The sequence below is a fragment of the Danio rerio genome, chromosome 20 (assembly GCF_049306965.1).
Source record: "Danio rerio strain Tuebingen ecotype United States chromosome 20, GRCz12tu, whole genome shotgun sequence".
Classification (NCBI taxonomy): Eukaryota; Metazoa; Chordata; class Actinopteri; order Cypriniformes; family Danionidae; genus Danio; species Danio rerio.
Window position 1 is genome coordinate 46,711,756 of NC_133195.1, and position 65,189 is coordinate 46,776,944.

Consider the following 65,189-nt stretch of genomic DNA (forward strand, 5'->3'; position numbering starts at 1 on the left):
ATAAAATACTGTTCCACATTAGTTTGGACTTTTTGGAATACTTTCTTTTCTTTATGATTTGTAATATAGCTTCTTAATTGTAATTATTGAAAGAAATCACTTGATGACAACATATATTTGTCTTTAAGATCAGAAAAGTAATAATATCTTAAATTAGGGAGACGTAGCCCCCCCCCCTTATCTTTTCCAATTTTACTCTTATTCTGGGTCGTCTGTTCTGCCAGATTAATTTAGATATAATCTGGGTGTAATAGCAACTCCTAAATATGTAAATACCTGTTTTGACCGCCTAAATGATGCTCTGTTATTTAGTTCTACCGGCCAGACTCTATAATCATAAGTGCTTCTGATTTATTGTCTAGTTATTAAATATCTATTGTACTATATTAGTTAAATGTTTAGTTTATGTTTAGTGTGTGTCATATCTTGTTTTAAATTACACATTGGAGTATGGGAGAAACGCAATTTCAGTCTGCTGTGTAATGTACTGTTGCATGGTTTGATAGACAATAAAGTTGACTTGACTGGATTTATAACTTTCTAGACAATCTAAAACATCTGGCATTGAAGAAGTTGGATTATCAATCAATAATAATACATCGTCAGGATATAGAGCAATCTTTTGACAGTCTCCATTTGTATTTCCTTGTATATGTTGATCGCATCTTATACTCTCAGCTAATGGTTTAATGCTTAGAGCAAACAAAACCGGAGACATAGCATCTCCTTGTCTCATTCCCCTTCCCAAATCAAAAAACTCTGAGCAGTGACCATTCACCCGAACTCTCGATTTAGGATTTTGATAGAATATTTGTATCCATTTAGTAAATGTGTCATGAAATCCTATGCTAGTGTTTGATTTAAGTATGTCCAATCTAATCGATCAATTGCTTTTTCTGTGTCTAAACTAAGTAACATTGAGGAAACCTTTCTCTGTTCTGCAATCATCTGTATATATAGTACTTTCCTAACATTATCAGTACCATGACGTCCATTAACAAATCCGGTCTGGTCTGGCTTTACTAATTTTCTAATATGTGTTTAGATTCTCTCTAAACTTCATGTGTTTAGATTAGGATCTCTCTGCCAAAATTGAAGTTAAAATCTTTAGATCCTGGAAGAGTAAAAACTTATGGGTCTATACCTTGTACACTGAGTGAAATCTTTTCCTGCTTTATGGATAAGTGTTTACGGTATCTCCTTTCTTAATCATTCACTCATTCATTTTCTTTTCGGCTTAATCCCTTTATTAATCTGGGGTCGCCACAGCGGAATGAACCGCCAACCTGTCCAGTATATATTTTACGCAACCCATCTCTGGGAAACATCCATACACACTCATACGGACAATTTAGCCTACCCAATTCACCTATACCACATGTCTTTGGACTGTGGGGGAAAACGGAGCACCCGGAGGAAACCCACGCGAACGCAGGGAGAACATGCAAACTCCACACAGAAGCGCCAACTGACCCAGCCGAGGCTCGAACCAGCGACCTTCTTGCTGTGAGGCGACAGCACTACCTACTGCGCCACTGCATCGCCGGATCTCCTTTCTCTAATGCATAATTATACATTTGACATAGAATTGGGGTTAGCTCATTTATGAAGACCTTGTCAAATTCTCCAGGAAAGTTCTCTACTCCCGGGGATTTACTATTCTTGAGTTTTCCAATACTTTTCAGAATTTCCTCCTCTGTAATAGGAGTGACCATTACCCCAGAGTTTATAATCCAAATCCAAATTTTTTTTCTTCCTTATTTAACTGATCACCTTTTTCATATAATTTTTTATAGTGGTCTTTAAATGCATTTACAATTTCTTTAGGTTGCGATGTTGTTATACCCGTACATGGATGTTTAATTTTTGTGATAGCTCTACTAGACAGGGCCTTGCGTAACTGGAAAGAAAGCAGCCGACTTGCCCTATTACCAAATTCATAATATTTTCTACTTGTATATATTATAGCACATTCTGCCCTAAAAGTCAGTAGGTCATTCAGTTTTTGTCTATTTTGCTTCAACTGCTCTAGGAGATTTTTATTTCCGGTATTTTTAAGTTGATATTCTAATCGTTTTATTTCCTCCTCAATATACATTTGTTTAAATTCCCTTTCCTTTTTTATTCTGGATGTAAGTGCAATGATATTTTCAAAGAGGATACTCATTTATGCTGGGCACCATACATTTTTAGAGCCATTTTTTGTTTGCAATCACCTAATAAATATTAAAATAAATCCATGTCATGAACCCTTTAATATCATGATCTCTGCTGTGAATATTCAGAAACATCCATCAACAAACATGCAAGAATCCGCTCGCTACTTACTTGTAGGTTGTTCTTCTCTCAGTCGCATCACATTCTCCATGTATATTTCCTCTGCATCCTATTAAACCAAGAACAGCCATGTTTAATATATAAATAAAATAACTTACAGACACTCATACATGAGTAGAGATGAACACTAAGGTCCTTCTCTTAATAGATAAGTGCCTTTTTTGACCAGTTTGAATTCTCATTCCTATTTAAAACAGTAAAAAGTGTATTTCTGAGAGCATTTTAAGGCTTTTCTGAAAATCCAACAGAGACAGTGACGTAATAAAAGATGTCTATTTATTCATATTTTACACCATACATTAGGAGTCTTCTCCAGCACACTGACTGAAACCACTAAAATACTGTTTACATGATTCAAACACTTGTGTAGACTCTTGCTAATAGTTATTTTCATTTTATTGGTAATAAATGTATATTTTTAGGCTTTATGTAACAAATAAATGTGACAAATTGTGTTTTGATCTGTTTAATATTATATATAATTTAGAAAGTAAATACACACGACAAGCTGATGTCGTTGTTCTTTGTTGTTAAAAAAACAGAACAAACTCTAATAAACAAGCAGTTAATAAAGCCTAACAAGAAGTAAAGGAAACGTGTGTCTGTGTCTAATTTAGATTTGCAGGCATTTGACGTTTCCCTTTGTTGGTTCAGGGGTTAGTATGACTGAATGAGTGAGTAGTTTTGGACACTGTTTGTGTTTATTTATTTTGACTCTTTCAATGAGTCTTTTGAATGATTATTCGCTCATTAAGACATGCCCTTTCATTAATCTTAGCATTACTTCAACTGTTTTTGCAGTGTAAATGGAGTTTGATAAGACAGGTCAAGAGGTTAAATTTGATATACATTAAAGTTATAATATCTCGGGAGAACACAAGCGCTCATTGTCAATAACTTACATTTGAAAGTACAAAATATTAGACAAATCTTACCGGAGAACGATTTAAATCGACTAAGGTAAAGTTGGTGATAAAAATAACCATGATAAAACCCTGTTTCGGACAGCAAAAAACTCCTCAAACTCAAATGAACAAGTCTAAATACTCGAGGATAACTTATACGTTACTTTGAAAATCCGTTTTATTTCGGTCCAAAACAAACTTTATTTCTAAGCGGTTACACACAGAAGCTCCGCCCACATTACCAAACTGACCAATCGCGTATTCATGACAGAGGCACAGCGGCTACCGAGTGTATGTACAAAAGCTAGCTTTTAATTAATCTGCTTTCCTAATAATGTAAATCGATTTATTAAGGCTCACTTTGATAAACTTACGTTACGGTAAAATTCTGTTTTATTTAATTTTTTTTTGTTTTTCTCATCTTTAAGTGTACGTAAGTTTATCCATCAATAATAATGCCACTTACCGTACTCGAGCTCTATTTCTGAAAGAAAGGAAGGTCAACAACACTGTTTCAGGTCAAGTTGAAAAAGTGGACCAGGATGATGTACCAGCAGCCGTGAGGAACTGTGAAGGTAAATTATATGTCCATGTGTTTATATTCATTGTAACTTACGTTAACTAAGAAAGTACAGATTACGTTATATATTCTTACGGCAGTTATAGTTTAATCGACAGGATGACCTCTGGAGGCTCTTGTTTGCAAATGGATTACTCAATTTAGTTAGTTGAATTTCGTTATTTAAAATTTGACGCGATCCAGGATCAGTTCGTTCTTCAAACCTCTTCCGGGAGTTGTTATCAAAGAAACAGGTATAGGAGTGTTGCACGATAAGGGATTAAGCTGGGATTTTATTATAATTTGATAATGAAACTTTATATTATAGATTAAATAGACTCAATTAGGAAAAAATATAAGTGAAAGTGATCTATAAATGATTATATAGGTGAATATTAATTAAACTTTATAAAATAAACTGAACAGATGGAATAGATGTGCAATTTTGGGTAAGTGATTGGATTAAGATAATAACCAGGCTAAGATTAATCCTAAAATGAACCCTAGTGATTTAAATGTTAAATTTATTGCCAGTGCTGATAGAAATGAGTGTTTTACAGTCACTTCATACTCTTGGCCATTTACATGTTTTCTTACAATTAGAATTAAAAATATGTTTGTTCAAGTGTTCTAGCAATAATTTTATATACTTTCATATATGACCATTTCAGATTTAAACACGGGGAGATAAACATAAGAGATTAAAATAGATGAATGATTAGAGAAAAAACATAAACAGTGCTTATGATAAATGAGTACAGCCCCTTTTAAAAATGATATTTTTATATGAGAGATTGACTTAGAAAGTCATTTGCCTGTTTAATAATGATTTGATCAGCTGTAGTTTGAAATTACACTGTTTTTCTCTTAGGGCTTATCAAAGAGCTGATAATGATTCTATGCTCTTTGGCCTTATTATACGGTCTCTGTCGCCATCTTGTGGAAGAACATCGTCAACCGTCTTTGCTCAAAGACGCGCTGTCTCTGAGAAATCATACATATTAAAAAAAGGCACTATCCACAGTGTTTCCGCGAGAGAGTTAAACGCGCTGCAGTTTAAGAAAGCACATGCAAATACAAAACACACCAGAAAATAAAGAAACAATCTTCATCGATTTGATAGCATGCGTTTTGCACGTGTTCTCACAACACAAACAACTGAAGACACGCACCTAAGTTGGCCACAACTTGCAAATATCATTGGCAAATATTATCCACGCAACAAAACGGAAATGTTTCAAGCGGACCCAAATCCATGACGGACCCTGCTGAGATAAGTTGTGTTATTATGTCATATATGCGTGTGTTATTTTAAATCAGGATATTAAAATAAACGAAAAACAACTCACCTTTCAAAGACCACCAATCACTTCACTGAGCAACAGTCACGACATAATAGGCCCTTTTCACGGATGGTTGAACGCACATCCGGTAGAGCGATAGTTGTGTATCCATACTTCCGGCCGGAGCAATGCAGTCAGATAACGTTACGTTATAGTTTTCTCTACCTCTTTGAAAACTTTGCCAACATTTACCATTTATAGCGGATGTTTATTGTCTTGTGGACCGAAAATATGTTCCACACTCTAAACTTAATAAAGGATACAAGTTTTTCAACAAAAATAGGGTATGTGTCGAGTTGTTTTTCCCATACTGATAAACGTCCGGTGACCTGTTATTGTGAACTTTTTCCATTTTATTCGGTTCCTTTTACAGCATCGATTTTGTAATGTTATTAAAATACATTCATTTAAATAAACTTTGGCATTCATGTTGTTGTTCAAGCGTAAAACGAGACAAAAAGCCATTTACCTGCACACACCTGTCAGAATCGGCAGGCTAGCGCAGAAGCTCCATGCTCATATTATAAAGACATGGTGGGGGAAATGTAATTTAATGCAGTGTTTCTTGTACAATCTACGACCCACTTTATATCGGATATCACTCAGCTAGTGGAGATTTCTGTTTTTTTTATTAAAGAAAACAGACCTTAAACGCGCCGGTTTTTGCATTGGCATTCAGTTCGCCGGAAGCGCATAACCCAGGTTACTGGCAAATTAAAAGTCTTCTACTTTTGTGCATCACCCTCCCGGTTAAACTAGGTCAAGTCGGGTTTTTCTCTTATCCTGGCTTTCTTGATTTTACTTTTGTGCAACACCCCTGATTAAATTAGGCCAAACCGGGCTTTTTCTGTTATCCTGGCTTTCTTGGTTCCACTTTTCTGCAATACCCCTCTGGTAGCTCAAACCTGCTCGGGAGTATTTTTTTCATTTAAACAGGACAGATCGAGTCATTTCAAGCAAAGGTAATAATAAAAGTATTTACTGAATGCTGATATTTTCTTACAGCAGCAACCTATACAGTAGATTATATATATATATATATATATATATATATATATATATATATATATATATATATATATATATATATATATATATACATATAAATGAGCAATTCATTATATTGAAACTTTTGTTAATATTTTCCAAAACAACTGACCACAGAGTTATGAGAGCAAAAAAATATCAATCTGTAAACATGTTTTGTACTTTAAATGAGGAAAATAAACATGTGTTATGGATGTGACGAAAAAAGCGAGTTTACAGTATACAACATACTTTGTAGAAATTCTGCGAATTAAACTGCACAACCCAAAAAAAACAAAAAACAATATTAAACAAAAGGATAAGAGTTGCTCTCTATAGAACAAACAACATTGATTTTATATTATTTGACATTTTTGCATTTATGAAAAAAAAAATTCTGTTATGGGGACGTCTCTCTGTTATGGATGTGACAAATGTGAAACTGCCACTTGTGTAACATTTATAAATAAAATACAATTGTTTGAAAACATTGACAGATACATTTTTGAGTATTTTTAAAGCACTGTAAAATACAAACCTACACAAAAAAAAAATTAAATATTTTTCATGGCAAGGTAGACATTTGCATGGAATTGCTCATATATATATATATATATATATATATATATATATATATATATATATATATATATATATATATATACACACACACACACACACACACACACACACAGTTGAAGTCACAATTATTAGCCCCAATTGAAATTTTTCTTTTTTAAATATTTCCTTTATGATTTTTAACAGAGCAAAGAAATTTTCACAGTATGTCTAATAATTTTTTTTCTGCTGGACAAAGTCTAATATGTTTTATTTCGACTAGAATAAAAGCTGTTCTGGGGCAAAGCAGTGGTGCAGTAGGTAGTGCTGTCACCTTACAGCAAGAAGGTCGCTGGTTCGAGCCTTGGCTGGCTTAGTTGGCGTTTCTGTGTGGAGTTTGCATGTTCTCCCTGTATTCGCGTTTCCTCCGGGTGCTTCGGTTTCCCCCACAGTCCAAACACATGCTGTACAGGTGAATTTGGTAAGCTAAATTGTCCGTAGTGTATGAGTGTGAGTGTGTATGTATGTTTCACAGAGATGGGTTGCAGCTGGAAGGGCATCTGCTGCATGAAACATGTGCTGGATAAGTTGGTGGTTCGTTTCACTGTGTCGACCCCAAATTAATAAGGGACTAAGCTGAAAAGAAAATGAATGAATGCTGAGGGGTTTAGACGCTTACTTTGCAAATAATACATAGAACATCAAGTCTTCGTTTGTGGCTGTTTATTGCAGAGGTAGTTGAACAAAAAGCTGATATGAAATAAACAAAATCAAACTAATTTGGCCGTCAAACAATGAAGGTGTGGTCTAAAGACCATGTGCTTCCAGTAGGCCACAGTACCCAGGCATTTTAAGCTTCCTCTGGCGTGCAGAGGGTGCAAATCTACAACATAAAAGAAATCAAGATTAACAACACAAACCTTTAAATAAAATAAACAAATAGCTCCTACAGTACAGGATATGCAAGAGTTACTTTATTTAGGAGAGACGCTGCGTATTTTTGTACGTTTAAAAATTATTTTTGTTTCCAAAAGTGCAGGTTATTTATTTTCACCTTTTTATAAGAAAAAAAAGGTGATTGTTGGTTTTAGGCAATGCGTGTTTTAATTTCAGTTGTTCAACGTTGATGTTCAATAAAACACCAACAATAGTAGATAGTGTGTGGTTCCTTCAATAATTTAAAAATCAAGTATCATTCAAATCATTAAAAAAATCTCAAAATCTAATAAGTGAGCATATTAACTATACAAAACCTGTTAGTGAACTGTGATGGCAAAAACATAAAATAAAGAATTAAAGTAAACGTTTATTAGTCATAATCGAGGTAAAATGTTCAATTAATGGACATTTAGATTTTAGGCCAAATTGCCTATCCCTAGTCATGCACATGTTTTGACAGCTAATATGTCAGTAATATGATGCTTCTCAAAAGTTGCAGACACTTTTACCAATATCAAAATGCTCTTTTGATTCTAAATTAATTTAAGCAGCCGTTTAAAAAGAAACTTGAAAAGGCCTGAGAAAAAAAGTAAAAATAAATAAATGACTAAATACTGTCTACACATGAAAATGTCAAGCCTGCAGCCCACAACAATGAGACAAAAGTTATTGAGTATCATATTTAACAAATTGTTTTCTACGAATTTAAATCATTTTGCTCGCATGATTAATGGAATATTAATCAGATGATGTCATTACGCTGCTGTGCCCTCAGACAATCGTTGCCGTGCTGATCAGGATTTCGAGGATCAATAGATCTGTCCTTCACAACACAGTGATCTCAGATCAATTCATCCTGACATTTTAATGCGATTCATGAACTTGTTTAAAGACCCAAATTAGCCAGAGATCAGTTAACAACTTTGGGCACATCTTTCAGAAACAGGCAGGGGGTCAGTGTCGTGATCTCCATGTGGGTTATCTGAAATTATTCTAATGCTTGGAAACAAAATTTTAAAGACAGTTGTACAATTTCACCAGTGCTTCAAAGTATGAAATTTAATGTTTTCTCAGTCAGATGGCTGCCGAGTAAAATGACTTGCCATCAAGGGACTTTGATATTGGTTATAATATAGGCCTAATGGGAATTGTATTGGTTGAAACACAGGCGATATCAAAACATTTTCCCAAACCTCCCTTGCTTTTTTAAATTTCTCAAGTGTTTATTATCATTCTATAAAGACAAAGTCATTTTCTTTGCTTCAAACTGAAAGGGTCAGCTGTAAGGAAATGAGAGGAAATGTCCACACTCCGTTGAAGATCCTCCACAGGGTTCTAAAAGGGAAGCAAGGAAGATGGCATCCTTTTTCAGCAGCAGGTTATATCTGAATTCCACTTGTAAAAATACATTTAAAAAGCAGATAAACCTTTCAGTCGTGTTTTTTTGTACTAAAGTAGAATACATTGCTAAATTATTATCTAAAATGTATGATTTTATAGATTTTTCAGGTTTGAGTAAAGACACAACACATGAATGCAGCAATAGCATACAATAACATGTTATTTTTCTATGTAATGTTTTACAGCCACCTGTTGAGTGCTCCGTGTCATCAAGTGTGAAGGATCCACTTACTGTTCCCCTCAAGAGCAATTTGGTAAATCAAAAAGAGGAATTTAGGTTTAAATCTATAATCTATCCAAAGATAAACTCTTAAAGAAAAAGAAACTAAAGAAAACCTTCTTGGACTAAACTGGCAGTGCAGAAGATGCTTTTAGAACACGTTTTGTGATGATTTAGGGTCATTTTACATTGAATCATGCAGTGTGTATTCTGAATATTGACCAGTTTACTTTGAATTGAATTAACTTGTATTGTATTTTGTGTACAGAAAAAAATGGAGAGGCTTTCTGATATTTTACCGTCATAATACTCTGTTATTAGGTGGGTTTTCATTCATGTTAAACTAGGGGTAAATGAGACCAATGATAAATTGTGGACTATGTGTTAATGAACTTTGTTGATTCATCATTTCAGTTCTAAACACTAAGCTACTTCACAGACCGACGAAATAAATTTAAAACTAACATCTTAAAAAATTTGAAGTATGTTAGATTTTTGTTTGTTTGTTTTCACTACAGTAGGTGCAAAGAATGTCTTCCTGTGGACTGGCTCTGTGGAGACTGTGATGTACTGCATCAGCTTATCCACAACAAAGAATGTGTTCATGGATTTTTGAAGCGATTTCTCCAAACTTACATATTAAAGGGGAAGATGGATATGGCACCCATGAGATAAAAAGGTATGATTTCACAAAAACCCAAATTTTGCTGATCATATGTATCTGCTGTAAAGATATACTGTAACCGGCCAGTTTATTAGGTACTGTTTAACTGCTCATTAACACAATTTTTTGAATCAGTTAATCACATGGCAGCAACTCGATGCATATAGACATGGTAAAGTTGAACTGCTTCAGTTCAAACTGTGCATCAGAATGGGGAATAAAAGAGGATTTAAGTGAATGTGGCATGGTTGTTGGTGCCAGACATGCTGGTCTGACCATTTCAGAAACTGCTGATCTACTGGGATTTTCACTTGCAACCATCTTTAGGGTTTACAGAGAATAGTCCGAAAGAGAAATAATCCAGAAAAATATCAAGTTCTGCGGGTGCAAATGCCTTGTTGATGCGAGAGGTCAGAGGAGAATGGCCAGACTGGTTCCAGCCGATAGAAAGGCAACAGTAACTCAAACCACCACTCGTTACAACCGAGGTATACAGAAGAGCATCTCTGAACACACAACTTGTTGAGCCTTGAGGCGGATGGGCTACAGCAGCTGAAGACCACACATGGTGCCACTCCTGTCATCTAATAACAGGAAACTGAGGCTACAATTTGCACAGGCTCACCAAAATTGAACAAGAGAAGATCAGAAAAACGTTGCCTGCTCTGATGAGGCTCGATTTCTGCTGCGACATTCGGATGGTAGGGTCAGAACCTGGCATCAACAACATGAAAGCATGGATCCATTCTGCCTTGTATCAACAGTTCAGGCTGCTGGTGGTGGTGTAATTGTGAGGGAGATATTTTCTTGGCACACTTTGGGCCATTAGTACCAATTGAGCATCGTGTCAACACCACAGCCTACCTGAGTATTGTTGCTGACCATGTCCATCCCTTTATGACCACAGTGTGATGAATCTTCTGATGGCTACTTCCAGCCGGATAACGTGTCATGTCATAAAGCGTGAATCAGCTCAGACTGGTTTCTTGAACATGACAATGAATTCACTGTAATGGCCTCCACAGTCACCAGATCTCAGTACAATATAGCACCTTTGGGATGTGGTGGATTTGGAGATTGGCATCATGGATGTGCAGCCGACAAATCTGCAGCAACTGTGTGATGCTATCATGTCAATATGAATCAAAATCTCAGAGGAATACTTCCAGCACCTTGCCATCTCTGCCACGAAGGATTAAGGCAGTTCTGAAGGCAAAAGCGGGTCCAATCCGGTACTAGTAAGATATACCTAATCAAGTGACCGGTGAGTGTATTTTGTAGATTGTATTTGTTTTCACTTGCATTTGTGTTGAAACCTATAATATTGCATTTGCACCTGGTATTGTAGTGATAGTAGCACAGTTGCGAGACAAATTTAAACAATGTGTGATGTCAATGTAAACTGAGATTATAGGAACTTATGCCACTCCCAACCATTCACAATTTTGCAAAATTATGCATGTGGTAAATGTGTATTTGGGTAATTCTTCAACTACGGGCACTTTTATGTCCTTTGATCATATATCAAAAATATATATATACTTTTGCTCAAATTAATTTTTCTTTGTCAAACTAATAAAAAAAAACTATTTAAAAAAATGTACTAGCTTTCTATTGTATGTTTTTTTATATTATTCAACCTCCTTTTAGGTGTCAAAATCACTTTTCACCGTGTCGCACAAAGTTTTAAACTTCAACAATGAAAATAACACTTTAAAATATTTTTTTTAATCTGGTACTACTTTAACTATTCATGTATCTTAATTAAGCACTAGTGAAATAATTTAAATATTTTATAGTTATTGATGTGAGACTATTATCAATATTATTTTTAATACAAAATATAGCTGTCATTTCCACCACAACACTGTAATTTCGCTTTAAAAGGTTTGTGTGAAAGATTATTTGTGGTTTCTATGAAAATGAATATTGACATCCGAGCTTATCTTCAAGATGGAGGGAATTTAATTTTTCATTTGGAACATATGAAGAAAAATCAAGATAAATATTGCTCGATAAGGAAATACATTTATTCTACGTCATTTTCAAACATGTTGTACCTTCAATGGTGTTTATAAAAACCTAAAAAAAATTAAGGTAAAAAAAGTATTTTGGATACATGAACTGCTAGTATCAATTTAAAGCTAATCAGTGAAGCTATCTTGAATTTTTTTACAATAAACTGTTGAAATGTCATTTCCACCACTGTCATTTCCATCACCACACACATTTTTTAGAAATATTTTAAAAGTTTTTATCACACATTAAAAATTTATTCACAATGTATAAGCTCATGCTCTATTTAAAATTAAAATTCAATTAATTGATTTTCTAATAAGTCCTAACGAAATTAATATTAAAGTTTAGAGTGTGACGTGTACAATGCAGCATTTGGTCCAAAGGGACAAATTTATTTCATTGACTGTATATGTAAATGTCTAATTATTCATTAGTGGAAAGATCGGTTAAACTAGATACAAAAATGATCTTATACGATGTTTGACTGCCATAATTTACTTGAAATAATTTTGAAATAAAAGCTGTATATCAAGATGTGGTGGAAATGACATTTGTTCATTTCACGATGGAAAAAAATGTTAAAGATTAACAATTTCTCTTCATATCTAAGTTTGTCCTCCTAAAGATCTTAAAACTAGACAAATTGTTTAAACTTATGAGGCTATGTTACTTAACTTCACAAGGCTAAAAGTGCCTGTAGTTCAAGTATGTTTTGTTCTCAGGGTGTTTTGACTTCATCTGCCATTATTTATTTGCCAGCATTAGTGGACCCCTGACTTGAAGGACCTGATTAGGAGTGAATATTGGTCTGCCTCTCTGGACCATATAAATGGACCATATATAATATTGGACCTCCTGAGCTGCTTTCAGGAACTCAGAGTCATCTCTCCATCTCTTTTGCAAAGCTGCTGGAGCATCGCACTTGGAGATGTTTTATAAACAAACTTCCAGAGGATCACGTGCTTATGATTGACAACGGCTGAGCTTGCGTTAACAATTACATGACCAACCAATCAGATGAATTCAAACACACATAAATAGACTGCTCTCCTTACCTTAAGCTGTGGTCACACTGGGCTTTTCTCTCCATAGACTTTCATCCATACGCATGCAAATGCGTCAGATCGGAAACGCATGGTCATGGGTCAAGTTTCGCAGGTTGCTGCCGTGCAAAGTTTAAGCTTGGTAAACTCTGACCTGCAAAATCGCATCAATTGACTGCGTGAAACCAATCGAGGATCAAAGCATGACCTCTTTGGACAAAAACATGAGCACGAGCAATCGCTCGCTTTTTTAAATGTCTAATAAGCTTGTTTAATCCTGCTCCTTTTCACGCCCCGTTCACACAGGGCGTCAGCGTCAACGCTTCCCATTCACTTTGAATGGGTGACGTCAGGCGTTGCCGAACTGCATTGTGGATCCGTTGGCGCCGCTTCAGAGGTGTTGCTCGCTACAGAAGTTGGGACCAGCTCAACTTTTCAAGCGCCAACGGAAGCGTCAGCCAATCAGATCGCTGTATGCAAATACACCAGCTAGACAGTGGCCTATTGCTGACTGAACTTCATTGGCTGACGCTTCTATGACGATCAATTCAGCCCCAACTTAAGACACGCCTTCAGTCAAGCGTTGACGCTGAAGCCCCGTGTGAATGGGGCGTCACAGCGCCGCACTGCAGAATTTTGCATGCTCAAACTCTTATGTGACCGCAGCTTTAGTCATCTTCGATTTTGAAGAATTCTCCCTATCCACCCTCACTCCTCCCCTTCTTTTCGTAGCTAAATTACAGGGGAGCTCTCAAGACCTACCTGAGCCCAGGCTTTCCTTTCTCCCGACTAAACAAGAGGGATCCCTAGGCTCGAGGATCCTTTGAACTCAGGGGTCTCTCATGGGACAGCATGCCAAAAATGCATTAACTTTATCAAGCATCAGCTAAGTGTGAACTCTTGAAGATTGGAGAAAGAGTAAGGCTGTTATCAGGTGCATCACACAGCTTTTTTTGGTCACTTAAATCAAAGTCCCTTTAAGGCAAGTCATTTCACTCGGTAGCCATCTTTGAATCGTCTCTCGAACAGTATGCTCAGGCATTCTGTCTGAATGGGGAAACATCAAATTCTCCTTACGATTACGTTTCTGTATTTGGAATCACCAATATGATTAAACAACATCCGTCTCATAAGTTTTGTTTCTAAACGTCCGAATCAAACAAAATTGGCATATTTTCAGGTTGCCTAAGCTAGTGTACATGTGCACTCGAAAGAAACAAGATCTCGACACCAACCTCATTTATGGCTGTTCTACACGTTATCATCTTCTGAATAATGATCGTCTGATCGCGCTGCTCTTCTGAAGTAATTCACAACTTGGTCTTGATGGAGAATCTCCTCCAGAAATGAACGTGACTCTGATCCCTATCATACACCCGGGGCAATGTGGCGCAAGGCACGGCGCAATAATCTTTTGCTACTTTCAGCTCGGCACAAGGGTCATTTTGAGGAGTTGCTCCACACTATTTAAATAGCAAATGCATTTGCGCTAATATGTGCGCCTATAGGCGTTCTGGTCTAAAAAGCAGGCGTGTTTTGGTGCATTGCTATTTTGAGAAACTGTAAATAGTCTGTTCTTTAGACCAGAACAAAGTCGGTCTATTGTCTGGCACAAAGTGCACCTGGCTTACATACTACACACAAGATGTAGAGCAATACGCAAATATCTTTACATATGAAAAATATATAATATATTGAGGATATATATAATAAGGATATATATAGGATATAAATATAAATGATTAAAATGTTACAAAACATATTAATTTCTAGCCTACATGAATTTAAAAACCACTGCCGTCATACTTTCTTCCTCTCGCGAGGCTTTTTCGGTTCATTCAATTTGCTTTTGTATAATGTTATTATTATTAGCAGTATTATTTATTATATCCATATTTATATTTGTTTTATTAAAAACAAGCTTAGATTTGTCCATCTGTCAGGTTTTAGACCATATGGGGCCATAGCATGTGTATTTGGAAGTAACTCAGTATTTTGACCACACTTCGTTATAATTGTTCATTTATTCGTTTGCTGGAAATTAGAACTGAATTTAGAAATAGTTTTGAAACCAATCTTTGAGCTTAACAAACAAAATTAATTATTTATAGGCTAATTTATGTCTGTGCGGTGGGGTTTCCTATCCACGAGAGCAAAAGTGAAAGTGAACTTACTTTACGTCATGTTAATAGCAAATGCGCTTATGGCGGGACGCAGTTGGCTCTTAAAGGTAATGGTAGATGAGATTGAATAGATTGGTTTATTCTCAAAACACACCTATAAATCATTAAGAAAATAAACTCAACCCTTTAACCACCATACGCCATGGCGCAAAACGGATTTTCCCGTCCTTAAATTAGCAAAAATGCGTTCTGACACGCCCTGAAAGCGTTTGCGCCTTGCGTTTTGCGCTCTACTCACGGACCGTCAAAATAGAGCCCTCTTTGTTTACAAGATTGTGGACGTTTGAGTAGTTGCTGTCATGTGATGTGCGTTTGACAGGACTGACTGTACCTCGTGTTCATTTCATACAGATTACAAAACCAGAAAACTTATGTTATCAAGTGCACTTGCTTCATTTAAAAGCACAGATGTCAAGCTTTATGCGGTTATATTTCTTATGTCTGTGAAGCAAGTATTCCCAGAGCCCACGTCTGATGCGAACTACCCCCTGGAGAAGCGTCAGTCTATAGCATTAAATGATTGGCTCTTGCACTAGTAGGCGGGGCTTCATTCATCATATTAACTGTTACACTTTTCCCAATTCAAAACTGTAGGAGTAACACATCTTGTGTATCTATAGTGTTTGCTTAAATAGAGCAGTGCGCTGCTGTGTTTTATGTTTATAGCGTACCGTGTAAATCAGTTTACCTGCAACTCTAATCAAAGAATATATAGCATGAGCACTTTGAAAATTGTTGGTTTGCTGGTAAGTAAATTGTGATAAAAAATACTTAGAAATACAGGTTATTTTTAGCATAATATAATATTTCTTTTCGTAATCAGACATCACATATTGTATTTAATTATTTTGACATCTCTTCCAGACTGGTCAAATTAACAGCGATACACTACAGCGCAGCTTCTTCGAATCTTCATACACTTTATTTGAGGAAGAGCAGCTCTGCTGTAGTGCACCCTTCACCAGCCCAGCCTGCATGCCAGAAATGTTTCAGCAGATGGAAACAAGGCTATATCACTTTTGCAGAGAGACAAGGTGGTCTTTTTCTTAATAATTTTAATGTGTTTTTTTTTTAATGCTTTACATATTTATTGCATGTTTTGATTTTCTTTCTTCCTAAGCTCTGAGGCTTCTGCCTTTTTTGAGGCGCTCTTTGTGGCTGAAGACAGCATTCATGAAGCAGTGAGAACCGTATGTAAGTAAGTAATGTGTAATTCAAAAATTCACACATAGCTCATGATTTATACATATCTTGTTTGGCATGCTGTCCATGGAGAGAGCCCTGAGCTCAAGGAATCCTCGGGCTCAGGGCTAACCCCTTTCACTGGTTGATCTCAAACTCCCCCGCTGCTGAGGCTAAGGTGAACTTCCTGAGAGTAAGATTTGAAAAAAGATTTAGGCTTATTTTATCTGTAACCTAGAGCATATTTAGATGGTGGAAGGACACGGTGGGAAAATGTAAACTCCGCACAGAAATGCCAGATGGCCCAGCGAGGACCTGACGCCATTGGTATTCTTGCTGTGAGGCAACAGTGCTATATGTAGGATAAATATATATAGTGACTTAGGATCCTTTGATTGGAGGATCATGATTAGCTAATGTGGGCCAGCTGGGTCAATCATTAGCATGTGCTCCTCTCGAAATTAGTTTAATACTAAACTTCCTTTATATAGCGCATTTGTAGTGTATGGCCATACACCCAAAGCGCTTCACAGTCATGGAGGGAGTCTCAACACTCTCACCAGTGTGCAGCATCCACTTGGAAGATGCGACGACAGCCACAGGACAATGGTGCCAGTGCACTCACCACGCTGGTGATACAGCCAATTCAGTGGATGGGGATGATTGAGAGGCCATGATGGGTAAGGGCCGATGGAGGGAATTTGGCCAGGGGTTACATCCCTACTCTTTACAAAATTTTCATAACCTGACCAATTAGTTGTCACAATAACAACAATGTATGTCCAACCTTGATTTCCTTCACTTTGAGAGAATACGTGCAATATATTCACAGCATACGTTTTATTTGACTTGTTTTGTTTATTATGTGTCATATACACAGGGAAAAGGCACATGTGGGGACTCAATGTGGACAGCAGCAAGGGTAACATCTTTCAAACTGGATGAAGAGGGATGGAGATTGCAGTGTATCGCCAGGGATTCCTAATGAAAGCCCTAAATATGTACAGAGAGGAGATGTTTGCCAACCCTCTGTATCTTCAGAAGGAACTCATGCCAGTCAAGGTTACATTTTTTTGCCATGGATGTGGCAAATCCAAATATTGGCCATTGGAGAAGGCTGCTGGTGTCCTGCCTGCTGTCCAGGAGCTGACCACAATGAAACCTTTCCTAAGTGTGATGCATGCTCGAGCCCAATGCCCCAAGTGTGAAGTATGTATAATATTTTTGTATCATACATACATTTGAAATGTTTACAAGCACAATAATGATTGCAGTTAAACGCTAGATTAACCCTTGTGTACTGTTCAAATTGACTACCCTTTTATTTTGTTTGTGGATGTTTTTGTCCCATGGACAGTGGTGGAAAGAGTACTGAATCATACTCAAGTAAAACTACCATTACTTGCCTAAAAATGTAGTGCGAGTAGAGTAAAGGTACCTGTTGTAAATTTTACTCAGCCCTTTTAAAAGTACTCATAAGTAGTAAGTATTATACTATAAAATGCTGATGCATTTACATGTAATTTGTGGATGTGTGTAAACATAACATTTTGCAGTGCATTTAGTTATTGCCCAGCAGGCACACAACATCATAGGACGTTAATATTAGGTTAGCTTTAGGTTGTGATGTCAAATGGCCAAAATTCAATGTCTAGCCAGCGTCTAAGGACAACATTATTTTGATGTCCAATAATGACGTTAAATGACGTTGATATTTGAAAGTTAGAAAGTGACCAAAATCCAACATCGAGCCAACATTTTAAACCAACATCATATTGACTTCAAATACTGACATTTATTCATCAGGTATGGCAACCAAAATCCAACATCTGATAGATGTCATAGTGGTAACGTTCACACAACTTCAGGCTGTGAAATCATTAGACGTTTATATTTGGTTGGTTTTTGGTTGGACATTGACGTTGGTCTGACCTCAACTCGATTTTCATTCAATTCAACTTTATTTGTATAGCGCTTTTACAACGTAAATTGTTTCAAAGCAGCTTTACATAGAAGACCATGGTAAATAACAAACAATATGCAACGTCCCCACGACATTGGGGTACAACGTCAATTTGACGTCATGTTGACATCTTGTGCCTGCTGGGTGTTTAAGGCCATTTCGGTCCCCATACAGTAACGTCTGTCATCTTCTCATCAGTGACATGCATTTAAACAGTCTCTGGGTCAACACGTGTAAAGATTTTGGACATCTTCTTTCACACGTTTAATGCTTCCAAACAGTTTGCTGCATTTACAAATCGACCATGTCTTGAGGTAGTTCATTATGAGGCGATTTACTTTCTTTGTGTGATTTGATTCGATGGGATTTACAGGACTGATTTTTCTAATCCCCATAGACATGAAAAAATAAAGTAGTAACTGCAGGTTGAAGGTAAGTAGTGGAGTAAAAGTACAGATACAGCACTAAAGATGTACTCAAGTGAGAATAAAAGTACACATTTTTTAAAACTACTCAGTAAATTACAATTCCTGAGAAAAAGTAACTAATTACAGTAATTTGAGTATTTTTAATTAGTTACTTTACACCACTACCCACGGACTACTATTATAATGACATTTTTTAATTGCAAAGCCTTGATACCAAATAATCATGCATTCTTGATTGTTGGTGTTTTTCCCTGTTGGGAAGAGGTAAAACATTTCATTTTTACTGTTATCAATTGGCAGCATTAACCCTTTAGATAAGCCTGTGCAAATAAATGATAGTGTGCGTGCATAAATACACTTACTATGTTTACTATGTTCTGAGAGCTGAGCTGCTTATTTTTTTATTTCTCAAACATGACTCAGCTTGAATTGTTTTGAAAGGAAAAATAGGCAAAGATTTCAGTCTCTAGATGTGCAAAGCTAGTAGAAACCTATAGACATAGCCCAAAAGACTTGCAGCTGTAATAGACCCTTTTCACAATGACGTCACTTCACTTCCCCCTATCGGCAATGCAGTGTTTTTTTTAGTTCCGGTTTACTTCTAAATGAATGGGAGATTTCTCTGTAAAATTTATAAATAAAAATATTAACATTGCACAATCTGATTTAAGACTATTATTGGTATTGGGCATGTGTCCAAATGTTTCTCTTTCAATACAGAGCTGCTTTCTGAGTTTGAAAATGATTCTTTAAGATATTAGGAATAGGAATAAGTTATTGTTTATCAAGGAAAGCATATGTTTGCAACCTTTTCACTTATTAAGGTTTTTTTTTCTCAATAACGGATTTATTTTACTTTGATGTAGCTCTGAATATCAATTTATATTTTTTGTTATATGTAAATGTTCCAGCATGAGTACTGTTCTTTATTAAATCTTCTTATATTACCTGGTAAGTATGTCAATAAATGCAATCAGTTTCATAATTTATTATTTACTGATATATTAATGTTTTGTTCAGTCTCTCCGTTTGAATGAATTAAGTATGTCCTACAGCCACCTTTTGGGAGGATTTAATTTGATATTAGTACTACCTTATTAATGCTACAAATAAATTCATAATCTAACAATACTGAATTCAAATGCAGTGTTCTTGGTGTATTTTTGCAATTGTAAATTTTTATGATTTTGTTTGACCATTAAGAGTCACATACAACATTGTTATTCTATTTCATTTAATTTGAATATTAAATAGACAAATGTTTTATGTTCATGAATAAAATACCTATATAGAAACAAATGGCAGAGAACTGAGCAGTAGAATGTGAATAATATGAATGTGTTTGTGAATCAACGGTCCACTGTAAACAACCACAGTAAACACCCACAGTTTAATTAATTTTTTATTATTCAGGACACACACAAAAATAATAATAATTCTGACAATATAAAATGTGCAGCACCCGCGTAAACATCTGAAATCTGTATTTGACAATTACTGACAAGTACATACCGACTTCATCTGCAGTAAAGACAGCAACACAAACCAATAGACTCAGTTTAAAGTCCCATTTTCCTGGTTCAAGGCAAGCAGACAGCTGGATGATCTGTAAGTTATTTTTTAGATGTCAGATGTCTCACCTTGAATGCAGACAACAGAAGACCACTGTAGTCACTGACTAACTCACAGGTGTCAAACTCAGTTCCAAAAGGGCCGCAGCTCTGCACAGTTTAGTTCCAACCCTAATTAAACACACCTGATCAAACTAATTTGGGTCCTTCAGGCTTGTTTGAAACGTACAGGTAAGTTTGTTGGAGCAGGGTTGGAACTAAACTGTGCAGGGCTTCGGCCCTCCAGGAATTGAGTTTGACACCCCTGGAATTGTTTCTGTAGTAAATATACAGCTGACTGGGTAAGTGCTCTATGGGGATTTCTAAGTAGGCGGAAGTAACGATACACTGCGTGGAGTGAAACCGTAAACCGCGTGACGTCATGTGAAAAGGGTCTGCACTTTGTGCAGTTTTTTATTTGTAAAAAAAAAAAAAGTATCTCTTGTATAATTTAATTTCTTCATCACAATTGTATGCAAATTTATGTTAGTATTTCACATAACGTTCAAATAGAATATATTTATGTTTGTGGTCATAATGGGAGAAAATGTGGATAAGGGGCATGAATACTTTTGCAAGCCATTGTATCAGTAGTTACGTTTCCACCCACCTATTTTTATGCGCTTAAAAAATGTTTAATGGAAACGCCAAGATATACATTTTTAGAAAATGGCATAAAATAAAGACAAACTTTATATTCAATAAGATAACTATGACGGAAGCACTTTTACCGAACAAATTCCAGTATTCGCATTAAAAAGGTCATGTGATTTTGTTATAAGGGATTATGTGATGATACAAATGTGTGAATGGACAAACCAGCAGGTTAAGCATATTGTAAAACATCTGAAATGTTGATTTGGTCATTCTAAAATGCTTTAACCATTTCAGTATTAGTGTTACTTTATTATAAGAACTGTCAAGAGCATCGGCTCTGCATCTTTACGCCTCCAAATGCCACCATGTGTTCATTGCACATCGCCATTGTCTTTTGGGGGTCAAGTAAATTATTAAATAAATAAAAGATTCACGCAACTTCTCCTACCACAGCAAATTCGTTTTTTTACTGTTGATATTTGGCGCCAGATAATCAGGAAGTGACGATTTTGTTCTCTTTGACTCATTGGACAAAAAAACAGCTTTATTTGCAGGTCCTTTATGCGTTTTTTATGTTTTGTGTATAAATTTAATGAGCAGTTTCGATGGAAACATAGCTAGGGATTGAGCATGTACATTTAATAATGTTAAAGAGGTTTAATATGTATTAATTAGATTATAAACCTTACCATTTCATTGGAGTGCAGTGAGTGCACTATTACAGTATGTGCTTCCGAATGGCTGTATTTAAATTTGTTTGGGCCAAATTGCTTATCACTGCAAATCTAGCCATATAGCGTGTTGTTAGGACACGGGGTAACAATATAACCTGCTCACCTAATGTTTACACCCATAATAAATATATTATTTGATTATTCATTAATAACCACCTCATGTGGAACTCTGAATCTGTGTCTCATTTTGGAGTCTGCTACTGTTCAGCGGAGGTCGCATATCGGTCATGGGCACATAGTTTAAGAGCCTTCCTGACTGAATGAGTTAAATAAGCATTTTCCCCCCAAGGCAACCCAGGGAGTTGAAATATAGTTGGCTAAACTGGCATTGGGCGGGTTAAAGGGACCAAAACGAAGACATTTTAAAAGCAGAATATTTGACTTCAGCATTGTTTTTCAGATAAACAAGAATGTTCGCTTAGATTTCTTAAATATCTGCAAATATATTATGGTTATTTTATGCATTTGAAGAGTCAAAAATTTACATACAGCACCTCAGAGTGGATGAAAACATCCAAAACAGCACACAAGGGTTAAACAGTCAGTATCAGTCTTTCATTCAGTTATTTATTTAACAGATTGTAAAAACATTTCAAGCAAATTGTGACAATGATACTGTTATATGTATGTTTTATTACATTACATTTCTTTACCTCTTTACATAGATTAAATAGAGTGGTAGAAACCAAGAAAAGGCAGGTTTGCTGGTGAAGAGGTGGTGCAAGCGAATAGCTACCTCACGAGCAAATACTGTACATGTCCAAAGCAGGTAATAAAAGTGTTTGCATTGTTCTTGAATTTTTTTTAGGTCTTAAACTTATTGTTTGTTTGTTATAGAATGGGTGGACATGCTTACATTGCATGCAATGTGGTGAAACGACAAAAAAAAAATCCTTTCTACATAGGTCACTTTCCACAAGATTTGTGAAGGTATGTTTCTTATGTGTTCTTTTGTGGTGTGAACTTGGCCTGCTGTTATCTGTACGTTTCTACCTGATTTGTGCATAACACTGTTTATGAGACTTGTCAGAGACTCCAGGAAGAAAGTGGAAGGCTAGCTGAATTAAAAAAAGACTTGCATTGCACAGATGAAGTGGTGTTACGGTCATGGCCAACTGGTGGTAAGCATAAAAGTACATTTGATCAAAGAATACAAATTCACAACATTAAAATGGTTGTGTTGTTTTACGTCTACAAGGATGCCAGATTCATCTCATGGCAATCAAGACACCCCAAACAGAAGACATAAGCAGTCATTTGGCAGCAGCAGCAAACCCTGTGCTGGCAAAATGGTATATAACATAATATAATATAATATAATATAATACAATATAATACAATATAATATAATATGAATTGGGGTCAGCACGATGGCTCAGTCAGCACTGTCACCCCAGAGCAAGAAGCGTGCAGGTTCAAGTCCTGGCTGGGCCAGCTGGCATTTCTGTGTGGAATTTGCATGTTCTCCCAGTGTTCACGTGGGTTTCCTCCAGGTGCTACGGTTTCCACCACAGTCCAAAGACATGCGGCTATAGGTGAATTGAATAAACTAAATTAACTGTAGTGAATGAGTGTGTGTGTAAATGGGTGAGTGTATGGGTGTTTCCCAGCATGGTGCTGTGTTGCGGCTGGAAGGGAAGCTTTTTTACAGTGCATTTGTTCTTAAATGCTAAAAATTTCATCACATGTATGCTTGTACATCAAACACCTTCAGATCAGTAGCGTTAAATCCAGCTAATCTTTGTTAAATCTACAAACGTTGTCATTTCTTGTTCCTGGATGATCTCATTTGAAACACACAGTAATCAGCAGTAATCAGCATTTAAAAAATAGAAGAAGCACTTATTTTTGACAAATGTGACTTTATTTCAAACTTTAGTACAAAATTCATCATTGTCATCAGTTGTGAGGCTTGTCGCCCCAGACTAATGTCAGTTTTTGTCCGTGTTCAGCTCAGCACCACCTTTAAGATGGGCAGTTTCCAGTGGCACCACGTGGAGGAACGGACATCGCCACCTATATATACAGGGTTTGGATTATCACTCACCATAAACTACAACTACACACAAAATCACTAGTCAATAAATGATGTCCTCCAACCATAAATCATATACCACATTAGCAAAACATTAGACTAGAGAAGGTTGTATATGAGGACAATATTAAAGCAAATAGTAAAGGTAGTAACTTTATTCATCTTCAGAACACAAATGAAGATATCTGAATGAAAATAATGAAGATATTTTAGTTAAATCTGAGAGCTCCTTAATCTCTCATAGACAGCAAGATTCCTGACTATGAGAATACTTTTATGTGCACATAAAACAAAAATAACTTTATTCAACAGTTTCTTCCTTCAGTGTCAGTATAGGGCGCGCGTTCACGTGTTGCGCCTCTGACATATAACCTTGGATGTGCCTGTGAAGTTTTTAAGAGAGGAAGTCAGAGAGGAAGTCGTGCAGGCATCCGTGGGGTATATGTCACAGCACAGGGCTTGTGAACACGTGCCCTATAATCACACTGAGGAGAAGAAACTGTGAATAAAAATGTTTGCTTTATGTGAAGGCGTATGATCTGTTTTGAGGATGTTTTTTACTGTTTTTGTGGACTTTGAGTCTGGATGAGGGAGCTCTAACATAAAAATAAAAATAGTTAAAATAGTTCTGATGATGAACATGAGGATGAGTAATAAATAACATAACTTACTTTTTTAATGTTTTATTTAAAGAAATTTTGTTTCTAGAAGAATTTCTGATTGGTCAATAACATAACATAAATATATAAAGTTTTAGATTTTTATTTCAATGTAGGCAGGTTTTATAGTTTTATTTATTAATGGTGTTTTTTATTTTATTTTTTTTACTTTTTTATTGTTTTATTTATTAATTATGTTTTTTATTTTTTTTTTCACTTTTTATAGTTTTATTTATTAATGGTGTTTTATATTTTATCAGGAGTCTCTCTCCTCTGGCTCAAATTACATTTCTTAGAGAGAGACACTCAAAATATATGGGCCTGAACTGGGAACGACACATAAAACAAAAATAAATTTATTCAACAGTTTCTTCCCTCAGTGTCAGTATAGGGCGGGCGTTCACGTGTTGCGCCTCTGACATATAACCTTGGATGTGCCTGTGAAGTTTTTAAGAGAGGAAGTCAGAGAGGAAGTCGCACAGGCATCCGTGGGGTATATGTCACTGCACAGTGCTTGTGAACGCGTGCCCTATAATCACACTGAGGAGAAGAAACTGTGAATGAAAATGTTTAATATTTTTTACTTTTTTATAGTTTTATTTATTAATGATGTTTTTTTTATTTTATTATCTTTTACTTTTGATTGTTTTCTTTATTATGTTTTTTTATTTATTTATTTTTTTTACTTTTTTATTAATGATTTTTATTTTTATTATTATTTACTTTTTATTGTTTTAATTAATAATATTTTTTTTTATATTATTATTTTTTACTTTGTATTGTTTTATTTATTAATGATGTTTTTTTATTTTAATTTTTTTTTACTTTTTTATTGTTTTATTTTATTAATTGTTTTTCCAGTTTTTTTCAAATTGGCTGGTGAGTGATAATGTTCATTGGAAACCCTGTATATATATCAGTTGATCCCAGTAGTCTTTGGTCAGGAGTCTCTCTCCTTTGGCTCAAATTACATTCTTAGAGAGAGACACCCAAAATATGTGGACCTGGACTGGGAACGACTGAGATATTTATTTTTATTAATTATTTTTTTAGACATTTGTTTTAGCATGTGGAAGTGCAAGAGTTAAAGCAAAAGCTGACATTAAAGGATGTACACTATATGAAAGTCTAAACTGTTAAGTGCTTTATCTTTTTTTTTTTTTTTTTACATGGAATTTAACAGCTTTCAGTTATAGGACTATGGTGTGGCTGGAATGACTAGATCTACCCATTAAATTAGGATATTTCTACTCATTCCTCCTTGTCCTCCATCTGAAACAAAAACACAGATCAATTTTACAGCTTAAATAAACAAACAACATGTGGTAAAAAGAGAAGCAATATGTCCAAATATAAATGAAAGAACATAAGATATAGCTTGGTTTCCATCAGCCTGTGTTAAAATGAGTAATAGAAATCAGTTTTAAATATCAATTAATTTGCAAAAAAATAAATACTGTTAATGCTCACTTGAGGTGGTGTGTGTGCAAAAAACTAATGCTGAAAATGGGAGATGGAGACACATTTGCTGAATAAACTAACATAGTGAACATTACACAAACATGACTTCATTATACTTGTCTTGCTTAGTATTAATTACTAGGTAACCAAAACTACAGTCAGCTGCTCTAACAGCTTGATGGAAATGCACCTAATTAACATCACATTAGGATGGAAACCCGGCTTATGACAGTGTAAGATGGCTGATGTCAAAATGTATGTGATACCTTAAACCACTCATGGGAATTGAGCTTTTGCAGGTCAAGTCGATCCATTTGGTTCAGCTGCAGACAGCCGTGGAAGAAATCGCAGCATTCTATGCAGGCAGAAGAAAGAGATACATGTAATTATTACGTTTATACATGCTTTTTACAACCATTTTTAGCTTAAATGAAGATCTCACCTTTCGACAAGCCATTAATTGGCATGTTTTTGTTATTCATTTTGGGAATGTCTAGTTTTTCTGGAAATCTTTTGAAAATCAGCACAAACAGAACAACTCCAAGTGACCAGACTGTCGCTGGCTCCCCACGGTATCTGCCAATCATCCAAAACTCAGGAGGGGCGAACTCTCTGGTGCCTGAAAGACAATTTGTTTCCAACAACAGAACAGATAAACAACAGCAAATGTTTCAAGACTCACATAAAAAAAAACCTTGACTCATTACCAGAGTTTAAGACCCTTTGTACAGCTTTAAAGGATGAACATACCTCTAAAGGTTTTGTAAATGTCCTCAGTAAGGAGGTCACCGCACCCGAAGTCAATCAGTTTGACCTCAAGGGTGTCCGGGTTAATTAGCAAGTTCTCCAGCTTAATATCGCGGTGAAAAACTCCACGCTGACAGCATGTTTGGGCTGCAATTATTGTCTGGAGCATGATTTTCCGTAACTTGTCCTCTGGAATGATGCCTCTGTGCTCATTTTGGAAATCGAACAAGCTCACGCAGGGTATGGGCCGCTCTAGCACCATAAAGTAGTGATCAGCCTCAACCTTCCAGTCCAGAAGCTCGATAATTTCCTTGACCTTGGGGCCTTTATTGGCCAGAAAGTGCAGAGCAATCTCCAGTGGAAGTGGTTCATCAAACCCATCCTAGAAGAAAGACAGTTGTGAAGATCATTTGGAAAGGGTATTTTCAGTAAACAAGTCCTGAATAAACTGTTGGCAATGTCTATCACAAAACTCATTTATAGTCTACGATTAATGTTAATATGACAAGAAAACTGTAAATGAGTGCAAAAAGCACAGAATACTTACAACACTGATCAATTGCTTCTTCTTAAAATCGGACACTTTTACTGCCACTTGAAGGCCATCTTCTAATCGGGACCCTTCGTAAACGGTTCCACAGCCTCCTTTATCCAGCTCAGCGCCAATTTCATAGCCTTGTGAATTGATCTCTGAAAAGACAAACAAGAGATGTTGATAACAATCAGAAATCAGTAACAGTACCACAGTACCTCCATCTCAAACGTTTCCTCTTTCATATATAAACTGAGATACTACACTGAATATTTGTCCCTTTAAAAGTTCATTAAAAAACTATTCAGTGTAAAATATTCAGCCTTAAAGGTAAAGTTCACTCAAAAATGAACATTTACTCAATATTATCCCATCCTCAAGTAGTTTCAAACATTTATGAGTTTCTTTGCTCTGTTAACTAAAGAAGACATTTTAAACTGAAAACCTGTAACCACCGTCTTCCATAGTGGGAAAAACAAATACTGTGAAAGTCAATAGTTGCAGGTTTTAAGCTTTCTTCAAAATATATAATATTATGTTCAACAGAAGACAGAACCTAAAACAGGTTCAGAAAAAGTAAAGTGTGAGTAAATGATGACAGTTCCAGTTATGGGTGAACTATCCCTTTAAATATGAATACAGTATATATTAAAGCTTCATAAATAGGTACAATTTTAACTATTCCTGAAGAAAATGCAAACTAAAGTCTGTTTAAAGCATAAAGCACCATTAAAATATGCATGTGTGTTGGATGACTTTAGGGTCATGGTAGTAAACTTACCAATGATTTGTGTCTCTTTGTCTTCTGTCTGACAGGTTGCATCTTGAACGGCGTGGGAGCCGGGCTCATCAGAGAAATCAAATGAAGGATCATCATCCCCACAGCCAGACTCAGCAGAGAAAAATTCTTCACTGTGAACACTGTCAGGCTCTACCAGTGATGGTTGCTCACTGTGAACACTGTCAGGCTCTACCAGTGATGGTTGCTCACTGTGAACACTGTCAGGCTCTACCAGTGATGGTTCTTCACTGTGAATACTGACAGACTCTACCAGTGATGGTTCTTCACTGTGAACACTGTCAGGCTCTACCAGTGATGTTTGCTCACTGTGAACACTGTCAGGCTCTACCAGCGATGGTTGCTCACTGTGAACACTGTCAGGCTCTACCAGCGATGGCTCTTCACTGCGAACACTGTCAGGCTCTACCAGTGATGGTTCTTTACACCAATCATCGATTTCTTGACCTAAAGAAAGGATAAAAAAAAAAAAACAGGATATTAGTTTTTAGATTTTAAAATTTAGATTAAAATTCTGTTTACTTATTATTTATGAGGCATAATGATAAATGTGTAAATTACAAAGTGACCTTTCAGGTCATTGTTGTATACTTTTTTTGGTTACAACAGACGTGTCAAACTCAAATCTCATTGTTTGAGGGGTTTAATGTTTATGTCATATTTCTGGATGGCGATAATTAGACAATATTTTGAGTGTGTTGTGTGCTTGTACTTTGGCTGGTTTAGAGATGTCATGGATTGACCTAAATAAAAACTTAAAACCCCCAGCAGGTGGAGACATGTTCTAATGTTTATTGTCTATTTTATAGTTTATATTGTTTATAGTTCATTGACTATTTAATTGATTTCTTCCTGAACTACAAGTGTTAAGTTTCCCCAAAAATTATTTATTTTTTGTTATTAATTACTTACTAGGCATGGGCCGGTATAAGATTCTGACGGTATGATAACCTTGGATAAAAATATCACGGTTTCACACTATTGTGATTATTGCTCTAAAATATATAGTTTTTAAATGTCTGGGTAAAAAACAACACATTTTGCCCTTTGAAAACAATTTATTTGACTTTTTGAAAGATTTTAAATATTTTGGAGCAGTAAACATGTCAGGCTAAATAATTAAAAACATTGTTTCAAAAACAGATTTTTTTTACAATTTAAAAAGACATCTATGTATATAAAACTAAAAACAGGTAAATAAAAAATCTTACACGTATCTTAGGAATGGTATTACAAAAAATTTAGCTGGTTTTAAAACCTTGACTTTTCCTAACCATGGTATACCTTGAAAATGGTTAAGATATTTTAGGTGAAATGATTTTTGGTTTCTTTCATGTCTTTAAACGAGCTGTCTCTTGCTATATATGAAGGTTGAGAGAGCTCTCTGACTAGGCATGGGCCGGTATAAGATTCTGATGGTATGATAACCTTGGATAAAAATATTTTCACGGTATCACATTATTGTGTTTATTACTCTAAAATATATTCTCTTCAAATGTCTGGGTAACAAACAACTTTTTTTCTCTTTTGAGCAAAATATTTTTTATTTTGAGAAACATTTAAAATATTTTGGAGCAGTAAACATGTAGGGCTAAATGACTTATAGACTTCTGCTGTCTTCATTTGTTTCAAACACAGATTTCTTTACAATTTAAAACAAATTTTTTGGATATTGTTTTCTGCTGAAGATACTGTTGTCTTAAAAAAAAACGTAAAAGAATAGCACACATACCTTAGGAACGGTATTACAGAAAATGTTGACGGTTTTAAAACCTTGATTTTTCCAAAACCGTGGTATACCTTAACTGTCTCTGACCACCTTAAATATCTTAAATTGTGTTCTGAAGGTCTCAGGGTTTGGATTAATTGTTTTGGTGAACTAAACCTTTCATTTTGAAGCAAAAAAAAAGTAATATTTATGTAATACAAATAGAAATTTGTGTGTCGAATGTTTGACACCCCTGTGTATAAGCCAATTCAATGATAAATAATTAACCATATTTACTTTGTTTAGTAATGTTTCCATTTAGTAAGCTAAAAATACCAGTAAACTCCAGTTAAGAAAATTAGGCAGATGTGTTACATAAAAAAGACAAATCGTTTACCGTCACTGCTCCTCAAGGGTGGCACATCATGTTGGTCCTCTTCTTGAACTTCAACACCAACAGTGGCGTTGGTGTTTCTCTCTCCGAGGAAGAGAGCGATGAGTCCGAGTACGGTAAACAACATGATAGTTTAATTTTCGTACACTTAAAGATGAGAAATGTTAAATAAACCTACAATAAATACTGAAATTTACTGTAAGTGAAGTTAGTTTATCAGAGTAAGCCTTAATAAACCGTACGCTATCAATTGACAGTATTTGCAACGCAAATTACTCAGAGCAAATGTACAACTTCTCTGTAGCTGTCCAATTAAAGCAATGGCGAAAAGTAGCCGAGTTTGCTCTTACGTCACGATCGAATTGGGATTCCAAACGAGTTTGCTGTTACGTCACGATCAAACTGGCGTTTCATAGTCAGGTGGTATGTTATTGGTCTGTTTCGCGACGTGGGCGGAGCTTCTGCGTAGCCGCTAAAAAATGGCGTTTGTGTTTACTTCACGGCTTCTGGAGCAAAATAAAATTAGTAAACATTTTCTTTTGAAGAGTCATTACTGTGCGTAAAATTTGTTTGTTGTTTGCCAGTGTTTTTTTCCATCAAAGTCCATTAAAATCGTTCACAGGTAAGATATGTCTTATATTAGCATTCATTTTTACTTTAAATGTAAGTCGTCGGCGGTAAACGCTTGTTTAACACATTAAAACGCGAGATATGATCGTAAATATCGAATTAAATCATTTGATCTGCTCTTATCAAACCTCATTTACACTGCAAAATACAGTCGCTGAGGTAACGGTTAACGATAATGCTGGGATTAACGTTAATAAAATGGCGGCATGTGTTAATGAGCGATAATCATTCATTCAAATACAAGAATTAACGTTACTGTAGCTGTGTCTAAATCTGCTTAATCATTAACTAATTTCACTAATGCTTGTTCCAGCAAATAGGAAACAAAAAAGTTTGTTCTGTTATTGGAAAACAAAGATACCCATGGAGGACGAAATCTACAAAAACTGAAAATGAATAGCTAAATAAATTCAATTTATAATTTATTAATAGTGCGGGCAGCTAAATAATTTAACAAATTACACGAATGTTGGGGGAATAAGAAAATGCCGATCTGAAATGCCCCTCCCACAAATGTATTTTTATTTTTAACGTAGTTATATATTCGCTTTTTCTCAGATTATGGAGAGCTTGTAATGTTTAATTATCTTTAGGCTAATAATAAAATAAAACGACAAATTTAACACATTTATTTGTAATAGCATAAATATATTAATTTATTAACAATATATGAATAACTATAAGAATCTACCCAGGTGTTTGAAGGACACTGCATGTTGGAAAATGTGAATAAATGTTCTTTTTTAAAACTATACACTTTTTAATTTTTTTGTAAAATTTACTGAAAAATGCAGGAAATGCCAATACAAACTGGTCAAAAAAGGCACTTATCTAGTATAAGTAGAACCAATTAGAGTCTCTGCACAGGTCTGAGTGTCTGTAAATCCTTTTAGTAATATTAAACATGGCTGTTCTTGGTTTAATAGTATGCAGAGGAATTATGCATGGAGTATGTGATGCGACTGAGAGTTATAAGGATGTAGAGAGCAGATTCTTGCATGTTTGTTAATGGATTTTTCTGAAAATTCACTGGATTACAGTGGTTATGATATGGATTGATTTTATTTTAATATGTTTCTAGGTGTTCACATAAACATTTTTTTGGCCCAAAAAGTGTATAAGGCCAAGCATATATGAGTAAATCCTCTTTTAAAAGTATGAAATTCTAGTTGTCTAATTAAATAATAAGCATGTGTATTGCAGAAATTTTATTAACACTTTTATTAATACGTTAACAAAAGAGTATGCTCACAACATGTTTTTCCTTTGGTTTAGTTTCTATGTCAGAGGCCACCACAGTGGAATGTACCGCCAACTATTCCAGCTTATGTTTTACGCAGCAGATGCCCCTACAGCTGCAACTCAGTAGTAAGAAACACCCATACACACTCATACTGTACACTATGGCCAATTTAGTTAAGCCAATTCACCTATAGCACTTGTCTTTGGTCAGTGGGGGAAACCGGAGCACTTGGAGGAAACTCACACCAACACGAGGAGAACATGTAAACTCCACACAGAAATGCCAACTGACCTAGTCGGGACTTGAACCTGTGATCTTTTTGCTCTAATGACATATATGGAGTAATAAAATAATACTCTCAAATTGAGTGATGTATTGCAATAATAATTGCACCCTACAATGTTTAATTTAAATACATTTTGCATGCATGATGTCCATGAATTTTCCTGTTAATTATATAATATAATAGTATTTTAATAAATTAAAAGAGTTCCAGTTTTGCCAATAACACAGATTTACAGAAGTATCTATATTTATATAATCAATATAAAGCAGTCATTCACAGTTAATCAGCAGTCTGAGATGTTTTAACCGTCTGTTTATTTCTGATGCTGGGATTCTCCTGATGTTTGACACAGATGACCTGTTTAAAGTTTCTCTCTTTGTTCTGTTTTTTTGCAGACTCAAGCGTATGGAGAACATTAGAAACTGGACACATATACCACATCCACAGCAGACATCTTCAGTGATTTTCATTGCTTGTATTTATTTTCAGAGGAAATGCAGGTAAAAAAAACAACTATTATTCATCTTAGAGTGTGATCTTGATAAACATTAAAGCATTTCACTTTATTAACACTCCTGATAACTCTGACTGTGGCTAATAAAATGAGTAACACATCAAATCAAAAACCAGATTTTTTTGTATTTCCATTGCTATGACTGAACTTTTAAATAGATTTACATTTAGCAGAGGATTTTATCCAAAGCATGAAGATAACAGAAGCACTCCGGATCACCAGAAAACAAGATGTAGATGCAGTGACAAGTCTTAGTAATTTTAGTGTGTGTATTTTTCTTATTATTTAAAAATAAACAAAGAATCAGGACAAACAAATAGTTAAATAATGCAATAGGGAGTGCTGTTGTCGATAATTAGGTGCTGGTGAAACAGATCAGATTGTCTTCAGACATTTCTTAAAAATGACCAGAGACTTAGGTAGAGTTAGGTAAGTCATTCCAGCAGGACGGCACATTAAAGGTAAAAGTTCTCGCAATTGATTTTGTACACTTTTAAACCATAAGCCTAAAATAGTGTGTTCAGGTAAAGGGGTGCAAATAGTGGACAGCTAATGCTTTACAATCATTGAGTCTCATTCACTAAACATACACACAATTTCATGCATAACATAGACATTTAAAATAGATGAATAAATCATGATTAATCAAAAACAAAATGTATAAACAAAAAGATCAAGAACTTACACCACACACGCAATAATCATATATGACTGGGGCCTTAAAAGCATGTATAAAGATTTTAGTATGTCTATCGTCTTGGTTTCACATTATCAAGTACATTTTACATGGCCTGATGTGCTGAAATTTCTTTCAGAGGTTGTGCTAGTGGCAGACAAACAAAGATACTTTAGTTTTAAATCACTCATTATTGCGAATCATTGCAATATCGATATGCACATTTATAATATTTATATTTCACATCACATGTGCAGATGTACATATATGTGAATGTAAATAAAATTTCTCATGTCATGATCAACGCTTACCACTTATCTTTAGTCATTGTGTTAGTGGTGTGAATGGTCTTTTAGTCAGACTATACAAATTATCTTGATTAATAACATGAAGGAATAAGTTTTGTGACTTTATTACAAAATGTAGTACAAAATTCATAATTTTCATCAGTTGTGAGGATTGTCACCCTAGGCTGATGTCTGTTTTTGTCTGTGTTTAGCTCAGCACAACCTTCAGGATGGGCAGTTCTCAGTGGCACCACCTGGAGGATCGGACCTCACGACCTTTATATACAGGGTTTGACATTCTCATTTACTATGAAATCATCTTTATCAACAAACAAATTGTAGAAAGGTTCTTTGTTGTGGGAAGAAGAAGACAGGGTCGGCGTTAAAGTAAGTGATAATTTATTTATTCTTACTGTCCTCCAACTTTAAACCACATTAGCAAAACATTAGACTAAAGAAGGTGGTACATGAACTCTATTAAAGCAAATAATAAAGGGTTAGTTCACCTAAAAATGAAGAGTGTGTCATTATTAATTACTTGCTGTTGTTCCAAACCCCTTAAGACGTTAATATGTCTTCAGAACACAAATTTAGATATTTTTAGTGAAATCTTGAAATCTCCATATTCAAGGTTCTCAATTTGTTTATTGTCCTGAAAAACACCAACAAAACATCCTTAAAACAGACCATGTGTGTCTTCAGTGGTTCAATCCGAATTTTCTAAAGCTTAAGAGAGTACTATTCTGTAGGGGTGTAACGATACACTCAGCTCACGATACGATGTGTATCACGATATAATGTTCACGATTCGATATGTATCACGATTTTTGGAATAAAAATTAAAAATTAGACTGAAATGCAAATTTTACCAAGTAAACTATTTTTATGTATTTCTTTTGTTTCAACTTGTTAAACTGAACCTTCTTTAAGAAAATAAATTAAACAGGCCTGTCTCTGGAAAATAAAACAATTTAAAAACTTCTTAAAAATATTATTGAAATGACAGACAGACATTGCTTTAGACTCGTCCGCTTTTTGACACGCATACTGGGACAAACATAGCCTAAGTTTTAGTCTTCACAGTGATTTACATACTTTGCACAGCGACATGGAGACCTTCTAATGGTGTTGAAAGAGTCACATACTGTATTTGTAAGGTACAATTCACCCTAAAATATCATTCTGTCTTCATATAATGATGTATTGGCGGACACAAAATCACACATGACGTGAGCTGACCGCGAGCTGTTACTACAGAGGGCGGACTATGATAGACGCACGCACGCGCATCTGCTTCAGTGAACACAACCTGCAGGTTTTGACTAACAGGTAATAAAGTAGTAAACAACATTCAGTTTGTGGAACAGAGTGATCGTTCAGGAGCCACGTGGGAAGTATGAACAGCGGTTGAAATGAAACCGAAAGCGTGCACATTATTTAAATAATCATATCGCATTTTAGAGTTATGATTACGACGAGCATGAACTCTTTTAAGTACAGAGGTACACAAAAATGCACGTCAACATGATACACTTGATAGCGCTGACATCAGCAACGCCGAAGAAATAGTAAACCTGCCTAAACTGCTGAAAAGAGCCATGACTGTCCTGTGTAATGAAAAGACGGCCACCCTGTCACTCATCATGCCCAACATGAAGACAGCCATCCATAAAAACCTCTCAGATAGATACACATAAGTTCAGGATTATTTTAAAGAACTGCTGATTACCTGGAAATGTAGAAATTTAAAAAAAAAAATTTTCACACACAAAAAAAGCAAGTGACCAAGCAAAGCCTTAAGCTCTTACTGTTAAATTCAATTGAATTGAATCATTTCAATAATATTTTATAAGAAGTTTTTAAATTGTTTTATTTTCCAGAGACAGTCCTGTTTAATTTATTTTTTTTAAAAAGGTTCAGTTTAACAAGTTGAAACAAAAGAAATGCCTAAAAAATAGTTTACTTTGTAATTAAATTTTTTTAAATAAAATTTGCATTTCAGTTTAATTTTCAATTTTTATTCCAAATATTGTGATACATATCGAATCATGAACATTATATCGTGATACACATTGTATCGTGAGCTGAGTGTATCGTTCCACCCCTAATATATATAAATATATATATATATATATATATATATATATATATATATATATATATATATATATATATATATATATATATATATACATACATACACACACACACACAGACCAAAGCCTCCTTTCCCCAGCTCAGTGCCAATTCTGTGGCACTGTGAATTGATCTGCATGAAAAGATAAATAAGAGATACTGATAAAAATTGTGAATTAGTGACAGTTCTACTTTCATCTATAACTATTTAAAACATCTTGTGACATGTGAATTAGTATGAATTAATTTGAACATGTGAATTAGCATGAAATAAAAGGAACAAACCCCCAAAAATTGAAATTTTACTCACTATTTACTTTAAATGGTTCTAAACCTTTATGAGTTTCTTTATTCTGTTGAGGACAAAATAAAATATTTTGAAGAAAGCTAAAAAGCTGTAATAATTTTCTTCCAAAGTTGGAAAAACAAATATTAAGAAAATCAATGGTCACAGGTGTCTTCAAGATATCTTCTGTTATATTCAACAGAAGAAAGAAACTCACAAAGGTTTGAAACATGTAAAAAGTGAGTAAAGGATGACAGAATGTCAAGTTTTTAGTGAAAACTGTGAAGTGATCCCTTTAAACATGATTACAAATATAAAAAATCTTGATTAAAAAGGTACATTTCCATCTTAGTTATCAGCTATTCTGGAGCAAAATGCATATTAAAGTCAGTTTAAATAAAAAAAAAAGTTATAAATCATAAAATCACTATTAAATATACATGTGTGTTAGATGACTATACGCTCATGGTAGTAAACTTACCAATGTTTTGTGTCCTCTTTATTCTTCAGCTCTCTTGGCTGAGCTGAAACACCGCTCTCTGTCTGACAGAATGCACCTTGAGAGCCATCATCTCTACATCCGGGCGCAGCAGAGACAACATTTGGAGGGGGGGTCATCACCACAGCCTCACTCAGAAGAAAAGAAGCTGCTGAAGGAGTTGGTTGTGAACTCACTACTACAGTTGGACCCGGCTGAGTAAAACTCATGAGGGAAGTCATCACTGCTGCTGGACTCAGAGTAGAAAATGTTTGGAGGAACATCATCACTGCTGGAGGAGCTGGCTGTGAGGTAACCACTATAGTTGGATCTGTATGTATACTTAGATTTCCGCTCCAGTATGTTAGTTAAGCAGGGCTTAAAGTATTCTGGCACCATGTCGGATCTCCGGCGTGTGGCCGTGAGAGAGAAAAAAAAATATTTTAGAGCTTGCGCATGCGGTTTAAATGGGGATGCTCAAAATAACCGATTAACCGTTAACCGAAAGGGTGTGTTTGTAACCAAATAATGGTATCAGTTATACGATTAAAAATATACTTAATATGTTTTTAAAGTTTGGCTGCATAAGGGGCATCCGTTGAATGGTTTACTGACGGCCGCCAATGTTTTTACACTCTGCTTATGCACCCTGCACTTCTCAAGTCTTACCATTGTGTGTGTGCTCGAGCAGAAAAAGCATTTTATTTCAATCGCGTCTTTTTCATTCTTTAGTCAAATGAAAGCACTGCAGGGTTTCTGTTGAGGTGACAGCGGGGTTTGGGTCGTCAAGGCGACTATGGCAAACTTTTAATGATGGAGGAGAGACATGTGGTCGTTGTTTCAAGTTATCCAGAGCTGCATTTACAGATCTTGAATATCACAATTTTATTAAAATTACAATTATAACATTGACAGCAACTCGACTCGCGTACACCAGCTGATTCCGTCGTTTTCTAGTGACATACAAAAGAGCGCCGGGCTTCTTTTTTTCTTGTCAGCATAAAGGCAGTGTGGTGCGCCTCGCGTTTTTGGAATGGAAAGGCGTGTTCTTTGTAAATGGCCCCTAAATGTACAACAAATATTTGTTAACTCTCGGGATGGTAACACATGCAAACACACGTGTCTACAGACGTATTTTGCCAAAGAAGCAAAATGAAAGAAGGATATTTCTGGTCACAGTTTCACACAGATTAGATGACATTAACCAGCGCTGATGCTGATCACCTCTGTGCTGTCTGGAGCCACTACATAAACTTAAAAATAAGGCTGTTGAGGATTTAGAGTGGGCTACAACTAATAAACAAACCTTTTTTTATTTGGAAAGTTACAGTTATTAATAGTTCTTATACAATGTCAGCTTTTAAAATAGCCTACAATCTACGAATCAAACAAGTCTAAAGATTTTCTTGATTTTTGTATAATGATAACTCCGCACCAAATTGAGGCTTTCATTTTATAGCTTATAAAACATGTATGAAAATTTAAGCAATATCATATGTAAGGGCTGTGATGGTCACCGTGACACCGGGGCGGTAGTATGTGACGACAAGCACTCTAGAACACACATTTTCTGTTATGTTGCCAAGCACTATATTTATAAATATAACCTTAACTTAGACGTGATACAGCAAGTTCAAGTTCAGCCATGAACCTCGTTGGAAAACTTATATTATATAATAATAATAATTAATAATTCATTTTATTTGTAAATGGCGCCTTTCTAGAAACCCAAGGACGCCTTACAATAAGCATCAGCAGACATGCTAAACAAATTAAACATTACTAAAAACAATCATTGACCAAACAAGTTAAAACACAATAGCGAATATAAAAGAACATAATAAAAACATGATAAAAAAAATTGTTAAGTAAAAGCCTGCTTAAAAAGATGGGTCTTTAGACGTGATTTAAAATTGTGAAGACTATCACAGCTCCTAAGATCTAGTGGAAGTGAGTTCCATAGTCGAGGAGCCATAGAGCTAAAAGATCTGTCTCCCATTGTGCTCAATCGAGTGCGAGGTGGTACCAGGGTGAAGATGTTTGCTGATCTAAGGGTACAAGAAGGGGTGTAGATATAGAGAAGTTCAGTGAGATATTGAGGAGCGAGATTATGAAGTGCCTTGAAAGTTAGAAGTAATATTTTAAAATTAATTCGACACTTTACTGGAAGCCAATGAAGCTGATAGAGGAGTGGTGTGACTTGCTCGTGAGATGGTGACGTGAAGTAACTAATGCGTGGATAAGAATGGCTGTGTTATTAGTTGTGAGAGAAGGGCGGAGAAGAGTGATATTACGCAGGTGGAAATATGCAGTATGTGTAATATTATTAATGTGATATTAATATAGCCAATCTGGAAACGTTTGGGATTCGTGGCGTAGAGAAAGGCGAACCAATAATTAGTATGAGGCTATTTGTAGGGCTTGTTTAGAAAAAAAGAGTTAAATGGACAAACGCGTCAAATCTCCAGAGCCATCTGCTGTCATGTCACCCAGCCATGACATGCAGAGCCAGCTCCGGTGTCATCTTTTGAACCCTAACACCCAGCTAGTCAGCCAGGTATGGCAGAGGCCTTTTCAAAAATGGCCAAATACAAAAGAGAAACTGATAAATAGTATATGTTGATGAGAAATGGAGTGGCATATTTGGTAGTTGAGAATTGGTAGCTTTCCGTTTAAATGTGGACTGCAGAGCAAGAGACCCTTTCTTTGCCACGGTTGCGAAAAAGTATCTGCATTTGCGCTACAGGCACACCGTCTGAACGTGTATTCAGTGCTTCTGGTAACATTGTAATTTCAATTAGGCCTCCGCTTAAACTTTAAAATATGAATAGAAAACAAAAGGCAGAGAAACGCTGTTTTTTTCAACATCTGACTTGTATTGTTACAAGCCTAATAGGCTAATATTTTTGTTCTTGTTCTTCGTCCTATTTACTATTTTTATTATTATTGATTAGTATAGTGTCATTTTAGGCTATTTGTGAAGTTTTTAAAATGTAATGTTTACTGTTTCAAGTAGTTATAGTTATTTAGCTAATATTTAACTAGCCTATATTATTATAGGCTGTATTGTGTTGTTTTATCAATAAAAGTTAAACAATAAACACGTGCATTTTTACGGATATTTAGCATAATACTTTGGTCTTTTTTATTTCTTAAAGGGCACATTGGTTACCCCTTTTTTCATATTTATTATAAGTCTTTGGTGTCCCCAGAATGTGTCTGTAAAGTTTCAGCTCGCACAGACACACACGCACGCACATACATAGCGTAGACACGCAGACACACACACATACATAGCACAGACTTGTAGCGCAGGCACACACACACACACACACATACATAGCGTAGACACACACACACACACACACATACATAGCGCAGACAGACACCTACAGAGAGACAGCGAGAGAGACACACGGCTGTGCTGATGAAGTGAATCGCTGTACTTCATTATACACGTGCACACGTTTTAAAACATGTTAACCTTGTAAAACTCACTCTTGATCACGTCTGATGATGATTGATGATCCTAACAAACTGAACAGACCTTTTATTCCCAGTTGCTTTGCGCTCGTCCTGTCTTGTCGAAATGATTTTATGCATTACTACGGAGACATGTTAATGCGCACAGCTGTCAATCAATATTGGTGGGCAGGTGAACCGCACTCCTACGTAAAGTTGCGGTCGATCTTAAAACCACTCCAATTTGTCCACCGTTTTTATGTTGTTAAATTTGAAAAAAAAAAGGACTGGGTGTGTTTATTTCACCTCAATATGACAGTATATACACTATACTTACACACATGTATGTCCAAACAGCTTAAAAAGTAGATTTTTCACCATAGGTGCCCTTTAATTTTTACGTAAAATGTAAATTAACTTAGGTAGGCTACTTGGGTACCGGGTTGTAATTTGTTGGTGGTACGGGAGGAACATTTTGGCAGTGAATATTTTCCCCATCATTTAAAAAAAATAAATAAATATATAAATAAAACACCTTACAGAAAGGATGCAATGAAGGAAAAGCATGCTCTTAATCATTCTTCATAATCTGATTCGAAGCCTACATGCAAAAAACTTATATTGCGCCGACAAGAACAAACTCTAAAAAGTAAAGTCTAAAGCGAGAGGAGTTATTGATATGTTATTAGTATTAGTTTTTAATATTAATGATCATAAACAAACCTGCGTTGTATAATAATCACCGTCACTGTGTCGTGTCTGCGAATTTTTTTATTTTTATTTTATTTTTTTCTCGTTGAAGAATAGATAATTCATGTTATCGCCATCTTCCCAGCCTGGTTTTCATCCACAGTTTCCACTTTTGTTTCTTCTCAAACAATAAAGTATCGCTATAGCAGGCCCGGCGCCAGGATGTCATAACTGAGGGCGAATTTTAATCCCATTGCACTTGACCTAATGACTGATTTTGGTCCTTCTTGTTCCTTTTATTTAGGCTATTTATTCACGTATTACTTTACATTACCAATATAGGCCTGCTTTTTATAGTAATAATAATATGCAGTTTCGCTATTACTGATTTTATTAATAAAGGTTAGACAACGGTACTGTTTACATCAGTGCAGACAGATCATGACTTAAGCACCAAACAAGTGGTTTTAAATAATATGTAAGTCTCCTTATTTCTTTCTGTTTTATTTTAAATAACAAAAATGTTTAAAGTTTTAGGTAAAAATATGCCCACACCTGCAAGCTAAACTAAGCTTCAGCAATATTCAAATATCTTTACAAATGAAAAAGAATTAAAGGATTAAAATATTTTCTAGCCTATAAATATAAAACTACTGCCTCCATGCCTTCTTCATTTTGGTGGGCTTTTTCAGTTTATTCATGAAAATTTGCTTTTGTACAATGTTATTATTATTAGCAGTTTTATTTATTACATGCATATTTATATTTGTTTTATTAAAAACAAGTTCAGATTTGCCCACCTGTCAGGTTTTATACCATATGGGGCACAGCATGTGTATTTGAATATAACTGAGTGTTTGCTGGAAATTAGAACTGAATTTTGAATCAGTTTTGAAACAAATCTTTGCGCTTAACATACTAAATTAATTATTTATAGGCTAATGAATGTCTGTGCGTACAACATGTTTCCTTATCCACGAGAGTAAAAATTAAAGTAAAGAACAAGGAGGCTCATCTCTCATTCTCGCGCTGTAGATGCTCTGCTTAAAGAGCCCATATTATACATGAAATAGGGTCATATCTTGGTTGTAAGGGTCTCCAACAACAGTCTAATATGCATGCAAGGTCAAAAAACACTTTCATGGTCTTATAATCTGCATTTATTTTTACCTAATTATCCCAGCGACTCCCGTATGAATCGTCCAGTGATTCATTTGTTCCCAAACCCCTCCTTAGCGCGAAGCTAATCTGCGCTGATTGGACCGATGACAGTCTGTTGCGATTGGTCGACTGCCTTCAGTAAGAGAGTAATATGCCCAACAGCTAATCAGCAATATAAAAGTAATCACAGTTCATACACGCTCGATAGTGTAAGGTGTGGATTTTAGCTGCCAGTGGGTCAATGTAAATACAGACGATGGACTTGAAAATACAGACGAATATTTTATTGAGCAAAAACTCCAAAAACAGTTGAAGAGATCTTCTAGCTTGTCGCACTCTGCTCTTTTCACAGACACACACACACACATATTGCCCTCATCCTTGCGCGCACACACACACACACACACACACACACATACGCACAAACACTTAACTCTGCTCCGGACGACAACGCGCGCGCAAACACACACAAACACACACACACCTCCGGACGACAGCGCGTGCACACACACACACACACACACACACACACACACACACACACACTACCCTTCTCCACGGAGCTCCGTATACAAAGCAGAACTATTTTGAAACTTGACAGCTTCATATGTGTAGGAACAGCTGACGATCTGTAAACAAAGCGGCAAGCGTCGCGTTTTTAACGTGGCTTTGCACGCGATATGAGAATATAGCGAGTTAACCTAATACAGTACACGCGGTTACAAGTAACAAATCACAACTAAATACATTTGCAAGCTAGAGTAAACGAGGCAACTTTAATCGCACGTACTTACACTTGAGAAATGGGGGAAGAAACCCATCCTGACATGTCCAGCAGTAAGTTACTCTTTACTGATCCTTCCTTTAACAAACGCCGATGAAGTATTCTTTGTAGCATGTAGTTTCCAGAAGTTTCCAGTAGTTTCCAACTGCTTGGCTATAATGCTGAGGTTTCATCTTTAGGTAGAGACTCAATAATATCCATCTGCAGTGTGACTTCAATCGACCGGCATGTTTGTGTGTGTGTGTTTGTGGGTGTGTGTGTGTCTGGGTTTCTGTGTCAGAGGACGGGGCCGCAGGTTTCAAATCTCCCGGGTTTGCACATGCACGTGAATAACTTGGTTCGTTAGTACGTCATGGTGAAACACCTAATGACTCTTTATCAAGGCGACTCGTTTGAAGCACTATGAGTCGACTCTTTTATAGATGAATCAACTGTTTTAAACACTGTACACTAACAGATTTGAGCCTTAGCTGGATACTTCACTTCACTTAGAGCTGTGTTACACACTACAGGGAAGGGCATTTTCAAAAACCCATAATATGGGCTCTTTAACTGTTTTCTCTATTGTGAAGCGTTCAGTTTTTATACTTACAAAGTCCACCAAGGAAATAGCAAATGGTTGGTTTATTCTCAAAACACACCTATAACTCATTAAGAGAATAAGCTCAACCCTATTATGCTCCACGGCGTAAAGCGAATTTTTCCATCCTTAAAATAGCAAAAGCAGATTCTGACACGCACCTAATAGAGTCTTAGAGGTTCATTTTCTTTCATCACACGCAGCGCACACACACATAAACTGCGAGGAGGAAATAAGTCATAATCATAAGACATTATCTTCAATCTAATGACTTATTAAAAAGGTTGACAGATATTTTGTGAAATAATAATAAACTAAAAAATAATAAAAAATAATAAACAGCGGAGCATTAATTAAATGCATATTTTTTTGTGGAGCAATCGATTTGAGGTAGCCTGATATTTTTATTTGATGATATATGATGATATAATATGATGATAATATGATTTGATGATATAATATGATGAAAGATAAAAACATGATTGGACAAACAGCAGACCCTCAGCCTCCTCCACTGGACCAGCTCCATCTTCTTGTCCAAATATCTTTCAAATAAAGAGTGTAAAATAAAAAATTGATAATGGCCTTGATTTCACTTCTAATATTCAGTTTAGCAAATCAGTTCTTTAGCATTTTATAGCACTTGTTATTTAAGCCCTTGTTATTGTTTAGAAGAAAACATTTTTGTGACATAGTACTTTTAAATAAATGGTGCACTGCATAATCATTGAAGAGTCTATCTCAGTCTTAGTTTGCCAGTTTTTTAAGCACTTTAAGCACGTGTTACTTTATTTTTGTTATTATTGTCAATATTTGAAGTAAGTCCTTCAAGTAAGTCCAAGTAAGTTTCTCTTCACCCCCCTCCCGAAAAAAAAAAAAGTTCAGGCTCAGGATTTTTTTTTTAAATTTAACCCTTGGTTATGTATAGGTTTTAAAAATTGCTCTTACATCCAGTGTTGTTTATATTTATGACATCTTTGGACAAAGTCCTGTGGTTTTGCAAGACACTAAAAAATCATATCACTTTATTTTTAGAAGGAATGACGGTATACGATATATATCCAGTATTTTCCCATAAATGGTTACTTGAGAGTTAACCCTATAAAGCCGCACGTATCATATTTGATACACAAGATTCTAAGACCTATATAATATCAACCTGATCAATACTTTGTTTAAAAACCTGTTGTATATAAAGTGATACTTGTATTCTCCCCCCTTGTGGATTTTCATGACACTGCAGGCTGTGGAAGGGCTTTTTTTGAGAGGGTGCTCGCTGCAGAGCCATTTGAGCAAAGCTGAGCTCCAGCGAGGGGGAGCATGAGCTCTCGCTCCTCCTCCTGTAAGCTGTTTTAATGCGTACACCAACCCCACCCCTAACCCTACCCCCAGTGACATCACTCGTAGAAGAATTGATTGTTGAATTAGATTGTTACTAATTTTATTAAATAAAGGTTTTCTTGGTTGAAACAAAGCATAATTACTTAATAATTAATTTATTTTGTTGCAAATAAATTGTGTTGAAAATCATGTATCAAATTTGATACAACAGGTATAAAAGGAGCTTTATTTCCGAACAATGATGTCACATTTTTGTAATGTAATCAATATAATGCCTACTACAATGCAAACACACTGTTTTTGGATGATTAAATTAATATAAATAGTGACTGAAATACTATTTTAAAATACATTGTGGGTATTTTTACAATAATTTATAATTGATAAACTATATTGATCAATTTATGTGTATTTTTAGATGTCAAAAGAATAGAGGAAGATGATAGAAAAATTAAAGTGTCTTGAAAATGTCATCAGCGTAATAGTCTATGGCAATTAAAGTGACAGAGAGAAGTTGGGGGAAGATGAGGATGCATGGCCATGCATGATGATGGTCATTCAGACAGCAGTGATGAGGAAGAATATCAAGAAGAAAGTTTAGTCTAGACAAGCACAGAAGTAAAGGTCCCAACTACACAAACACAGAACACAGTCAGAAAGCAGTCAGCAACTGGCAATGCAAAAATGAAAGAATACAGATGAAGAAAAATACAATATCATGGTACATTTGTTGAGTTCATTGCATCTGCTGAGGACTCATACCGACTGTTTTCTGACTGTGTCCTGTGTTTGTATTGTTGGGACCTCATCTACTTGTCTGGACTAAACTTTTTTCTTGATAGTCTTCCTCATCACAGCTGTCTGAATGACCATCATCATCATGCATGGCCTGAGGACTCCATCCTTCCTCATCATCTTCCCCTAACTGCTCAATGGCACTTTAATTGCCATCTATTATTATGGACTCTGGACTCTGTATATGTGCAGTATGGAAATAGTTTGCCACTGATGAAATGCTACAGGACACTGGAGAACAAACAAACCTGCACAATATATTCAAAGATGGCAAGTCTATAAACACAGATGCCAAAGAAGTTAAAGTCCTAGGCATGCACCCCATAAAAGGTCAAGCTGCGGTGTGCTTTTTTAATGTTAGAAGGTATGATCCTGATCATTTTCCAACATAGAGAAACCTGACAGAGATAAAAACACTGCACCAGCAATGACTTCTCACTTCTGTGTACTGTGTAAATGTAAAAGTGCATCTTTGCCTGAACAAGAACTGAAACTACGGATACACATACCACAATGTGAAATAATAAAACACTGTAAAATGCTTAATGTAACAAAAAATAAAGAGATTAACTGCCTGAAATGTTCTCTTTTGTCAAAAAGTTAAGGGCAAATTAATTTTTTTTGTAATTAAAATTATCATTGTTTTGAGCAAAAAGTTGCACAAACGCCTTATGTATCAAATGTGATACAAAATAAATATCATGAAAAAAAAATGTATATGGCAAAAAAAAAAATTGTTTTTGCTTAATGGTTTAATAATCATCCCAGATCCAGAAAATTTGAATTTTCTGACTATTTTTTGACAGGTCAGGTCTTACAGGGTTAAAACCTTTATTTAAACTTTATTAAACATTTTTTTTTGAGCGAAATATAAATAAAACAAATGTTCCCTCTCTGCTCCCTCTCCGTTTACAAATAAACAGCTGCACAAAAAATAACAGCTGTACAAAATCGTTAATAATTAAATACAGTACAGGCTTTCTCCTGCTTAAAACGTTTAGTTGTACAACATTTCAAATAAAATAAAAATCTGATAACTAAAATACAGTACAGGTGTTTTTCCTGCTTAACACTATACACAGCATTACTGTGCTGTTGTGCAAATAACAAAATAAACAGAACCATAGAAAACACAGCTACATTGCCAAAGCAAAAAGTAACACACTTGAATAGTAACACAACAAAAAGTATTGTAGGATAGAAAATAACCATATTGAATGTAAATATGAAACACACAGTATTTTGTCACAATTACTGTGTTGTTATAAGTAATCTTGTATACTACAGTTTTGTGATTTATAAAGGACAATTAAATCAGCTGTATGTTTTTTTTAGTTACACATTTACATGTACAGTAGACATCTTTTAGTATGCACCGTCTCTGTTGGATTGTCAGAGAAGCCTAAAAATGCTTTTAGAAATACACTTTTACATGAGAATTCAAACTGGACAAAAAATGCACTTATCTAGTCAGAGTAGGAGCACTTGGAGTTTATTTCTGCACATGTCTAAATGTCTGTAAGTTATTTCAATTATATTAAACATGGCTGTTCTTGGTTTATTAAGATGCAAAGGAAATAAACATGGAGAATGTGATGCAACTGAGAGAAGAACAAACCTACAATTACAAGTAAGTAGCGAGCGGATTCTTGCATGTTTGTTGACGGATGTTTCTGAATATTCACTGCAGATATCTTGATATGGATTAAAGGGTTCATGACATTGATTGATTTTATTTTAATATTTTCCTAGGTGTTCACATAAAAAAAAAGAATTGTTTCATTCATTCTTCATCTTATTTGATTAAAATAGTTCCAGTTTAGCCAATAAACAGATTTGCAGAAGTATCTATATTTATATAATCAATATAAAACAGTCATTCACAGTTAATCAGCAGTCTGAGATGTTTTAACCGTCTGTTTATTTCTGATGCTGGGATTCTCCTGATGTTTGACACAAATGAGCTGTTTAAAGTTTCTCTCTTTCTTCTGTTTTTTAGCAGACTCAAGCGTATGGAGAACATTAGAAACTGGACACATATACCACATCCACAGCGGACATCTTCAGTGATTATCATCGCTTGTATTTATTTTCAGAGGAAATGCAGGTAAAAAAAACAACTATTATTCATCTTAGAGTGTGTTCTTGATAAACATTAAAGCATTTCACTTTATTAACACTCCTGATAACACTGACTGTGGCTAATAAAATGAGTAACACATCAAATCATAAATCTAATTTCTTTGTATTTCCATTGCTATGACTGAACTTTAAATAGATTTACATTTAGCAGAGGATTTTATCCAAAGCATAAAGATAATAGAAGCACTTCAGATCAACAGAAAACAACAAGATGTAGATGCAGTGACAAGTCTTAAGCCCTGGTCAGATCACACAATTTTTATTGTCGGTTATGAAAGTCACTCTGTCAGATTATGCAATTTTTATTCATTTGTTCTTGATTTGTCATGGGTAACAAATGTGCCAGACTACACATTCCTTCACGATCAGTCATCACGTGATGTCTACGACAAGCGTTATTTCCCAAAGCAGTCACGAGTGTTGCAATAACAATATTTCTTATCTCAGTTTTTTTATTTTTTATTATTTCAATTTCAATAAACACTGATGCTTGCAGACAACTAACTACAATCTTGCATAACCAATGATTGATCTAATCCCCCTGTGACCAACTCATTACGGAAGCACCCGCTGATATAACCGAGAAATGGTGTGCTCCTATTGCACAGTCTCACCCATGTGACGAAACTTGTGATGAACGAGAAAAAAATTAAACATGCTTGACTTTCTGCGATAGTGTCATGAGGTGTAGCAAGCATGGTATCAGTTGTCGTGAACTATGCCACATTATACGAGAAGAAACATTTGAATCTTGTGTCACGATGCCTATTTGATGTGTATGAATCCCCAACGAATCCCTACGTCAAGGAAATCGTGCCGAAATCATGACATATTCGTGTGATCTGACCAGGGCTTCAGTTATTTTAGCAGTGTGTGTATTTGTATTATTATTCTGAAATAAACAAAGAAGCAGGACAACAGATTAAAGAGTTGAAGAATACAATAGGGAGTGCTGTTGTTGAATGATAAAGTGCTGCTTAAACAGATCAGGGCTCAGTGGTTAGCACTGTCACCTTACAGCAAGAAGCTTGCTGGTTCGAGTCCTGGCTGGGCCAGTTGGCATTTCTGTGTGGAGTTTGCATGTTTTCCCTGTGTTCTTTGGATTTCCTCAGAGTGCTCCAGTTTCCCCCACAGTCCAGACACATGCATTATAAGTGAACTGAATTAACTAAATTGACCATAGTGAATGAGTGTGTGAATGAGAGTGTAGGGGTGTTTCCCAGCATGGTGCTGTGTTGCGGCTGGAAGGGAAGCATTTTTACAGTGCATTTGTTCTTAAATGCTAAAAATTCCATCACATGTATGCTTGTACATCAAACACATTCAGCTCAGTAATGTTAAATCCAGCTAATCTTTGTTAAATCTACAAACGTTGTCATGTTTGTTCCTGGATGATCTCATTTGAAACACACAGTAATCAGCAGTAATCAGCATTTAAAAAATAGAAGAAGCACTTATTTTTGACAAATGTGACTTTATTTCAAACTTTAGTACAAAATTCATCATTGTCATCAGTTGTGAGGCTTGTCGCCCCAAACTAATGTCAGTTTTTGTCCGTGTTCAGCTCAGCACCACCTTTAAGATGGGCAGTTTCCAGTGGCACCACGTGGAGGAACGGACTTCGCCACCTATATATACAGGGTTTGGATTATCACTCACCATGAACTACAACTAGACACAAAATCACTAGTCAATAAATGATGTCCTCCAACCATAAATCATATACCACATTAGCAAAACATTAGACTAGAGAAGGTTGTATATGAGGACAATATTAAAGCAAATACTAAAGGTAGTAACTTTATTCATCTTCAGAACACAAATGAAGATATCTGAATGAAAATAATGAAGATATTTTAGTTAAATCTGAGAGCTCCTTAATCTCTCATAGACAGCAAGATTCCTGACTATGAGGATACTTTTATGTGCACATAAAACAAAAATAACTTCATTCAACAGTTTCTTCCCTCAGTGTCAGTATAGGGCACGCGTTCACGTGTTGCGCCTCTGACATATAACCTTGGATGCGCCTGTGAAGTTTTTAAGAGAGGAAGTCAGAGAGGAAGTCGCACAGGCATCCGTGGGGTATATGTCACTGCACAGTGCTTGTGAACGCGTGCCCTATAATCACACTGAGGAGAAGAAACTGTGAATAAAAATGTTTGTTTTATGTGAAGGCGTATGATCTGTTTTGAGGATGTTTTTTACTGTTTTTGTGGACTTTGAGTCTGGATGAGGGAGCTCTAACATAAAAATAAAAATAGTTAAAATAGTTCTGATGATGAACATGAGGATGAGTAATAAATAACATAACTTACTTTTTTAATGTTTTATTTAAAAAAAAAATTTTGTTTCTAGAAGAATTTCTGATCGGTCAATAACATAACATATAAATATATAAAGTTTTAGATTTTTATTTCAATGTAGGCAGTTTTTATTGTTTTATTTATTAATTATGTTTTTATTTTTATTTTTTTTTACTTTTTATAGTTTTATTTATTAATGATGTTTTATATTTTATCAGGAGTCTCTCTCCTCTGGCTCAAATTACATTTCTTAGAGAGAGACACTCAAAATATATGGGCCTGAACTGGAAACGACACATAAAACAAAAATAACTTTATTCAACAGTTTCTTCCCTCAGTGTCAGTATAGGGCACGCGTTCACGTGTTGCGCCTCTGTCATATAACCTTGGATGTGCCTGTGAAGTTTTTAAGAGAGGAAGTCAGAGAGGAAGTCGCGCAGGCATCCAGGGGGATATATGTCACAGCACAGTGCTTGTGAACGCGTGCCCTATAATCACACTGAGGAAAAGAAACTGTGAATAAAAATGTTTATTATTTTTAACTTTTTCATTGTTTTATTTATTAATGATGTTTTTTTATTTTATTATTTTTCATTGTTTTATTTATTAATGATGTTTTTTATTTTATTATTTTTTACTTTTTATTGTTTTATTTATTAATGATATTTTTAATTTTATTATTTTTTACTTATTGTTTTATTTATTAATGATGTTTTTTATTTTATTATTTTTCATTGTTTTATTTATTAATGATGTTTTTTATTTTATTAATTTTTACTTTTTATTGTTATATTTTATAAATTGTTTTTCTGTTTTTTTTTTTTTTTTTTTCCCAAATTGGCTGGTGAGTGATAATGTTCATTGGAAACCCTGTATATATATCAGTTGATCCCAGTATTCTTTGGTCAGGAGTCTCTCTCCTCTGGCTCAAATTATATTTTTTAGAGAGAGACCCCCAAAATGTATGGACCTGGACTGGGAACGACTGAGGTATTTATTTTTATATATATTTCAATTAGACATTTTATTTTAGCATGTGGAAGTGCAAGATATGATATTACAGTGTGGGAAGGGCTATGTACACTATATGAAGGTTTAAACTTCTTTTTTTTTTTTTTTTTTTTTTTACATGGAATTTAATTAGAGCCAGTGTAAATGTTACAATAAGAGCTATGACACTGCAGAACCAAATTATGTTCAGCTTTCTGTGAATCAAGTCATGTTTAGCTAAAGGACTATGTTGTTGTGGTTGGCTCACAATCCTCTGCTTCTTCTTTTATGGTTGGAGGTGCTGGAGTTTTTAGCCGAATCCAGCACTGAACTGTTCTTGACTGATTCTGGAAGCTGTCCTTTGTCAAATGCTAGATCTTTTTTATAATTCTCTGGAACATATTAAAATTAAATTGTTAAAAAAAGAGAACATTGAAGAACACAAGACTGTCGTCTGACACTAGCTGGGTTTCCATCAGCCTGTGTTGATGCACCTTTTCAAGTATCACATGAGAAACAAGTTTAAATAAGAATCCCTTAATTCACAAAATGTTTTATGCTCACTTGAGGTCATTTTGGATTTGTGTGAAAAAGGGTTCATGATGGAAATGCATTTGTCAATTGAACTTTGATTTTTCAATTAAACTTCCCTTGTTTACTGTTGGTTACGAGGTTACCAATACTACAGTTCAGCTGCTCGACCAACTTAATGGAAATCATTTGCTCATAATTCACATTTATAATTACAAAATATATATTTAGTGAACTTTGAAAAGATGTGCTTCACATTATAATGGAAACTCAGCTCATGACAGATTCATTTGACTGATGACAAAATCCTGTAAAGTCTTTTCATTACCTTAAACCAGGCATGGGCACGGAGTGCATTCAGCTTTTGCCGAAGACTGGGGTTAGTTTGCAGACAACAGCTGAAGAAATCACAGCATTCTGTGTAGAAAAAAAGGAAGAGATGCATTTAATTATTACCTTAAAGTTTAAATATGTTTTTTCATTGACGTTCAAAATGTCCTACATAACCATCTTTAGCTGAAGTGGAGATCTCACCTTCTGACCTTCCATATTGGTAATAATTTTTGTTTTTCATCCTGCGGAGGTCACGCTTTTCTGGAAATTTTTTATACATTAGCAAAAACTGAAGAAGCCCGAGTGACCACACTGTTGCTGGCTCTCCGTAGTAATAGCCAATCTTTTTTAACTCAGGAGGCATGAACTGCACTGTGCCTGAAAGAAAGAGATTTTCATTAGCACAACATCTAAATTTTCTTTCGAAAATGTAAACAATAGTATAGATTAAGGGTGCTCAAACCCGGTCCTCGAGGATTTGTGTCCTGCAGAGTTTAGCTTCAACCCCACTAAGACACCTGAACAAGCTAATCAAGCTCTTGCTAATTATTCTAGACATTTTCTGTCAGGTGTGTTGAAGCAAGTTGGAGCTAAACTCTGTAGGCCACCAGCCCTCTAGGACTGAGCTTTGGCACTCCTGGTATAGATAAACAACATCAGATGTTTTAAGAGCCTCATCACAAGAGCTCCTTAGAGCTTTGAGGGATTTACATACCCAAATAGGTTATGTAATAGTCCTCAGTAAGGGGAACACCACAACCAAAGTCAATCAGTTTAACTTCAAAGGTCTGTGGGTTCATCAGCAAGTTGTCAGGCTTGATATCACGGTGAAACACTCCACGTTTGAGGCATGTGTCAGCTGCTATTGTTGTGTGGAACATGATTTTCCTTAACACGTCCTCTGGGATCCTGCCTTCATGGTCTCTTAAAAAATCACCCACACTCACACAGGGTGTGGGCCGCTCTAGGACCATAAAGTAGCGATCAGCCTCCACCTTCCAGTCCAGAAGCTGAACGAGTTCTTTAACCTCGGGGCCTTTAGTGGCAAGAAAGTGCAGAGCGATCTCCGCTGGAAGTAGCTGGTTAAAATCATCCTAGAAGAAAAACAGTTGTTAGGATCATTTAATGGAAAAGTTTTTTCCTGTTAAAACTGTTGGTGACGTCTAACATAAAAACCAGTGGGCAGATTATAGAGAGCAAAACAAAGACAGACACATTTTCAAAGGAGATTAACTGACACTTAGCATGTTTCTAAAATATCTGCAAACATATTATGGTATTTTTGTGCTCTAAAAGAGTCAAAAACTTACATACAGCACCTTTAATATGACATGTTTAAAATAGAAACAGTTAATCAGAGCAAAGAGCACAGACTACTTACAACACGGAAGAGTCGCTTAGGCTTGAAATTTGCAATTTTTACTGCCACCCGAAGGCCATCTTGTAAACGGGTCGCTGCGAAAACGGTTCCATAGCCTCCTTTGCCCAGCTCAGCACCGATTTCATAGCGATGTGAGTTGATCTCTGTGAAAAGAGAAAGAAGAGAAGTTAATCAAATGTGAGAATTAGTGACAGTGCTACCTTCATCTAAAACTACCTGCTTCATCAGGGGTCACAACAACAGAATTAACCCCATCATCTAAAAGCTTTTTTAGTTTTGTCTTCCCTATATATATATATGATTTTGATTTTTATGATTTATATATATATTTCCATCTCAGTTATCAGCAATCTCTGAACAAAATCTGTATTGAAGACAGTTTATAGCATATAAGTCATTAAAAACTATTAAAATGTGCATGTCTGTTGGGTAACTGAGGTGTCATGATAGTAAACTTACCAATGATGTTTGTGTCTTTATTCTTCTTTTTTGGTGGAACAGCGCCCTCTGTCTGACAGGTTGCACTTTTGCCAACATCTTTACAGCCAAGCTTAGCCGAGACCACATTTGGAGGGTCATCATGACTACAGCCGGGCTTAGCCGAGACCACATTTGGAGGGTCATCATGACTACAGCCGGGCTTAGCCGAGACCACATTTGGAGGGTCATCATGACTACAGCCGGGCTTAGCCGAGACCACATTTGGAGGGTCATCATGACTACAGCCGGGCTTAGCAAACTTGCTGGCTTGTTCTTCACCGGGAACACTGTCAGGCTCTACCAGTGATGGTTCTTCACTCTGGCCATCAACAGGTTCCTCCAGTGACGGTTTCTCTGTCTGAACCTTGATCTGTTCCTCCAGATGCAAAGATGATTCTTTACACCAGTCACCGATTTTTCGACCTGAAGGAAGGAAATATATGAAACAAAATATTTTAGTTTTACTTGAATTATATTTATCCAGTGTTTATTATTGATATGAACAAATGCTGTCAGTTATTAAGTGACTTTTAAGGTATTTTTTTCAACTTTTAGTTTTTGATAACCCTAAGCTTGGCAAAACAACTAAAAACTATGAGAAAAGTTTTCATGTTTTCCACTACAAAAACCATTAAAACATTAAATATCAGCATTTGTTATCCATTAAAACCACTGCATTGTGTTTTAGGACATATTCCTGAAGGATTTAGTGGTTTAGGACTAAAAATTAGAAGCAGAGACAAGGGATCTAACGGGTGTCGAACTCAAATCACATTGAAGGTTTTAATATTTTATTTGTTAATTTTGTATGGCAGTAAACAATATTTCTGTTCATTTTCATAACAAATTATAATGTTTTAGGCAGATCTTAGAGCTCCTTCATCCTCCATTGATAGCGTGGGTCCAGACTCAATCAAAGGCCAGAAACATTCAAAAAACAGAGAGCCATGCACAGGCATCCAGGGCTTTTATCAGTGCAAAGTGCTTGTGAATGTGAACGCATGTAATATACCAACACTGAAGAGAATAAACTGTTTGATAAATTTGTTTAAACAAAAGTATTCTTGTAGCTTGATAATATACTGATTAACCACTGTAGGCATTTGGTCTGTTTGAGGAAGTTTTGTGGTATTTTTATGTACTCTGAGCAAGTCAGGAACCTTGCTGTATATGCAGGATGAGAGAGCTTTCAGAAACATCTTCATTTGTGTTCAGAAGACGGAAGACGGTCTCAGGGGGTTGGAGTGACGTGAGGGTGAGTAATTAATTACAGAATTGTCATTTTTGGGTGAACACACAGTTCCATCTTGAAGCAGAGAAAATGATTTTGTATTTACGGATTATGAATGCATAATGGAAAAAACTTTATGCAAAGCAGAAATACTTTACTCAGTTTCTGTCTAAAACATGACATCAAGAAGCATTTTCTTGACAAGTAAAAATACTGTCTTGTTTTCAGAAATGTACAAATGAACTGGGGTTTTCTTAAAACAAGCTAAATAATCTGCCAGAGGGGAAGTCAAATGTATTTCAAAGCATTATTTTGCTTTCTCGATGGCAGATAATTTTGGTATTTTAAGGGGGAAAAAATTTAATTTTTGACTTATTATTTATGATAACCAGACAATATTTTTGCTTGTCTAGAAAAAAGACTCTTTATTTAAGAATTTTGAGATATCTGGACTAGAAACCAGACAAAAGCTGTTATTTTATATTATTGTTGGCACCATATTAGACACGTTTGTGTGACGAATGTTTGACACCACATGTGATTAAAACAGCAGTTTTTATAAGGCCAGTATTATTATTCACTTAAAAAATAATTTTTACATTAAGGTAAAATCAGGGTAGAGCCCTACACAGACTCCAGCATCCAAAATGAGCAACATGTTCTTATAACACAAAACATTATTTACCATCACTGGTGGCCACGTTGGATCCCGTGACCAATCCTTCTTCTTGACGGTCGAAGTTTTTATCTTGACCTGAGACGGTGGAATTGATGGTTCTTTTTCTCAGGAAGAGAGAAATAACTCCGAGTACGGTAAATAACATTTTTGGTTTAATTTCCGTACACTTAAATATGAGAAATGTTAAATAAACCTACAAGAAATACTGAAATTCACTGTAAGTAAAGCTTGTTTGTCAGAGTAAGCCTTAATAAATCGTACGCTATCAGTTGACAATGTACGAAAAGCAAATTAATCAAAGCAAACTTTGTACAACTCAACTAAACACTTTGTCAAGTAAGAGTAATGGCGAATGTGGAATGTAAGAGGTGTCTCTCGTAAGAATTCGAATGTGTTCCAGCGTTTCCCAGCCAACTGATACGTGATTGGTCAGTTTTGCGCTGTGTATCTTTAATCTTCTCTAGTTAGCGGTTGTGTGTTTCCTTTATTTTTTTGGAGCAAAATAAACAGATTTTTTAGGAACTCTTTGTTTGACTCGTAAATATTTCCTGTTTGATGAATCATGACTGGTCGTTTGGTGAACTCATGATTAGTTTTTAATCAGGGTTGATTTAAATACATGTACAGGTAAGATTTGTCTTAGCATTTATTTTGTTCTTCAAATGTAAGTTATTGGCGATAAGCGCTTGTATACACATTAAACACGATATATTATGGTGTATTTCTATTCAAATCAGCAGATCTGTCTCGTCAAACTCCATCTACCTTGCAAATACAGGAGTAACGTTAATGTGATGCTGAGATTAATAAAATGGCGGCGTTTCTCACTGATTCCTGTTTGGCTTTATAAATTACTGGTTCATTAGAATTTGTTCTGTTATTTGACAACAAAGAAGAATTATATATGTTTAATATTCAATATTGAATATAGACACTTATGTTTCACATCTATTTGTTAAAAGAATGACATTGGATTTATTAACAGTATTATGAAAATAACTATTAATGAAGTGTTTGAATTATGTAAACATTATATCTGTGGTTTTGGTCTGTCCTCGATTCAGTCAGTGTCCTGGACTATCACTTTCTCATGTTGGATTTTGAGAAATCTGGTGTCTATCTCTGCACATGTCTGAGTGTCTGTAAATCATAATAATATTAAACATTGCTGTTCTTGGTTTAATAGGATGCAGAGGAATATACACAGAGAATGTGATGCGACTGAGGGCAGAACACAACTCCAAGCACCACAAGTATGTAGAGAGCAGATTATTGCATGTTTGTTGAGAATTGTTTCTGAATATTCATTACAGGGATCATGATGTGGATTAAAGACATGGATTTAATTTATTATGATCTTAGATGTTCACATTAAAAAAGGGGTTTACAAACATATAGTGTCCAGCATAAATGAGTATTGTGTGTCCCCTTCTGTATTGCAAAACAATTACTAACACTTTAATTAAAAAGTTAACAGTTAAAGCAGTTAAAGAGTATGCTCATAACATTTTTAGGATGATAAAATAATATATTTAATTTCAGTGAGATATATACATACAGGAAGTTCTTTCATCTGTCCTACCTTTAGTTTCTAAACCATATTTTGGCGTATTTCTGTCTTTAATCCACTGCAAAGTGTGAATGCGAGAGAATACATATATTCAAATGCACATGCATGGCTGAGATCGCAACACATCTGCTTCCAGACATTGTTGGGCCTGAGTAAGAGAGAAGCTAACAGTGAGACTGAAAACACAAAAGACTAGAATAATTATGCAAATAAACCAATTCACTTTAAAGATTCAGTTACACAGAAAGCAGTCATTGTAAAAATAGAAATATATTCATTCATTTTTCACATCAGGCAATTCACCTGTTTTTATTGTTTGTTTTTTTTTACCTAATAAGCGCAGCCATATGATGAGCAGAAAATACTTTTCCCTCAGAAACAGTAAACAAAATAAGAATGTTTCCAAGTTTTTGACCATTAGTGTTACATGTTAAGCATTATCTTATTTAAAATCATTCATTCATATGTGCAAGGAAAGGAATGCATGGAGTTACTCTCTCCAGGCTTTATACCAACAGGTGACACATTAAAAATGTATCTAAAAAAATTAATGGTTTAATATCTGACTTCTGGAGTTTAAAACGCAAAGAATATACGCTCACCGGCCACTTTATTATGTACACCCTACCAGTACTGGTTAAGACCCTCTTTTGCCTTCAGAACTGTTGTAATCCTTCATGGCATAGATTCAACAAGGTACTGGATATATTCCTCAGAGATTTTGGTCCATATTGACATGACAGCATCACGCAGTTGCTGCAGATTTGTCGCCTGCACATCCATGATGCTAATCTCCTGTTCCACCATTTCCCAAAGGTGCTTTAATGGATTAAGGTCATGTGACTGTGGAGGCCCTTTGAGTAAAGTGAAGTTATTGTCATGTTCAAGAAACCAGTCTGAGCTGATTCACGCTGTATGACATGGCACATTATCCTGCTGGAAGTAGCCATCAGAAGATTCTCACACTGTGGTCATAAAGGCATGGACATTGTGTGCAATAATTCTCAGGGAGGCTGTGGTGTTGACACAATGCTCAATTGGTACTAATGGGCCCAAAGTGTGCCAAGAAAATATCCCCCACACCATAACACCACCACTAGCCTGAACTGTTAATACAGGGCTGGATAGATCCATGCTTTCCTGTTGTTGACCTCAAGTTCTGACCCTACCATCCGAATGTCGCAGCAGAAATCAAGACTCATGCAAATTGTAGCCTCAGTTTCTTGTTCTTAGCTGACAGGAGTGGCACCTTGTGTGGTCTTCTGCTGCTGTAGCCCATCTGCCACAAGGTTGGACATGTTGTGTGTTCAGAGATGCTCTTCTGCAGACCTCTGTTGTAACGAGTGGTTATTTGAGTTACTGTTGCCTTTCTATCAGCTCGAAATAGTCTGGCCATTCCCCTCTGACCTCTGGCATCAACAAGGCATTTACGCCCACAGAACTCCGCTTACTGGATATTTTCTCTTTTTCAGATCATTCTCTGTGTAAACCCTAGAGATGGTCATGCGTGAAAATCCCAGTATATTAGCAGTTTCTGAAATACTCAGACCAGTCTGCCTGGCACCAACAACCATGCCACACTCAAAGTCACTTAAATCACCTTTCTTCCCCATTCTGATGCCGATTTGAACTTCAGCAGATCGTCTTGACCATGTCTACATGCCTAAATGCAATGAGTTTCTGCCATGTGATTGGATGATTAGAAATTTGCGTTAATGAGTAGTTGGACAGGTGTACCTAATAAAGTGGCCGGTAACTGCATATTATCTAATAAAAATTCAAACATGTTTAATAAATGTTACACAATTCCTCAATCTTTATTCCTCATAAATCTTCATAGAAATATCTGTGTACATGCTTATTTTTATCTCTATCATTCAGAAATTTAACAACCTAATTATTGTGTAATACAGTTAGGATGCACTGGAGTATTTTTATGCACAATTTTTGAAAATTATAAATGTTTCTAATTGAATAATGAGCATGTGTATTGCAGAGATTTTATTAACACTTTTAAACCGTTAACATAAGAGTATCCTCACAATATTTACATGATAATAAAACACGACACTCAAATTCAACAAGGTATTGTAAATACAATTACACCCCCTTGTAATCTAATCTAAATTTCTTATTTTGGATGCATGGCGTCCATGAATTTTCCTGTTAATTAAAATTTTATTTAATGTTTTCTCTTTACACATTCAGTGAGGTGCACTCATTCATTATATTATTTTTATTAAAATAATTCCAGTTTTGCCGATAAAACAGATTTGCAGAAGTATCTATATTTATATAATCAATATAAAACAGTCATTCACAGTATGGGCCCTATCATACACCCGGCGCAATGTAGCGCAAGGCGTGACGCAATTGTTATTTGCTAGTTTCAGCTTGGCGCAAGAGTCGTTTTGACATTTTGCGCCAAGCTGTTTAAATAGCAAATACATTTGTTCTCATATGTGCGCCCATAGGCGTTCTGGTCTAAAAAAGCAGGCGTGTTTTGCCGCGTTGCTATTTTGATAAACTGTAATAGTCTGTTCTTTAGACCAGAACAAACCCGGTCTAAAGTCCGGCGCAGAGTGCGCCTCGCTTACACGCTGCTTACACAAGATGTAGAGCAATACGCAAATATCTTTACATATGAAAAATAATTAAAATATTAAGGATATATATATATATATATAGGATATAAATATAAATGATTAAAATATTACAAAGCATATTATTTTCTAGCGTACATGAATTTAAAAACCACTGCCTTGAATCCTTCATCTCGGGAGGCTTTTTCAGTTAATTCAATTTGCTTTTGTATAATGTTATCATTATTAGCAGTATTATTTATTATATCCATATTTATATTTGTTTTATTAAAAACAAGCTAAGATTTGTCCACCTGTCAGGTTTTAGACCATATGGGGCATAGCATGTGTATTTGGAACTAACTCAGTATTTTGACCACACTTTATTATTATTGTTCATTTATTCGTTTGCTGGAAATTAGAACTGAATTTAGAAATAGTTTTGAAACAAATCTTTGAGCTTAACAAACAAAATTATTATTTATAGGCTAAGGGATGTCTGTGCGTAACGGTTTCCCTATCCATGAGAGCGAAAGTGAACTTACTTTACGTCATGTAAATAGCAAATGAGCTTATGGCGTGACGCAGCTTAAAGGGAATGGGAGATGAGACTCTGATTGGTTTATTCTCAAAACACACCTATAACTCATTAAGAAAATAAACTCAACCTTTTTAGACCATGCGCCACGGCACAAAACGGATTTTCCCTTCCTTATATTAGAAAATATGGATTATGACACACCCTGAATGCGTTTGCACCCTGCGTTTTCCGTTTTGCGCATGTACCGTCAAAATAGAGCAATTAATCAGCTTAATCAGCAGTCTGAGATGTTTTAACCGTCTGTTTATTTCTGATGCTGGGATTCTTCTAATGTTTGACACAAATGAGCTGTTTAAAGTTTCTCTCTTTGTTATGTTGTTTAGCAGACTCAAGCGTATGGAGAACATTAGAAACTGGACACATATACCACATCCACAGCAGACATCTTCAGTGATTTTCATCGCTTGTATTTATTTTCAGAGGAAATGCAGGTAAAAAAAAACAACTATTATTCATCTTAGAGTGTGTTCTTGATAAACATTAAAGCATTTCTCTTTATTAAACTCCTGATAACACTGACTGTGGCTAATAAAATGAGTAACACATCAAATCAAAAACCAGATTTCTTAGTATTTCCAATACTATGACTGAACTTTAAATAGATTTACATTTAGCAGAGGATTTTATCCAAAGCTTCAGATAATAGAAACACTTCAGATCAACAGAAAACGGCAAGATGTAGATGCAGTGACAAGTCTTAGTTATTTTAGCTGTGTGTGTATTTTTATTATCTAGAAGTAAACAAAGTAGCAGGACAAACAGATAGTGAAAGAATACATTAGGGAGTGATATTTGATGTGTTTTTAAGGCCTGTAACTAAGATTTCAAGTGAATTGAAACTATTTGGGCTCAAGAAAGTATAAAGTTAGCCACTTTAACAAAGAATGATTGTGTTTATTTGTTCAATAAAGACTCCATGATCTGTTATTTTACAGTTGATTTTTGAATTCCTGTACCTCAATACTTGACAAAAAACATAAAGTGCTGTTTATTTCAGTTTTATCATTGTTTTCATCCGTGCTTTGATATATTTTTAGGTAATTTTGTATATTTTATGCACTCAGCTGTAAAAAATCAAAGTAAAAGGATGAATTCTTTCCAAACAGTGTTACTACAGTTATCTTGTGAAATTATATTCATATCACAATATAGAAATAGCAGAAAAACTCAATATTGACATGTCTGTTTTTTCCAGTATCGTGCAGCCCTCCCAGAGACTCAGCCGGAGTTAAGCAGGTCATTCCAACAGGACGGCACATTAAAGGTAAAAGTTCTCGCAATTGATTTTGTACACTTTTAAGCCACAAGCCTGAAATAGTGTGCTCAGGTAAAGGGGTGCAAATAGTGGATAGCTAATGCTTTACAAACATTGAGTCTCATTCACTAAACTTACACACAATTTCATGCATAAAATAGACATTTAAAATAGATGAATAAATCATGATTAATCAGAAACTTTCATACTAATATTTATTCTAAATGTACAAGAACTAATACCACATATACGCAATAATCATGTATGACTGGGCCTTATACGCATGTTTAAAGAACCCTACATATATTTAATATATACCATATGTTATTTACTGGGAAAAGTAATATAGATCCGCTGACTGTTGATTAGATCTACCTTATGTAAATAGTGATTTTGTGTCTCATGTTGAATGAAAATTTACTCACTATTTTTTCACCCTCAAGCGGTTCTAAACTTTTATAAGTTTCTTCATTCTGTTAAACACAAAGAGGATAACATTCAAAGATCCATACTAGAAAAAACAAATGATATGAAGTCAGTGGTTAAGTTTGAAATGAGTAAAGGGTGAGTAAATGATGACAGGATTTTCATTTACTAATAAACTCTTCTAGTAAAATGGCTTATTTTCTGGCTCATATTTCAGCATCCAAACTAAAATACAGAGTTTCGTTACAGAGTTCTATCATCTTGGTTTCACATTATCAAGTACATTTTGCATGGTCTGATGTGCTGAAATGTCTTTAGAGGTTGTGCTAGTGACAGATACGCAAAGATAATTTGTATTAAATCACTCATTGTGATATTGATATGCACATTAACAATATTTATATTGCACATCACTGGTGAAAAGGCAAATATTTGTTGGGGTAAATTTGATTTCTCATGTCATGATTTCTTTAAGTGATGCCAAGCTGTATGTTTCCAATCAAAGATAGCTCTGTTTTTCCCTGTGTTTGCATTGTCAACAGTGATTTGAATAGAACAGTTGAACAGCTGGTTTCTTCATCACTTCTCAGATTAGAAAGTGCATTGGAGCATTGCATCTTGTTTCATGAAATTCCATAACAGTTTTCAGGGTCTGATATTTTGGAATCTTACAAAACAAAGCCCACAATGCACGCTCTTCTGATTGGCCCACTGCTATTGCAATGAATTCAAAATATTGGTTAATATAAGCTGTCAATCAGTTCAGATGAGAGAGATACTGCCCCAAAAATGTAAAGGTCTGGATCAGAGAGAATTAAAATAACACTGACAGATTTAGTTTTCCACCTAATGTTACAAATAGCAGCACATCTGATCAGTGATCATTTGGTGAATGTTAATTCACCATTTACACTTTTCAAAGAGTGGATAAAAGACTTCCGGTGGGTTAAAGTCTGCTATAAAAATGACTAAAGCCACTCATTGTAAAGCCTAAGGTAAGTCACAGAGTTTGCAGGTAACAGTGTTTGACACACGTTTTAAGCACGAGATGTTCTGTTTAATCCTACATTTAATCGTCACGATGTTGTCATTCATGCAACTGCAGCACGTACACCGTCGCAAAAGAGTTTGCATTTAAGATTAAAATAATATTGCAGCTCATGAAGCCAGTTACTATCAGGGCTTTAATATTAACATCCGCCAACCCGCCGCATAGATTTCAGCTTTGGCGAGTTAGACAGCCACTCCCACGAGCCACTTTGGCTGGTTGAAAATATTTTTTTAAATTGTGGTTTTCTTAAAGCAGGGTGCGACTATAAGGATGACCCAATATGCGTGCAAATGTGATCTTAGAATCGAGAAACAGCACGGCTAACAATAAAATAATTGCGTTCACAAGAACAATAGAAAGCAGGTTAAGACCGAATGATGATGAGTGAATGACCGTGATGACACATTTAAAATTTTTCACAAAAAGTGAAAGGAATAAGAAAGCATGTGGACAAAACACAAAATCTAAATTAAGTAATTTTAGCATGTCAAAGTCATATTGTGCATATAAAATATTTTTCCAACAACAAAATTGTGGCTAGTGAAAATGCAGAGTGACTAGTAACGTTAAAAAAAAAGTTAATGTCAAGCCCTGGTTACTATTATTAAGATGACGTATGCAAATATTAAGTTAAATGTCAATATCTACCTACCTACCCTGTTTGGCCTACTCCTGGATAAGCTAGTTATTACTTTTGCACTATATTTTGTTCAGTGCAGTTTCATTTATGCCCTATTTTTATTGCAGTTTTTTTCCTAAACTCAACAGTCTAAAGGGCACTTCAACAGTACAACAGTACCTTAGTCCTAACCTAAAGTAATATTGACAGTAATAAAAAGTAATATTGATGAAAGCTCAGCTGGGTAGCAAGTTCGCCTCACAGAAAGAAGGTTGCTGGTAGAGATCTGCACGGGACTAAATTTTGAATCTCGCTCCCGTTCGCACCCGCCAGGTTGTAGGCCGAACCCGACCGCTCCCGCTTATATTTAGCATTTGTTGTTCCGCTGCCCGCCCCACCCCGTTTTCTACCCGCCACGCCCGTTCCCCCTATCAGACGGGGGGAGAACAAAACTGAAAACCACCCAGCTATACAGAGTACAGAAAGCCTAAAACACGCTGTCTGTATAAACACACACACACAAGCACAAGCAAGTGACACACACACACACACACACACACACAGACAGCGTCTCGCTCTCTCTTTCACACACATACACACACACAGAGAGAACGAGAGAGAGAGAGAGCACAAAGCTCTCTCTTTCTCATTCGCACGCACAAATAGACATCAACAAACAAGCTAAACGCAGCATCATGCTGTCTCTTTCACAAACATACGCGTGCTCGCTCGCTCGGGAGCCGGGAGTGAAATTGTTGAACCGCCCGCTCCTGTCCAAAATTGAACCCGTTACTGACCACTCCCGTGCTTTATTCGGAAATTTATTCCCTCGCCACAGAAATGTGGTTGGCTCCTGTGGCTGAATGCAGACCTCTAGTTGCTGGTTTGAGTCCTGGCTGGGTAAGTTGGCATTTATGTATGGTCTGCATGTTCTCCGGATTTCCTCCGGGTGCTCCAATATTCTCTCACAGTCCAAAGACATGCTCTATAGGTGAATTGAAATAGCTAAATTGGACGTAGTGTATCTGTGTGAATGCAAGAGTGTATGGGTGTTTCCATGTGTTGGATTGCGGCTGGAAGGGCATCCGCTACGTAAAACATATGCTGGATAAGTTGGTGGTTCATTCTGCTGTGGCAACCCCTGATTAACAAACGGACTAAGCTGAAAAGAAAATGAATGAATGAATGAATGAATTGATAAAAGCTTATAGCAAACTATGGTTTCCATATTTGGTGACTGATTTTCAAAACAGTTGACATGGGAACAGTTCAGTCATTTGCAGCAAGGATATTCTCAGACTCTAAAGGATTAAATTTGTTACATGAATTTTGAATAGCACATCACATGAAATATCATGAACGTCTGGACTTGAAAGTTTGGTAATATACTCAAACAAAATCTGACTGTAAGCTGATTTTCATCAACTTTAGGTAAAAAGAGACCAAACTTAAAAAGATATTTCATCGAATAACTGAACTTTTTTTTTTTTTTTAAACCATTTTTGGGTGAACTATTCCAATAAATCTATGCTCAAGTATTCAACAATTTAAGTTGAAATGTTGTATTCTGTTTTGTAAAATAGCACAAATTATAGATTTAAATGTGGGAAAGTACAT

At 35.5% G+C, this 65,189-nt stretch overlaps 2 protein-coding genes and 1 long non-coding RNA gene across 4 annotated transcripts; 1 reads left to right on the forward strand and 2 right to left on the reverse strand.

Moving 5' to 3' along the window:
* Nucleotides 1-3,490: 3,490 nt before the first annotated feature.
* Nucleotides 3,491-23,752, forward strand: LOC141379439 (uncharacterized). Its single transcript, XR_012396051.1, has 13 exons — nucleotides 3,491-3,817; nucleotides 8,942-9,045; nucleotides 9,254-9,322; nucleotides 9,557-9,609; nucleotides 9,807-9,967; nucleotides 16,062-16,231; nucleotides 16,318-16,395; nucleotides 17,260-17,588; nucleotides 22,377-22,480; nucleotides 22,549-22,641; nucleotides 22,742-22,832; nucleotides 22,910-23,003; nucleotides 23,664-23,752. It is a non-coding gene; the product is annotated as an uncharacterized lncRNA (long non-coding RNA).
* Nucleotides 23,753-25,549: 1,797 nt separating this feature from the next.
* pimr109 (Pim proto-oncogene, serine/threonine kinase, related 109) lies at nucleotides 25,550-30,354 on the reverse strand. The gene is made up of 7 exons (NM_001044920.1): nucleotides 30,050-30,354; nucleotides 27,927-28,391; nucleotides 27,161-27,303; nucleotides 26,617-26,995; nucleotides 26,309-26,485; nucleotides 26,133-26,221; nucleotides 25,550-25,677 (listed from the first exon to the last, which is right to left on the reverse strand). Exons 1-7 carry the CDS (start codon nucleotides 30,171-30,173, stop codon nucleotides 25,657-25,659), a joined length of 1,398 nt encoding a protein of 465 aa, NP_001038385.1. The 5' UTR covers nucleotides 30,174-30,354; the 3' UTR covers nucleotides 25,550-25,656.
* A 20,605-nt stretch (nucleotides 30,355-50,959) lies between these two features.
* Nucleotides 50,960-55,867, reverse strand: pimr133 (Pim proto-oncogene, serine/threonine kinase, related 133). 2 transcript variants are annotated; one of them, NM_001326293.1, is made up of 7 exons: nucleotides 55,475-55,650; nucleotides 53,538-53,981; nucleotides 53,079-53,221; nucleotides 52,413-52,791; nucleotides 51,899-52,075; nucleotides 51,693-51,781; nucleotides 50,960-51,225 (listed from the first exon to the last, which is right to left on the reverse strand). In NM_001326293.1, the coding sequence occupies exons 1-7, from the start codon at nucleotides 55,611-55,613 to the stop codon at nucleotides 51,205-51,207; spliced, it is 1,392 nt and encodes a 463-aa protein (NP_001313222.1). In that variant the 5' UTR covers nucleotides 55,614-55,650; the 3' UTR covers nucleotides 50,960-51,204. The 2 variants fall into 2 exon arrangements, with proteins under 2 accessions (NP_001313222.1, XP_073788133.1); XM_073932032.1 differs by lacking the exon at nucleotides 50,960-51,225 and having other exon boundaries at nucleotides 51,566-51,781; nucleotides 55,475-55,867.
* Nucleotides 55,868-65,189: the final 9,322 nt, after the last annotated feature.

Bases quoted from the DNA above. Each gene is read 5' to 3' on its own strand.
- pimr109 (NM_001044920.1), bottom strand. From the start codon at position 30,173: ATGTTGTTTACCGTACTCGGACTCATCGCTCTCTTCCTCGGAGAGAGA. The intron at 26,996-27,160 runs GTAAGTATTCTG...TCTTTCTTCTAG, and splicing joins AGAAGCAATTGATCAGTGTT to GATGGGTTTGATGAACCACT. The intron at 26,222-26,308 runs GTGAGATCTTCA...CTGCCTGCATAG, and splicing joins AATTAATGGCTTGTCGAAAG to AATGCTGCGATTTCTTCCAC.
- pimr133 (XM_073932032.1), bottom strand. From the start codon at position 55,613: ATGTTATTTACCGTACTCGGAGTTATTTCTCTCTTCCTGAGAAAAAGA. The intron at 52,792-53,078 runs GTAAGTAGTCTG...TTTTTCTTCTAG, and splicing joins CTAAGCGACTCTTCCGTGTT to GATGATTTTAACCAGCTACT. The intron at 52,076-52,412 runs GTATGTAAATCC...TCTTTCTTTCAG, and splicing joins CTATTACATAACCTATTTGG to GCACAGTGCAGTTCATGCCT.